The sequence below is a fragment of the Aquarana catesbeiana genome, linkage group LG06, assembly GCF_042186555.1.
Source record: "Aquarana catesbeiana isolate 2022-GZ linkage group LG06, ASM4218655v1, whole genome shotgun sequence".
NCBI classification, from domain to species: Eukaryota; Metazoa; Chordata; class Amphibia; order Anura; family Ranidae; genus Aquarana; species Aquarana catesbeiana.
The window spans coordinates 244,575,574-244,647,662 of NC_133329.1; the positions used below are offsets into that span (position 1 = coordinate 244,575,574).

General features: G+C 42.2%; 1 protein-coding gene across 1 annotated transcript; it reads left to right on the top strand.

The window, feature by feature from the left end:
* Positions 1–12,964: 12,964 nt before the first annotated feature.
* On the top strand, positions 12,965–60,279 carry DNAJB11 (DnaJ heat shock protein family (Hsp40) member B11). Its single transcript, XM_073633122.1, has 10 exons — positions 12,965–13,177; positions 22,432–22,588; positions 37,029–37,126; positions 42,963–43,095; positions 46,878–47,020; positions 47,540–47,622; positions 47,748–47,805; positions 50,136–50,247; positions 56,046–56,205; positions 60,119–60,279. The coding sequence occupies exons 1-10, from the start codon at positions 13,104–13,106 to the stop codon at positions 60,181–60,183; spliced, it is 1,083 nt and encodes a 360-aa protein (XP_073489223.1). The 5' UTR covers positions 12,965–13,103; the 3' UTR covers positions 60,184–60,279.
* Positions 60,280–72,089: the final 11,810 nt, after the last annotated feature.

The window sequence follows — 72,089 nt, forward strand, 5'->3', positions numbered from 1 at the left end:
CATTTGGTGGGAATGCTCCCAAATCCAACCCCACTGGAAAGAGGTACACCGTTTTACCTCCCAAATAACAACCTACACCCCAGACTTTACTCCAGCTCAATACCTACTCCACCATACATCCATTCCCCAATCGGCCTATAAAAAGTTTCTCCCCCTACAGCTCATAAATGCAGCAAAACTATGTATACCCATTCTTTGGAGGGCTAGTCCCCCCCCCCCCCCTAGCATTTCCGAATGGCTCCACAGAGTAGGGAAAATAGCTGAGATGGAAGACCTAATTTATCAGGCACAGGATTCCCCAGCTAAGTTCCATAAAACATGGAACATGTTCGGGCATGTTGGCTTCATTTTAAGGAATCGACAAAATACTGCAATATCTTAACCAGTTCTCCATAGCTTGACCTGGGGGATAAGACTTGAAACCTAATAAATATACCGGACAAATTCCTATAGGTATACACCCGCTACCCATTCCCACACCTCTTTTTCATTACCTGCTTTCCCCCTATGATCATACATTAGGCCCACAGACTGACTCTAGAATTCGATGGCTTGGAACTTAGCTATTATACCAAGACTCCGAAATAGAACTTGGACCTATCCATAGAACTTACGAAATTATGTAGCATGTATTCCATAACCGGGAAACCGGCAGGACAGCAAATGTAAACTAGACCGGTAACGCCCCCACCCACGCACAGTTAGTTCCCGATAGGGGTGTGTGGGTGACGTGGTGACATACCCGGTCTCCCGATGGAATATACAGTATAATCCCACGATGATTTCAGCAGGAGAACCATACGTGTCCATCTAGTTTCAGGACCTACTATAGTTTTACAGGTTCTAGTTGATTTATGTGTTTAACAATTTGATTTTCTTTGCATTCTACCTCAATGATAACATTGTATTTCAAGTGTGTAATGACATTTTGCGCAATGTCTAATCTCGTGTACCAATGCAGAAACTTTAATAAAAAAATTGAATAAAAAAAAAATAATAATCAAAATGATAAGGAGAATAATAAATCTAAAAAAATATGAATTATTAATAATAATCATAATCAATATAATTAAAAAAAAAAGTGGTTGTACAAGCTGAAGGGTTTTTTATTTTATTTATTTTTTATAACTGCATTCTATGCATGCAGGTGAAAAAAAAACACATGTGGAGCTTGGTGATTAACGTCAACAAGCAGTTCTTTGTCAGAAATTCTGTTGAAACCTTCCAAGTTGGTTTAACCAAGCATTTATCACTTAGATCCTGACCTGGAAGGAACCCTGGGTTCCAGCTCCCACAAAAAATGCAAAGTTTTGCTGTGACAGAACATTATATTTGCTTGTGCTGACAATTAAAGCGTTGACTGGCAGTCTCTTGGGAATGTATTAGCTCTTGAGAGGTTGATAACAAAGATGTCAGCCTCATAGGACAGAAAGAAATTATACAATCCTTCACGGTGCAGGGATAGTGGTCACCCAAGGAAACCAAGTTCTTTATCAGCATCCTGGCACTCAGAGCAATAAAACCAGCTCTAAAATGCTAAACCCCCTTTTCTTCATGGTAAACCCAGTCATGGTACAAGTAGACATCGTCACAGCTGAGGCCTATGATCAGCTGCCAAAGGGCTACCAGGAGTCAGTAAGCCTTAAACGAAGTAGGTCTGATCAACTCCTGGTCAGAGAAATGCTGTCCAGCTGTCTTCTGTTCACATCCCAGAAGTGGACATTTGGAATGCCTTAGCCTTCAACATGGGGACCCAGGTAAATGGGCCCTTCATCCTGACATCTTAAGTTTCCTTTATCAGAAAATGTGAGCGCCATGTGTTAAATGCCTGGGCTCCAGGTACAAGTTAACCCTATTTATAACCAGGACCAAGGATCCTCTAGCACTGGCATGAGATGCTGATAATTCCCTGGACCCCATTCCAGTACTACAGGTGCATCTAAAAAAATTAGAATATCATCAAAAAGTTTGTTTATTTCAGTAATCCAATTCAAAAAGTGAAACTCCTATATTTTATATAGATGCGTTACACACAGAGTGATATATTTTGAGCATTTATTTTAATTCTGATGATTATGGCTTACAGCTAGTAAAAACCCAAAATTAAGTATTTCAGAAAATTAGAATATTACATAAGACCAATAAAAAAAAAAAAAAAAAAAAAAAAAAAAAAGATTTTCAATACAGAAATGTTGGCTTACTGAAAAGTGTGTCCATGTAGAGCAGGGGTCTTCAAAGTACAGCCCTCCAGTTGTTCAGGAACTACAATTCCCATCATGCCTAGTCATGTCTGTGAATGTCAGAGTTTTACAATGCCTCATGGGATGTGTAGTTCCACAACAGCTGGAGGGCCGTAGTTTGAAGATTCCTGATGTAGAGTATAGAATGCACTATACCAGGGATATGCAATTAGCGGACCTCCAGCTGTTGCAAAACTACAAGTCCCATGAGACTTAGCAAGACTCAGACAGCCACAAGCATGACACCCAGAGGCAGAGCATGATGGGACTTGTAGTTGTGCAACAGCTGGAGGTCCACTAATTGCATATCCCTGCACTATACCAATACTTGGTTGGGGCTCCTTTTGCATGAATTAAAGCATCAATGCGGTGTGGCTTGGAGGAGATCAGCCTGTGGCACTGCTGAGGTGTTATGGAACCCCAGGTTGCTTTGATGGCAGCCTTCGTCTGCATTGTTCGGTTTGTTTTCTCATCATCCTCTTGACAATACCCCACATATTCTCTATGGGGGGCCAATCAAGTCCAGTGATACCTTGATCATTAAACCAGGTATTGGTACTTTTGGCAATGTGGGCAGGTGCCAAGTCCTGCTGGGAAACAAAATCAGCATCTCCATAAAGCTGGTCAGCAGAGGGAAGCTTGAAGTGCTCTAGAATTTCCTGGTAGAGGGTGGCGCTAACTTTGGACTTGGTCAAACACAGTGGACCAACATCAGCAGATGACATGGCTCCCCAAATAATCACTTGACTGTGGAAACTTCACACTGGACCTTATGCAACTTGGATTCTGTGCCTCTCCACTCTTCCTCCAGACTCTGGGACCTTGACCCCCAAATGAAATGCAACATTTTCCACAGTCCGTGATGATTTGGGGAGCCATGTCATCTGCTGGGGTTGGTCCACTGTGTTTTATCAAGACCAAAGTCCAAAGCATGCATTTTCTGTGCAGTTTGCCATGTGTTCAAATACACACAGATGTGAATGGAGCCTCACTGCTCTTGTGTACATACACCAATTTCACTTTCAGGCCCCATTCACACCAAGCGTAGTGGGTCTGTATGTTTTTTGACTCGTTTTTCCTGCGACATGCATAGGGCAGCTTATTTATTGTAATGGGCTTCCCTACACGTGGCAAAGTAGCTCATGGGACATTTTGGTGTGCTGCATGTTTTTACTGCATTTTTTGCCATGTTTGTCGCACGTTTTTGTCACATGGAAAAATTAGTTTTCTTATTTTTTTGGTGTGCTGTTAACAATAATGGCACCAAAACTAGTTAATTTTAGGTGTATAAGGTGGCTATAAACTATACAATCTCTGTACAATCTTCTTTAGATTTAACAAAACTATATAATAGGAGGACACACCATCTATCCAATCACTGTATCCTATCAGGCAGTGTCAGGGCTGGGCTCTCAGCCCTCCCTTCTAAGTGCTCAGGTTGCTCAGCTGTCGGTTAATTGCCAGCGCTCATCATTCCACAGTGGTTCACCTGGTGCTCATTTCCTGCTCGTCAGTCCAGCCTAAAGCCAGCCCCTTCTGGCTATTTAAACTGCCTGGTTTATTCCTTCGGTGTATTCGCCTTGGTCAAACATCTGGAGACTCTGTTGTGTTCCTGTAGAAGGCTTGCCTGGCTGACGTCCCTTCTGGTTCCTGATCCTGTCTGCTGCCTCAGACTACGCTGATCTCTGGCTTCCTGATTTACTGGCTTGTTCTGACTACCTGCTTTGGCTACCGAAACCAGCTATGTTTTAACTACGTTTGCTATTTGTATAATTTTCACAATTTTACTAAAAGGTGTGATTTTTACTGCATTTTCTATCTTTATCTGATTCATGGTTCCTGCCAGGCAGGCTCTTGCACTACATAGTTGATGGTAGACCTAAAGGAGATTGTTAAATTGGATTGTATAGTGTATGGTGAGCTTTACGGAACCCAGGACATACTTTACCTGTTTTTAATACTAAAGCTCTGATCTCCATAGGTTGTTATCTGATTGCTCGGGTCCCACACACTCCTCCTTAGCTCCTGCCAAATAAACGATATATGCAAAAAAAATCAACCAGAGTATGCACCTGCTTAGGTGGGTGGGAGCCATCTTCTGGAGGGTCGGAGGGCAGGTGCAGGGTGTGTGTTAATGAGGTCAACTGGTGAACAAACAGAAAGCTTTTTCTTTTCTGCAAAAGAAGTAGATTCGAATATAAAAAATCTGCGCAAAAGATCAAAAATTTGTGAAATAAAGCAGCCACCAAACAATTGTGATACAAATCACCAAACAATATATACATTTAGGGTAGTGCTGTACATAAATTTATAAATTTACAACCCAAATGTGTAAAACATAATAATAATACAACAATTAAAGTGCTTGTGCAATAGTGTCCATAACATAAATTCTTTAAAAATCCATCATGATTAACACCAGTTGTTACATAAAAGTGCATATAATTGAATAAAGGTGTTCCGTTACTTACTTAAGCTGGCCATACACCTATAGATTATCTGCAGATTTTCTATGGTTAGATGGAAAAAGTGCAACAGATTTCTCCATGTTCGCTAAACTGTGTGGATGGAGGAATCTTCCACTTTTTCCATCTAACCATAGAAAATCTGCAGATAATCTATAGGTGTATGGCCAGCTTTACTGTTAGAGCCCTTTCCCCCCATGTGGCGGTTTTCAGGCGCTTTAGCCTCTGCTAAGCACCTGAAAAGCACCTCCCATTCATTCAAGTGCGACTCAGGCGGTGTGCTTGCAGGACGTTCCAAAAAGTCCTGTAAGCAGCATCATTGGGGCAGGTTGGGAACGATGTATTTAGCTCTCCCAAAACGCCCTGCCAAAGCGCCTGAAAAGCACCTCGGAAGTGTCGCTCAATGGGAGATTTTAACCCCTTATTTGGGGTTAAAAGCACCACTCTAGCGGCCGAAAAGCTCCACTTAAACAGCGGTAAAGCGCCGCTAAAACGCTTTACAGCGGCCGTGGCCTCAGTGTGAAAGGGGTCTTAAAAAAAAGTGCTTCCACCACCATGTGTCCCCACTCAGGGAAGCCTCTTACCAAATCCAATGGACTATTATATAAATGGTCAAACAGCGCTTGGGTAAATAACACCACCTGGTGTCCCAATCTTCCACTCTTTCTCCACTGGGATTCACTTTATCACTTATAGTGAAGTAGGCAAGACCCGGTTTTATAAACTTACATAATAGCACCCAAACAATGAATATTATAAAGATGCCCATAAGTTAAAAACAGCATACAGCTTTAATGGAGACAGTTCTTCCAATGTAGCAGACTGAAACAAAACCACACCAGGCTTCAGTCGGTGGGAATACGTGATGATGTCACAGCCATTTCCAATGCGTTTCATCAAACACGACGTCGGGGACAGGCTAGCTCCTAGCCTGTCCCCCATCACTTTTGACAAAACGCTTTGAGCATGGCTGTGACGTGTTGTCATCACGCATGCCCGCCGCGTGGTTATTGGAACTACCATACTTTATTCTCTATGGTGTCTGCTTTCAGAAAATATATAATGCTTTGTGGTTCTAAGAAATTTTCTAGCAAAAAATAAAAACATAGATGAAATAGTGGCGCTTATCCCCAGGTGGGGAGATGCCAGACACTCTTATCCAGCCAGTGAGCTGAATACAGACGTGACTAGAGAAAAAGTGAAAAAACATATATTGCTAAATATCCCAAAATGTAAAAATTTATATTTAATAAAATGAATTATTCAATAAATTTAATATGAGCTAATATAAATTATAACACTCAGTGAAAGTGATATACAAATATATAAATCCAAGAAAAAATATATATAATGAAAATTGAACACAGTAAATATCTATAAAGTCCAGAAACCAATCAATCGTGAAAAAATAAACGTGAAAATATTTGAAGAAAGTCCAAAAAAAGAGTGAGGGTGACTCCAAAACTGCTCAGCTGTGTTTTCAAACATCCACCACACCTCTGTGACGTGAATCCACTCCCTGCTGAAATTCAAACTCATCAGCTGTTAAGGCCTCTCACTCTCGTGTTTGACCTGACAGAGCCTCTAACCCACTTACATGGGGTCCCCTTCACGCCCTCCTCTAGTACTCGTGTGAGATCGCCGTGTAGCTACGCCCCGACATGTTTCATCATAACGATTTAATCATGGCAACCCCATGATTAAATCTTTATGATGAAACATGTCGGGGCGTAGCTACACAGCGATCTCACACGAGTACTAGAGGAGGGAGTGAAGGGGGACAGAGCGGAGCTCCAGTGAAGGGACGAGTGCTGCAGACGGGTGAGACGAACGTGAGCACACACACCTCCTGGGTCCGCCGTGGCCTGCCTGTTGTTATTTCAGTTGCTATTGCTTGCTGTGCTGTGGGAGTTCTCCATTTGCCGTGAAGTGACTTGCCTGTTATTTTATTTTAAATGTGAGTTCATTACAAGTTGTTTTATATGTGATTAAATCTTTTAAACGAGATTACGCTATTGGAGCTTCTTTTATTTTTATGTCATACTACCAATCTGAGAAAAGCGGTGTTCCTATGGAGCAGTGGAGGTGTATGCTCGCATGTTAACCCCCATGTAAGTGGGTTAGAGGCTCTGTCAGGCCAAACACGAGAGTGAGAGGCCTTAACAGCTGGTGAGTTTGAATTTCAGCAGGGAGTGGATTCACGTCACAGAGGTGTGGTGGATGTTTGAAAACACAGCTGAGCAGTTTTGGAGTCACCCTCACTCTTTTTTTGGACTTTCTTCAAATATTTTCACGTTTATTTTTTCACGATTGATTGGTTTCTGGACTTTATAGATATTTACTGTGTTCAATTTTCATTATATATATTTTTTCTTGGATTTATATATTTGTATATCACTTTCACTGAGTGTTATAAGTTATATTAGCTCATATTAAATTTATTGAATAATTCATTTTATTTAATATTAATTTTTACTTTTTGGGATATTTAGCAATATATGTTTTTTTCACTTTTTCTCTAGTCACGTCTGTATTCAGCTCACTGGCTGGATAAGAGTGTCTGGCATCTCCCCACCTGGGGATAAGTGCCACTATTTCATCTATAATTTTCCTTTGGTGAATTCGGTTTATATACGTTTTATTGTTAAGTGGCAGCTTTGGTAGGGTTTTGACATTTATTAACATAGCGCGGAGGTGGTAATACAGGTCAGGGGTGGCGTTATTTGCACCTGGTTATCTCCGGTTTTCAAAAAATAAAAACACATTAAAAGGTTTAAGTCCCCATAAAGCCCCTTTAGTTTTTAAAAGCCCCAGACATTCCTAAAAGCACCTCTGCCTAATAAAAAAAAAATCAACCCTTCATATTTTCCATCCTGGGAAAATGTTTTATTTCATCAGGACAAGTACAGTGCCTTGAAAAAGTATTCATACCCCTTGAAGTTTTCCACATTTTGTCATGTTACAACCAAAAACGTAAATGTATTTTATTGGGATTTTATGTGATAGACCAACACAAAATGGCACATAATTGTGAAGTGGAAGGAAAATGATAAATGGTTTTCAAATTTTTTTACAAATAAATATCTAAAAAGTGTGGCGTGCATTCGTATTCAGCCCCCTTTACTCCGATACTACTAACTAAAATCTAGTAGAACCAATTGCCTTCAGAAGTCACTTAATTAGTAAATAGTCTACCTGTGTGTAATTCAATCTGAGTATAAATACAGCTGTTCTGTGAAGCCCTCAGAGGTTTGTTAGAGAATCTTAGTGAACAAACCACATCATAAAGGCCAAGGAACACACCAGACAGATCAGAATTAAAGTTGTAGAGAAGTTTAAAGCAGGGTTAGGTTATAAAAAAAATCCCAATCTTTGAACATCTCACAGAGCACTGTTCAATCCATCGTTCGATTGAACATGGCCGCCCACCTAAACTGACAGGCTGGTCAAGGAGAGCATTAATCAGAGAAGCAGCCAAGAGGCCCATGGTAACTCTGGAGGAGCTGCAGTGATTAGACGTGCACTCCACAAATCTGGCCTTTATGGAAAAGTGGCAAGAAGAAAGCCATTGTTGAAAGAAAGCCATTAAGATGTCCCATTTGCATTTTGCAGGAAGGCATGTGGGGGACACAGCAGACATTTGGAAGAAGGTACTCTGGTGAAAATTTAACTTTTTGGCCTAAAAGCAAAATGCTATGTGTGGCGGAAAACTAACACTGCACATCACCCTGAACACACCATCCCCACCATGAAACGTGGTGGCAACCATGGGTGTCCGCAGGTAGGGGTAAGGGGGGTCAAGTGCCCCCCCCTGGAATCAGGGATCGGATCGGCACATTCAGCACAGTGGCCTCGCAATGGGGGTGTGGGCAGCCAGCAGGGTGACACCATCCAGGTGCTGTCAAGCCCCCCCATCAGTGTAGTGTGACTGTGGGCTCTTTTCCCTGCTCAGTCCAGCAGAGAACTCAGTGGCACTGTGTCAGGAGAAAGGCGAGCTGCGGGCTGTCAGAGGTTTCCCACGCTCGCGCCCCCCTTTCTCCTGTTAGGGAGAAGAGATGGCGGCTCTCACCAGGTTCCCCACCCAGCTTCCTGCCCGTTCCGTTCCTTCCCCATTGGCCATAACTGAGGGCCAATCAAAGGAGACTAGAAGAGGAGAGCATCATGGGACATGTAGTCCCGAAGATTGGTGGCCCCATTTTCCACAGGAAGGAGGCTACAGCTCGATCAAGAGAGATTGAGAGACTGCAGCCTGGAAAAAAGCTGAGGGAGTGAGTGCTACAGGACAAAGAAAGATGTGTGTGCTGGGCGGAAGCCAGAGAAAGAGCCACGCTGCCCAGTGTCACCAGAGAGTGAGCCACGCTACCCAGTGCCACCAGAGAGAGCCACGCTACCCAAAGCCACCAGAGAGAGAGCCACGCTACCCAGCGCCACCAGAGAGGGAGCCATGCTACCCAGTGCCAGAGAGAGCCACGCTACCCAGCGCCAGAGAGAGCCACGCTTCCCAGCGCCACCAGAGAGAGAGAGAAAGACTGAGCCACTGCCAGGGTACAGACATGCTACACTACTGACCAGAATCGCCCCCGGGGAACCCACAGTGAGCGATCGTCCAGCTGGAGGGATCACTGCTGTAGTTTCGCTGGGTCTGGTAAGAGGGCCTGTCGGCCATTATCCATTACTTATCCTAGGGACTGTAATACACCTGCAGTCTCTGACCATGACAATGTGATAATGACATTGTTGAAAAGGGGCGGCGCATGGGTGACCCTAATGATGGCAGCATTATGTCGTAGGGATGCTTTTCTTCAGCAAGGACAGGGAAGCTAGTCAGAGTTGATGGGAAGATGGATGGAACCAAATACAGGGCAACCTTAGAAGACCTGTTAGAGTCTGCAAAAGACTTGAGACTGGAGCGGAGGTTCATCTTCCAGCAGGACAACGACCCTAAACATGCAGCCAGAGTTACAATGGAATGGTTTAGATCAAAGCATATTCATGTGTTAGAATGGCCCAGTCATAGTCCAGACCTAAATCCAATTGACGATCTGTGGCAAGACTTGAAAATTGTTGTTCACAGACGCTCTCCATCCAATCTGACAGAGCTTGAGGTATTTTGCAAAAAAGAATGGGCAAAAATGTCACTCTCTAGATGTGCAAAGCTGGTAGAGACATCCCCAAAAAGACTTGCAGCTGTAATTGCAGTGAAAGGTGGTTCTACAAAGTATTGACTCAGGGGGGCTGAATACAAATGAACCCCACACGTTTCAGATATTTATTTAAACATTTTCAAAACCATTTATCATTTTCCCTCCACTTCACAATTATGTACCACTTTGTGTTGGTCTATCACAGAAAATCCCAATAAAATACATTTACATTTTTGGTTGTAACATGACAAAATATGGACATTTTCAAGGGGTATGAATAGTTTTTCAAGGCAATGTAGACTGTTATGAGGGACAAGTAGATTGGGACCCCAATTAAGTCCTTTGGACAAGTAGTTTTTTTTTTTTAATTTCCACACCCCTGTAAAAGAGATTGTACAATCAGATTGTAATGTGTATAGGAAAGTGTGTGGAAATAAAACAAGAGGTGGTGTAGTAATGAGGGAGGTGTGGTCAAGAGTGATAATGCATGGCCATTCTGTGATGAGCTAAGGCAAGGCAAGATGGGAGATGATCTACTGGAAGTGATGGAAGCAGAATGCATTTTTTACAAATTCAAAAAGAAACGTGAAACTTGAAATCTGCCATGGACGAGGTAAGTGAGTGATAAGCACTTTAGGATGGCTTGAGCAGAAAAGACAGGCTTCTATTCATTATGAAATTCTGATTAAAAAGATGAACTTAGCCTTTAAGTTTTTCTAGTTTTTTTTTAACACTGGTCTTTATCAGCCACAATGCAATGTTCTTAATATTACTGTCTTGTTTAATATACCCCTGCTTTTCAATTGTATAAGCAAATTCAAATCATGAATGGAACAAACACTACACTCCATTACAAAGAGACAACAGGAAAATCAATGATAATGCTCTAAGTGAGCTTATACATCAGCTATCGGTGTGCTATAAACTTTTAATAAGTTACACATGCTTTCAGAATGTAGGGATCTTCTGTCCCCTATTGTTAGCTGCTAATATGTATGAACACTTCCTGTCTCTGGAAGGGATGTTCTATCAGAATACCGCTACCCGCCAGAAAATGCAACAAAAGTGACGTTGCAAACAAAATTGCTTATTGTGCATGCGTTCCAACATGGCCGCTATGCGTTCGAATAGGTTTCCTAATCTGATAGAACATGAAGGCAGCAGCGAACATCTTCTTACGGCCACGCAAGTCTTTAATTTCACATTTATTTTAGCAGTAAACTCACCTTATATGCTGAAATACATTCTTCTTATTATTATAGTATTATAGTAAATACAGCGCCAAGCCTGCAGGCAGAGGGTAGCGACGGCCATCTTTGTACACCGCACTGCTCAGCGCCAAACTGATTGGTTGCAGTGAAATAGTTTATTTCAGTATATAAGGGGAGTTTACTGCTAAAATAAGTGTGAAATTGAAGACTTGCGTGGGTGTAAGAAGATGTCCGCTGCTGCCTTTATGCAGACATCTCAAGTCTCCCGGAAGGTGCGGGAGACTCCAGCATTTCTGCGGCGGCTCCCGCACACCCGCAAGCACCCCCCGATCTCCCGGGAATGATCGGTGCGGCGGGGACCAGCTGTGATCACTGATCTCCTTTGTATAGATTTTTAGCTGACAGCCGCTTCTCCTTCTCTCCCTCCTGCGGCTGTCAGCTAAAAAGCTATACAGGGAGATCGGTGATCACAGCTGTCCCTCCAGCCGCACCGATCATCCCCAGCTACTCTGTGTGCTCCTCCGGGGCCCCCTCCATGTCCTTCTTTACCCCCTTTCTCCTCCGGCCCCCTCCATGTCCTTCTCCGCCCCCGTTCTCCTCCGGCACCCCCATGTCCTTCTCCGTCCCCGTTCTCCTCCGGCCCCCCCATGTCCTTCTCCGCCCCCGTTCTCCTCCAGGGCCCCCTTCATGTCCTTCTCTTCCCCCTTCATGTCCTTCTCTGCCCCCGTTCTCCTCCAGCCCCCTCCATGTCCTTCTCTGATCCGTTCTCCTCCGGCCCCCTCCATGTCCTTCTCTGCCCCCGTTCTCCTCCGGCACCCCCATGTCCTTCTCCGCCCCCGTTCTCCTCCGCCCCCCCCATGTCCTTCTCCGCCCCCGTTCTCCTCCAGGTCCCCCTTCATGTCCTTCTCTGCCCCCTTCATGTCCTTCTCTGGTGCTGGCTTCTGTTTAGACCCCTGACATCTCACCAAAGCCCCCAAAAAATATTAAAAAAAAATTGTAAAAAAATTGTAAAAAAATGAAAAAGTGTAAAAAAATAAAATAAAAAAACTATTGACACCACTCTCCCCTGCCTCAACCCCCTACCCCCAAAAAGCATTGTGAAAAAAAAATTAAAAACAAATTAAATTGTAAAAAAAATTAATTATTAAAAAAAATTAAAAATACTGACACCGTCCACATACCACCCACCCAAACCTCCTTCCCCAGAAGGACTGCGAAAATATATTGAAAAAATGATTTAAATAATATTTTGCCGCGGGGGGGCGTTTGCGGGCCCGAAGCGCCACCTCCCTGTAATGAGTTTCTGTAGGTTGGGATGTCTGCTTCATGTTCTGTCAGATTAGGAAACCTATTGAAACGCATAGCGGCCATGTTGGAATGCATGCGCAATAAGCTATTTTGTTCTCAACGTCACTTATGTTGCATTTTTTGACGGGTAGCGGTATTCTGATAGAACACCCGTTCCAGAGACAGAAAGTGTTCATACATAATATTAGCAGCTAACAGTAGGGAACAGAAGATCCCCACATTCTGAAAGCATGTAACTTCTAAAAAGTTTATAGCACACCGATAGCTGATGTATAAGCTCTCTTAGAGCATTATCATTGATTTTCGTGTTGTCTCTTTGTAATAGAGCGTAGTAGTGTTTGTTCCATTCACGCAGTCACCCACTTCCTCTGTTTTATAACCAACAATATGGCGCTGTTCCTGGACCGGCGACACGTCTGGAAAGGAAATGCGGTGTTCACACGCTGAGAGGCGATTGGTGGAGTAAGTGGGAACCGTAATTTGCCATGTCTTTGCATGTGGTTGGTCAGGCGATCCCGGAAATGAAATGGAAGCCTTGGTGATTGGCTGTCTGTCCCCCGGCTGAAGCTGACGTTGTGTTGTATGATTAGCTGTGCTTGTTTCAATACCTGTTGTATGGGAGATCCAGGTCTCTGTATAGACCGACGTGAGGCAAGTTGGGTCACAGTGTTGATGCGGTGACAGCCGAAGGACCCTGAGTATCTGTGTTCTGGTGACTGGCTTCATCCATCCACCATGAGGATCGGCTGCTTGTCATTGAGTAGCATCTGCCTATTAGTCGTGTATATGCTGAGCATGGTGTGTGCAGGGTAAGTCACTGATTGCAATTGGAAGGCGGAAATATGGAACGGATTGTTTGTTTTTTAAGTAGATACACATCCCCATAGATATAAGGTCGTGTTCCCAACAGGAGATGTAGATCAGTGACACCCATGAATGGGGAGAAATGATTGGCCAGTAATGGGCACCTTCAGGACAAGGTTGCTTCCAATCAGTACAACTACAGCATGTGAAATAATGGCATATACATTGCTCTGCTGCCTGGTTCTTATCTGCCTGTTAGAAGAATATAGAATGTGGTTGTTCTGTGATCCCCCCCCCCCTCCTTGTTTTATTTTTGCCTGCCTGATGTAGAATTTCATCAAGTGCTGACACCTGGAAAACTTAATGCAACCCTGTCACTACACTAAACATTCCTGGGCAAACCTGTAAAAGAAGGTAAGTACTTACCTTTCCTTGTGCCTATGATACCAAACATTGTTCTGTTTATGAGAAATGGAGTCTGCTGGGAACAGTCCCCACCTCTTGTCACTACTGTCTCCAGTTATGACATAAAGGTCAGCAGAAGGACCCAGGAGATCCGCAGTCTCACAAATGTCAGCTTCCCAGCTTATGACTATTGCACTCTCATCCTTACCCTGAGCAGAGAATTTCCAGCTTGCTGGACAACAAGCTAAGTGCCAATCGACTCTGTGTGGTCATCACTGGGGGTGGTTGACGTGGGATGTCAGCACTCTAAGCCCTTGTCTGAAATGCTGGGGGCTGACCAAAGGAAACCCAACCACACTCCACCAACTCAGCAGGAAGTCACTCACCAATGATGGCAGATCATGTCTCAACTCAGCACACTACAGCCCCGCCTAAAGCTCACCACACACCTTTCTATCTGATTGAACAATCTTCTTTAGATCTACCAACAACTATGATGTAGTGCAGTGATCTGTCTGATTAGATGGGTTAGGTTTGTCCTTCTATTACATAGTTTTGGTAATGATTGTAAGTATTATGGTGACCCTAATGCCTGGTACACATTATCGGACAAATGATCATCCCCCCCCCCCCTTTTTTTTTTTTTCATGCTAGTCTCATTTTGAACATACAAGAGGTTACTAAAGTTACGAAAATTCTCATATGACAGAATAAAAATTTGGAAGTGATGGCATGTATTGTATTGTATTTTCGGACGACAACTGTACTGATTTAAAAAGAAAAATTTTTGTGCATGTCCCATCTGTTAAATCTGCATGAATTGTCGTGATCGGCTCTCAAACTGTGTACTAATGTTCAGATTATCGCTTCCAAAGCAGTATTTTTCAAGCAATTATCTGAACGTCTCACCCAGTGATCACAGATTGTTTAGCAGACAGTTTGAACACCGATTGAACAGACCCTTCAAGTGATGTATGTATGTATGTGTGTTTTATAAGAGGCTGAAAGCTGCTGCAGCTGGACAATGCACCAAGTGGCGCTTACATTTAGGGCAGTATGCGCCCAGGAATGAATTCCAGAACACTTAGAGTCTGCCTTCCCAGCATGTCCCCCTGAGCTCATGCAACCCTAAACATTAGTAACACCCGTGCACTGTCCAGTGCCAGCAGCTTTCAGCCTCAAATAGCCTTTTACAGGCTGTCAACAGTGGGGCTGAATGGTGCATCTGTGCCTTCTGCCAACATAAGTGCCGTGATTTCATGCCCTGGGGCTAAACGTCCAGTGAGGTCTAAGATGGCTGTAAATTGTGTGTGTAGGGAAGTATTTGCTTACTACTTGGCATGTGCAGTGAAACGTGAATGTTGTTTAACCTGCTGAATCACTAATATAATGATAGTAAGTTTGAAGCCACGATGTAGAATGCAGAACACCTCTAGAGTCACACTTCCCAGTGTCCCCATTGCTGTGTGTAAAGGTGATCAGTGGTGTTCATGTGTAAGGCTTGATTCACACCTATGTATTTTTAGTGCTTTTTGGATTTTGCAGATTTGCACTACAGCCCAGTTAACATGGTTTCCTATGGGACACGTTCTGTAGAGCAGTGGTCATCAACCCTGTCCTCAGAGCCCACTAACAGGCCAGGTTTTATGTATTACGTTGAGGAGATGCAGACTAGAATACTGCAATCACTGAGCAGCAAATGATATCACCTGTGATGTATTTCAGTTATCTTGCAAACCTGGCCTGTTAGTGGGCCCTGAGGACAGGGTTGATGACCACTGCTGTAGAGCAAATATGCAAAAAGCACAAAACGCATAAGTGTGAATCAAGCCTTAGTAACCATTTCAGTCCTTGTGTATTTTAATTTTCCTCACATACACAGGACCTGGTTACAAGCATCAATCCATGTCTACCAAGTAGACCGTAATCATTTCTCACTTTCTGCTTCGAAGAGCGTTGGTGGTGTCAAGTTGCTACTTAATGAAGCTTACCTAAATTGATCATAAAGGATAAGAGCACATTAAAACAACCCCCCCCCCCCCCCCACTTCCAAGTGGCCCTAGGCCTCCGGTGTTTCGGAAGTTTTTCTGTTGATGGCCACCCCTGTGCAGTACCTGCCTTGGGATTTTATGGCCTAGTTTCCTAGGCATCTCCTGCTTCAAAACCCAGCCCAATAGTCCTTTAGGGAACTAATGTTGGGGCTGGGGATGATGGACATCGTCATGACACACGACCAGAATTTGGGCCACACTGGGTGCTAAACTGTAAACTGGCCTGAAGTGCCTGCTTTATTGTACCAATGGCAGTTTAGGGTGTTTTTGCTTCATTTTTGCCTTTAAATCAATTAAATGAAGTCGTTCACAAATGTACGTTCCATTTTATGTATCTGGTGGTAAAAAGGGCTGGCAGTTGCTTATAATCTTTGTAGGATAAGGGTAACTTGCTTTAAAATTGACTACCTATATTGGCAGGTAAGTTCTCCCACTAATTGTGTAACCATTATATGTAGACCAAGTAGAAAAAACTAGCTGCACACCAACATCCGTCCAACAGGTTTATTGAAAGACTGCCACTAGAACTGTGACAACGGACCAAGGGGTGATGACGTTTAGGCTCCTTTCACACTGCCGTGACTTGAAAGTGGTGATTTTGCTGCGATTTCAGGGAATGCCTGTGTAAACGTGAGGTCTATGGACCTCAACCCGCATCAAAGTCGGACCAAAGTAGTACAGGGACTACTTTGAAGTCACACATATGAATGGTTATCATTGGGAATCGTGGGGTACGACTTGTCATGTGACTCTGATGTCCAAAGTCGCACAAGTGTGAAAGGGGCCTTAGGGTTGGTCCATTGTCATAGTCCCGGTAGCAGTCTTTCAATAAACCTGTTGGACAAATGTTGGTGTCCAGCTAATTTTTTTTTTTCTACTTGGTCTACATGTACATGGTTGTGAGCCGGAGCTAGCACCCAGCCCTTTTTTTGGTGGATTATCATCCTCACCTGGAGCAGCGATCCGTTTAATTGTTTTTAACCATTATATGCACGGTGAACTGAAGCAGATAAATAAATGTGGGTTTTATATAAACATTGACAATTGTCAATCATTTTTATTATACATTATTGACTCATATCCTATAACCACAAATATATTACAGCGCAATTTACCTATATTTTGTTTATTTTTTTAAATAAATGGGCCCCAGGAGCTTTATACCATAATATAATAGTATGCCCAGGATATTGGCACATTATGGCAGACTTGCCTGTCTAAAGATGCCGTCCAGTGCACCTGCTCATCAGACGCTTCCTTCTCCCAGTCTTCCTTCCGGGTTTAGACGCATGAATGGCTGGGCTGGGATGATGTCATACGCGTGCATGAGTACCAGAGTCATATCATCATGGCATAGAGGGGTGCCGTAATTTTATGTTAAGCTGTACATGCTTGGCTTAGTGCACATTACTTCTGTCATAAAAAACCCTACCTGTCAGTTTTTATTAAAAAAAAAAATTTTTTCTCAGTTCAATTATTCTTTAAAAGCTGTATTTAGCAGCATTGTTGTCATACCTGCAAAAGTTTGCTTAGAAAGACCTCCATTATGGCATATCTCATTTGTTTGGAAGCATTTCTATGATGAAATTTAGGCTTTTGGGTTTAAATACCTAAAGCATGCGAACCATAAAGCAGAATTATGCCATGTAGTAAAACATCACTGTAGTGAAAAGTGGTATTAAACTCAAAAACAAATATGTAATATATTGCAGTTTATCAAGTCTTAGATGTGATGGCCCTTAAGTTTTTTTTTTTTTTTTTTTTTTTTAATATAAGGCGTTTTCCTTTCTTTTTCTGGTGGTCCAGCCGGTAAGTCTCTCTTGTTTTTCAACTTCTTTAACAGACCAAGTTGGCTAGCAAAAGTGACAGTTCCAATGAGCAGCTTTTAGTCATGTATGTAAAACCTTAAACCCCAAAGGGGGGAGAAACTGTTGCTGTAACTGCTTAACCACTTCCCGACCGCCTCACGTACATATACGTTGGCAGCCCTGCGCAAAACGACGTACAGGTACATCGGCTCCTTTTAAGAGCTTTAGCAGGCGCATGCCCGCTGCACGGCGGGGGACCCGATGCTCGTGGCTGGCGGTTGCGATGACCGCCGGCCACCCGCGATCGTGGGCACGAGAGACCGAATGGGGATCTGTGTGTGTAAATGCACAAATCCTAGTTCTGTCAGGAGAGAAGAGACAGATCGTGTGTTCCTATTAGTTAGGAGCAGCGATATGTCGCCTCCTAGTCACTCCCATCCCCCCACAGTTAGAACACACTCTGAGGGAACACATTTAAGCCCTTGATCGCCCCCTAGTGTTACCCCCTTCCCTGCCAGTGATATTTATACAGTAATCAGTGGCTATTTTTAGCTCTGATCGCTGTATAAATGTCAGTGGTCCCAAAAAGTGTCCGATCTGTCCGCCACAATGTCGCAGTCCCAATAAAGATCGCTGCCATTACTAGTAAAAAAAAAAAAAAAAAAAAAAAAAAAGCTAAAAATGCCATAAATCTATCCCCTATATTGTAGACGCTATAACTTTTGCACAAACCAATCAATATATGCTTATTGCGATATATTACTAAACTGATAAAGAAATTTACGTAAAAAAAAAAAAAAATATATATATATATATATATATATATATATATGTGTGTGTGTTTTCTATCTATCCGCGCAATTGTCAGTTAAAACGATGCAGTGCCGTATCGCAAAAAATGGCCCGGTCAGGAAGAGGCAAATCCCTCTGGGGTTGAAGTGGTTAAAGTGGAACTTTAGTCTGAAAATCAAAGTGTTTGTTAACCCAAAAAAAAAAAAAAAAACACAGATCATGTTCCCTTAAAGCATGTTATACAGCACAGTGCTTGTGCTGTGTCATTTGGTCCCCTGTAACACCTGAAAAACCTGGCTGATCCTGCCTGGCTATACCCTCCCCTCTGAAAACTGACCATGATAATCGGGGCTGCTGAGCCATGGTCCATTTTACGTGATTCCGTCATCCGGATCGGAAGATTATATATTTTTTTTTTTTACATAACACAGACACAGTTGTTGTTATGGTACAGAGGGGATAAGACAGTTTTATTGCAGTGGGTTAACAACTACTTTAAGTCCTACTAGATTACTTCAGGCTGGCTCATTTTGCAGGTATGTAAAACATTAAAAATAAGTGTCTATACTGTGTAAAATCCAGTAATACACTGTCTCATCACCCTGCTTTGCACATGCTCAGTTGCTCTTCATTTATAGGCATTGCCGAGTTTGTAGAGGCCGATCTTCTGACAGTCCTAAAGTGGAATTAAACCCTCCTATCCTTTTAAAATATCTCTCTATATAGATAGATAGATAATCATTATTAGTTGTTATTAGGGCTGCGACTAACGATTAGTTGGTCGATTATTGTTTAGATTAATTGGTTAATAACCTTAATATGGTCAAAAGAACCTACCAGATCAGGTATTAAAACACCGTACGATAGGAGAGACGTGGCGAATAGTACAGAAAACCGTAAGAGAACACTCGATCGCACCTACCCCCTCACCACTTACCCCGGTAATTGGGAATCTGGATTTTAGTCCGGGACTGAGTGACCCCAGTTTTCAGGAGCTGAAAGGAAGCGACAGTTGTCAACTCCGCCATTTCATACAGAATGGAATGTGGATGACCAGGAAAACAGTTATAGATGATCCTCTCTTGGTCTGCCTCTCCTTCTGGCAAAAGCTACAATTAGCACACTTTATTAAAGTGCAACCCCCACCGGCGCCCTACTAAAGACCCTTGACATCATTTGAGCTACTTTGCCTAGAGCAAGAACCAATGCGCCACACCATCTCGTTAACATACCAACTCCTGCTCTCGCCTCCCAAGGGGTATAGACCTCCTTATATAGCCAAGTGGGAACGAGATCTGGGAATACAGCTAACCGAGAGACAAGTGGAGAGAATAATTCTCTTCACATATAAAACATCGATTTGTGCCAGCCAGCAGGAGGCAGGGTTCAAAGTGTTGTCCCAATGGTATTATACTCCAGTGAGGTTGCACCGGATGTTTCCTCAGAGCTCGGATCTTTGTTGGAGGTGTGGAGAGGAGGTGGGCACCCTTCTCCATATCTTCTGGTCCTGTAAGCTCCTGACATCCTTTTGGTATGAGGTCCATCGAATCACACAAAAGTTCACGGATTGGGAGCTGCCCAAGAGTCCCGAATCCTTTCTAATACACCACCATGAAATACCGAGCAAGGCATATAGGAAGTCAATTCTGCCCTTGTTGGTCACAGCAGCGAAAAGCTGTATCCCCCTACTTTGGAAGCGAACGGAGCCCCCGGATGTGGCGTTGTGGCTAAGGAAGGTAGCTGACATACATAAAATGGAGGACCTGATAGCGACAGAAAAGGGAACTAGAGAACAATTCCTCAAGAAGTGGTACTATTGGCTTGAATTTTTCTACTCGGAGGAGTATGCAAGGCTGCTGATATAAATATTTGGTAAATATTTAGTGATTTAAAAATTCGTAATGGACAACGTAAAGTCGCTGGAGGGCTTGGAGGAAGGATCTCATCTCTCTCCTAATCCCCCCCCTTTCCCTCCTCCATCTTCACCCCCCCCCCCCCCCTTCTCCTTTTTTTTTTTTTTTTTTTTTTTTGGTTTTTATCTCCTTATCCTTCTTTCTTACTTTCTGTAACCTTCTTATTCACACTAGGCCTAATAGGTTCTAATGACCTATAAATAAGACGGACGACCTTCAGGTCGTACTTTTCACTTTATTAGGTACAAAAAGAAATGTTATCATACACGGGACACAGGGAGCTCCCTAACGTTGGGATTGGCTATTCAAACAAAGTTGGTTTGGGTCCATACACACAGATATCTCTTAAGGTTTGATTGGGATAATATGACAAATCAAGCTGTATAATCAGCACAAACAAAATGATGTGTCCAATGTCTTATTGCATCTATACTATTGTATGTGTAGTGTTATTATCCTATCATTTCACAAATAAAGAATTAAAAAAAACAAAAAAAAACCCTTAATGTGTAAAGTTTTTAAAAAAGGCAATTTATTCTTAAATATCTCTATGCAGTGGTAAATATAAATAACCAACTATATGGTTAGGGAGCAAAATATCTAATCCACTCTGAGAATAACAGACAGAAGAGATATACTGTATATACAATTAGAGGAGATATATACTGTATATACTATTAGAGGAGAGAGATATACTATTAAAGGGTGAATCTGGTAAATATCAGACTCGGAGATCAATTTTTTGTATTTAAAAAAAAAAACAAACAATGTTCCTACCTTCAAAAAAACTGTCATTTTAAGAACGTTCGTTCGATTTTCTAATCGTTAGTGGTGCAAATCGACGTTCATTTTCAACCACCGTGATGGGAAAATTTGGAAATAGAAAACTTCTTGGTCAAAGGAATTTTCAGACAGTGTATGTGGTTTTCGTTCAGAAATTTACATTCATTTTAAAAACAGAATGTTAAAAACAAGTGAAAATTTTAAACGTTCTTTTATTCAGCGAATGTACAAAGATTTTTCGCTTGAATATTCTCGTGTGAAAATTGATCCATGTGGCCAGCATAAGGCTCAGTAGTCCCTGAGCCTTTCCAAATATGCAGCAGCTGAAAAAAAAGCATAGATGTGAACGTGTCCCATAGGAAACCATGTAAATGAACTGTAGTGAGTTTCTGCAAAAAACACCAAAAAACACATAGATGTGAACCAGGTCTAAGACGTTTAGTAACATAATGGGGTTAAAAAAACTAAAATTAGCCCTTTTATAGTACAAAAAAAATAAATAAATCAGATAATCACTACTGTAAGGGGTTCATTTATTTATTTTCTGTAGAACTGTGAAAGTAATATTTACAGTAGCAATTATTTGCTCTTTTTGTACTATAAAGGGCTCATCCTTTTTTTTTTTTTAACCCCATTATGTTACTGGCTGATTGATTATGAAAATAGTAATCGATTAATTTCATAATCGATTCATTGTCGATTAATCGATTAGTTGTTTCAGCCCTAGTTGTTATGGGTAAAATTCTCCCACTCTCCAAGGCAAAGTTATAATGTGCTAGTATTCATCACATACTAGCACTTTATGTGAAACTTACCTTAGAATGAAGCCCTTCCAGTGCTGAGCTGTCAACGCTGACAGGGCTTCATTTTCACCCGTCTTCCTTTCGGGTTCGCGGATTTCGGCGCTGTGAGTGGTAGGAGCCGCCGTTTACGACACAGGACTCGGGTCCGGGTGGCCGTTCCTTCAGAGCGCATGTGCCGGTGAGATCACCGGCTGCATGTACAGTAATTATCTCCTAAACAGTGCATGTTTAGGAAATATTTACTGTACCTATAGATAAGCCTTATTATAGCAAATTAAAGTAAAAATTGCACATTTTAATCAGTCTGCATCTATCTTTATATGAGCAGTCATCTATGTCCTATAAGTAAAATATGCCTTGAGCTTAATTTTAATGGGCTACAGAAACGGATATGGGGGGGGGAGCTTGCATTTGAGGTCATTCTGAAATCCGGTTTGACATACATAATTTTTTTTTTTTTTTGGATTTAGATTTGGTCCTTGTCTCCCAGTGGGAGTTTTCCCTCACTTCCTGTGTTGATGTCTGTTACCTTTTGATAGGAAGTGAGGGCAAATCTCAACAGTCTATCCCTTTCTTCTCCTCTGTATGCAAAACCAGGTTTTGCTTAGAACATTTCCAGGTTCTTTTAATGAAATGTGTCCTTAACTAGTTTGTCTCTGTGATATGATTTTAAAGTGAATGCCGCTCCTTTTTTTTTATTGTAGACGTGATTTCTATAAAATTCTGGGTGTATCACGAACTGCTAGTATAAAGGAGATAAAGAAGGCCTATCGCAAGCTAGCTTTGCAGTTGCATCCAGATAGAAATCCAGATGATCCCCAAGCACAAGAAAAATTTCAAGACTTAGGTGCTGCTTATGAGGTTAGTATTAAATGTGTTATCTGACCATACATCTTATTGTGTATTTGCCTTGGAGCTCTATGTCCCTTGTTTTATTTCCACCAGTGACTCTATCTGCATGGAGTTTGCATTTGATTGCTGTGTTTGTGCGGATTTCCTCCCACAGCCTAAAATATACTGAAAGTAAGACTAGTTGGTGCCTGACCATTTTGGCCTTACCGTGTGTGTGTGTGTGTGTGTGTGACTTTAAATATGGTTGCAATTATCCCATTCTAAAATTCATCAGTGCATAATATGCGGGTGATAAGAAATAATATAATGGGGGGGGAAAAAAGAAGTCTGATCTATCCATTTCCAATTAAATATAATTTATTCTTTTGGACATTGATTAAAAAAAAGATATGCCAGTTGCTTCTTGTGGAATGTTTTCCTGGTTTGCATTAATTTTATTTATTTATTTTTTAAATATCTTTAGCTTGATTTGCATTTTCAGTATTTCCGCCAGTTGTATCCCAGATATGGTTGCGGAAAATCTGATCATCTGACAAGCCTGTTGAGTTATGTTAAATTTTTTTTTTCTGGTGATCACAGGAATAAGGGTAGACATTATGTTGATGGAAAAATTATATTTTCATTTGTGTGTTTGGGTGGTATGACAGTCAATTGACATGCAGGGGTCTCCAAACTTTCTTAAAGAGGTGTTCTGCCTGGGAGAAAAATAAGAAAAGTCAGCAGCTACAAATACTGTAGCTGCTGACTTTTAATATATGGACACTTACCTGTTCAGGGCGCCCGCGATGTTGGCACCCCAGCCGATATTCTGATTGGCAGTCGGGTGCTGCCACGCCATCTCCACTAAAGGAAACCGGTAGTAAAGCCTTTCGGCTTGACAGATGGTTCCCTAATGCACATGAGCCAAGCGTGCTGTGCTTTCTAATTGGCCCGGCGGCGGAGGGAGGAGGAAGGGGACGAATTTCCGAGGGATGGCGGTGCTGTCCTTGGAAGTGGGAACGGGGAACCTGTCAAATGTAGCACCGGAGGGGGGAGGAAACAAATAAGCGGGAGTTCCAATTTTAGATGGAACTCTGCTTTAACAAAGGGCCAGTTTACTGTCCTTAAGACCTTAAGGGGGCCAGATTGTGACCCATGGAAGTAGAAAATAAAAAATGGGAATAAATAATGCCTGAGATTTTGTGGTCAGTGGGAGTAAAAATATTACATAGCACTTGTTATTAGTAGGAGAAATCGTGCCCCATCATTGGTATTGGTGGGAGGAATAGTGCCCCGTCGTTGGTGCCCGTGGGAGGGACAGTGCTCCAGGGGCTGAATAAAAGCTAGCAAACAGCCACAGTATGAAGACCACTGGACTAATGAATAGTGTAAATGGGCATTTAAGATCAGTTGTCATGTTAAAATGAGTTTGTGATTTATAATTTTTCCTCTATACGGTAAAGCGTAACTCCACTTTTGTTGAGGAAAAAACATTCCCCTCTGGGTGATCTATGTACAGTGCAAGCATTATAACAACCTTTGTTGCAGACTCCTACCTTTTTTGTTATACTGAAGAAATACGTGTGTGTTGTCTGTGCCTCCGTTCTGTGTAGGTCTAATGGCAGTGGTTTCATAATTGTCAGGTGTGCAGTTGGAGGGCACTGATGAGGAAATCTGCTGGGCCTGCACCCCTTTAGATGTGCTCCTATTGAAAGTATCTCTCCAAAAATGACATTTTTGTTGCAGGGGATGCCTGAAATCTGACTCGTGTCTCAGGCAGATTTCTGGGAAAATTGGTGAGCCAATCGCACAAGCAGGAAATTGTTTCTAGGGAGTGGTCATATTGCAATGCATTCTCAGAAAATTACAGTGGCTGCAGATTAAAAAGGAAATGTAATTTTTAATAACATTTAATTACAATATGATTAGTGTTGCAATTATATGTGCTATATTATTTTTTCTTTATTTGCTGTGTTTTTTTTTTTTTTACCAAGAAAGTGGAGTTACCCTTTAAGCCTGCATTCACACCTGAGCAGAGAGCATTCCTGGAGATTTTAATGAATTTTACAGAAGTGCTACAAGAGTTATACAAATGTTTTTACATGTGTATCAAGTTTCAGGTGTTTCTTTCCAGGGCTAGGCAAAGGGAGGAGAGCTGTTCCATAAGAGAGTTCTTCGGTCGTATTGCGTGTTTACAGGTGCTCCTATGGAAGTTTACGGGGCCAAAAAGTCTAAAAAAAAAAATAAAATAAAATATCATGTACTTTTTGAGCGTAGGGTGACTGAGCGTACGATGTAAACAGAGACCATTAGAAACCATGGTATTCAAGATGCGATAACAAGCTGAAAATCCCTCAAGTGTGAATAAGGGTTCAATGTAAATGCATGGCAAGCTCATCTCAGATGCATCTCAAGCACCCATGTATTCTAACCCTAAGACTTTGTCTTTCCTAATGGTCCTTTTGAAACCATAATTCCTGGATGCTCATAAATGTATTTTTTTTTTTTTTCTTTACTCCTGGAGCCCAATTTGCAGTCCTGTGACCCTTACTGGTAGGGTTGCACAAATATTGACATCGTTACCGATACTAAGCATTTGCATGCGTAATTGTACTGGTGCAAATGCTCCGACACAGAAACCAATATTTTGAAGCAGGCCCAGGGGTGGGGAGGTGTAAGCAGCAACCATGGTCCAGACAGGGCCAACACAGACAGCGGTCGCCGCTTACCTCCCGCCATGCGGTCATGCCTGTGTCTTGTCTCTTCTCCTGGCTCTCCCCGCCAACGATGTCATCGTATCAGCAGAGCAGGGGCCGGGAGGAGCTGGAGATCTGCACAGAGAGCAGGAGTCCTTTCATATTAACAACCGGGTAATTATACGCTTGTTAATATGATCCTTGCTGATAGGCACGGCAGTCTTTACCTTCACGGTAGTAGAGGGTGATTGGTTGTCTGGCGGATGGAGGCGCAGGGCTGGCAGTGGATAGTGCAGTGGATGGAGGTGTGAGTCGGGGTTAGCAGTGCAGTGTACAGCGGATCTGGGTCATCGGTGCTCTGCTTGGCTCTCGTTGACTGACGTTGGACAGCAAATCGAAAGTGTTGGGGGTGGGGCACTGGCTGTGTCTGTGTCCCTCCCATGCTTTCCGGTCCCTAGGTACCTCACTCTCGGTGCTGGCTTACCCATCAGCCAGCAGATGTCTTTCAGGAAGTGACCAGGCTCCACTGCTGCCCAGATCGTGAGTACCAGCTGTCCACTCCCTGCCTGACTCCCCTAGCTCTGATCTGTACAGAGGGCTCTCATCTGGGGTCCCGCCAACTGTCGCAGGCTGTTCAGATTCCCCTTTTTCACTGTCCTCTGCCCTCTACTCCTCCCCTGACCCTGTGCGGGTGCCCTCTAAATCATGATTTAAATCGCTAGTAAAAAGGCTTGATTTTAAATCAACTCATTTTTAAAGAGCAACTGTCATCTCTGTCCCGCAGCAGCACCTCCTCTGACCCGCTGTTTACTCACCAACAGTTCCATTCACTTTAATGGGACGGCTGGTGATGCGGCAGTGACGCAACAAGGTGAGGGATGTGGCGGCAGCAGGTGAGTGGATGTCTAATAGGCGCTGCCATAATGGATCTGAAATGACAGGTACTCTTTAAATGTAAGGGCTTATTCTTGCTGGTAGTTAGAATCTTTATTATTTGCAAACAAAATTGAGGGTTCCCAAAACATATTTCAGGACAGCACCCGAGAGATCATGGCTCCTCCTCCAACAGGAAACACCTCATCCAAAGCTTTAACAGGAGGCCTCCAAGCAGCTTCCTCCCAGTTTTTTGTGTCTCCTCCAGCCAGAGGAACACCTCTGGTGGGAGCCATGATCTCTCAGGGCTTTCCTGGGAGACAAAAGGTTCTCGCCTGCCTTTTTTTTTAATTATTTTTTTTTTTTTTTAGAGAGTGATCCTCAAACGTGCCCCTATTTGGAGGGTCCCATGGGCTCCCTCTTCCCTTTCATGGTCGATGAGAACCTGTACTGCCTGGGAGTGCTGTCCGTTTTTTTTCTCTCTGGGACGGGTGGTGTGCGGAGGCCCCCCCGCTGACTGCCCGCATCGCGGGACGGCTGCTATTGTTCTGGTGGCCGTGGAGAGCCCTCGGCCACGTCCTGTGCATACAGGAAGAGGCAGCACTTCCGGGTTGGGCGCACGGCATCGTTTCCGGCCGCAAAGCGCAGGGGGAGAGGGCAGGGTCACCTGGTGCTCTTAAATTTCCAGTTCCGGGTTGGCGCCATGGCGTTTTTGAATCTTGGAACCGGCTTTCTTTCAGCCACATGACCGTAGCGCACTCTGCAATGAAGGATGCAGCAGACAAGGGGGCAAGCCAAGGCACCAGCAAGGCCCCCCCCCCCCCCCCAGTGAGAGCTCTCCCTGGTGAATGTGTAGCGCAGTGGCTAGCGGGTTAGCATTTCTGCCTAGCATAGGGGACTCCACAAAGTGGTGGTGGCTTGCTTGGGCAGAGGGAAGTGAGAGCTTTTCCTAGTGCACCTGGGTGGTGTTTTACTTGTGCTGTGCAGCAGCATTTCAGTGGTTCTTTTTGTTTTTTTCTTCTGTCCAGGCCAAAAGCTCTGTTCAACCAGTCCAGAGAAGTTGTCCTATCTGCAAAGAAAAATTAAGCGAAGCTTGGACAAAGTCTTTGTGAAGATTATATCTCGGAGTTAGTCAGGGAGAAGTCTTTATCCATTTGTGGCGATCTGGTTACAACCATAAAGGATGAGCTCCAGGCCCCCTTTTAAGCTTTCAGGTCAAACCTGAGAGAAGTGCCAGGTCCCTCGGGAACCTAGGGCTCCGCAGCCTACTTCAGAATCCCAGGGGGTTTCTCTGATACAGGCGGGAGGTCCGGTCTCCCAGGATACTTCCCAAGAAGCTGCTTCTCCCGCTGCAGATGGAACATATTCAGAAGAGGAGGAAAATGAAGCAGATGCCGCCTCTAAGTACAAGATGTCACTAGAAGAGGGTAGGAGGACTCTTGAAAGTAATCTACACTACCTTTGGGATAGAGGAGGAGAAGGAGCTTTCCCTGCATGACCGCATGTACGCAGGTCTGGGAGACTCCAAAGGCCGTACTTTTCTGGTCTATTCAATAATCGCAGATGTGATTAAAAAGGAATGGCTGGAACAAGAGAAGAAGCCATTTCTAATCTCAGGCCCACAAGAGAAGATTCCCATTTGAGGAAAATCTTGACTCTATCTGGAACAAGGTTCCAAAACTGGATTCTGCTTTCTCGCAGGTCTCAAAGTCAACTGACCTTGCTTTCGTAGATCTAAGCATGCTGAAGGAGCCCATGGATAAGGGGGATGGACCTACTTCTTAAAACAGCCTGGCAATCGGTTATGAACAATCCTAAAGCCGGCAATGACAACAACATGTGTTGCTAGGAATTTAGAGCACTGTATTAACCAGATGAAGACCCATGTTACTGCGAATTCCCCAAAATAGAAATTTTGGACTCCTTTACAACCTTATCTGCAGCAGTGTCATGTATTGCGGATGCCTCAGCAGAGTCCATACGCATGTCGGCTAGGTCTGTACAATCCTGGAAAGAGAGACCGAGCTGCCTGAGGAGGGCGATGCGGAGGTCTCATACACAGCAGGACGGATGGGGAATCTAGTTACCTGCAGTGGCATTGCGCTCCCCGTCTTCCCTTGGGGAAAGTGGAGGCCTGGGCGTTCATTTCTCCGCTGCCTGGGGAGGGCGATGCGGAGGTGTCCAGATCCCCCTCGCTCTGGGGAGTCAGCATGGAGCTCAGCGCTGAGTCGGATGATGGGCGACGTCATTTCCGGCGGGGAGGGCACTTCCGTTCGACCCGTGGCTTCCGGTTCCGGCCTGCGGGACGGAAAACGAACGGCGCGACGGCTGGTGCGGGCTCCATTAGCGCTGTAGTGACAGTCAAAGGAGCATCTTGAGGCGGACCACTCCTCTGGCCAGAGGGATGTCGGAGACTGATGGTTCCCGTTCTGTACTAGGTGACGCCAGCACCAGCCACACTAAGGTAAGTGGGGTGGTGTTCCCTTACCTTGTTCCCACTTGGCTCCATGGGTGAACCCCCCCTCTTAGTGGTCAGAGGGGAGGAGTTGCACGTTTGGGACCCTGGTGGTGGTTGGTCCTGGGGGGTGCACTCCTGGTGTTGGTCACAGATTTTTATTTTTTTAAGAAGACTGTTGCTGATGCTGGTGGGGCTTGTTTTTGTCATTTTAGGAAAGAGCTGCAGAAAAAGCCAAGCCCTTGCACGTGTCCAAAAAGAAAGTGCCCATCATGTAGGACTACTTTAGGGGAGTCCTGGGGGAAGGTTTTGTGCAATAAATGCATTGAAGGCTTAGTCAAGGAACACTCTATGGAACCGAGCTCTGACCTGGCGGCTTCTGTTAAGGAGCTTTCCAGCACTTTTCAATCTCTTAAAGCATTGTTTGAAAATTTTCAGCCTATACAGCCCCCAGCCGGTCCTCTGCCAGCGCAGCAAGATGTCACACCTGGTCCTTCAGGTCCCTCCGTCAGTGAGGTCTTACCGGGGGGCTCCAGAGAGGCTTTGGAGGATAAACCAGATAGTGCATCCTCACATTCCTCAAGCGACTCAGACGGAGAGAAGGTGGACGTCAAGTCTTCCAGATCCTCCCGTTATAAACTCTCCTTGGAGGAAGTGGAAGAGCTCTTGGGAGCAATCCACACCACCCTAGGTATCCAAGAGGAGAAGAAATCTCTGTCTCTACATGACCGAATGTATGTGGGTCTTGGAGAGCAGAAGAAAAAGGTATTTCCGGTGCATGAGGTCCTAGTAGATACCGTTAAAAAGGAATGGCGGGACCCAGAAAGGAAACCTTTCTTTTCTAGAGCCTTAAAACGCAGATTCCCTTTTTCAGAAGATGAAGCTGCTGTTTGGAACAAGTCACCTAGACTGGATGCAGCCTTCTCTCGGGTATCCAGAAAAACAGACTTGGCGTTTGAAGATATGGGGGTGCTCGCAGACCCCATTGACAAGCGGATGGATTCTCTACTTTAAAAAATCCTGGGATTCATCTCTAGGCAACCTCAAGCCTGCCATGGCCGTCACAGTAGTGGCCCGTAATATGGAGCACTGGCTGACACATATAAAAGTTCATATTGAAGCTGGGACTGCTAAGGAGACGATTCTCTCCTTCCCAATGCTCCTTGAAGGGGATCGCATACATTGCGGACGCCTCAGCAGAGTCGGTCCGCATGTCTGCTAGATCTTCTGCCTTGGCCAACTCAGCCAGGAGATCTCTTTGGTTAAAGACCTGGCAGGGGGACAATGCTTCAAAAATCAAGCTTTGCGGAGTCCCTTTCACGGGGGATTTGCTGTTCGTCCGAATCTGGAGACGCTTCTTGATCGAACGGCCGATAAAAAGAAGGCCTTCTCCTTGAAGAAAAAGTTGGGGGAACAGTCTAAAAAGAAGACTCGCTCACAAAGGAAGTTTGATTTTCCAAGAGCAGAGTCTCAGAAAAAAGTCTGGACCAACAAGGGCAGAGGGCGCGGAGGAGCGATTTTTCACCCTCCTGAACAGCCCCAAAAACCCCAATGTCAGGTTAACCCCAGTGGGAGGAAGACTGGGGGCCTTCCTCCCACAGTGGGAGTCGGTTACCTCCAATCAGTTTATTCTAGGGATCGTAAGGAGGGGGTACAGATTGGAATTCTCAAGTCCCCCCACACAGGCTGCTGGTTACGGACTTGCCAAAGTGTGCGGGGAAGGCAGCGGCATTACTAGCCTCACTAGAGGATCTAGAACGGCAGGATGTAATATCACGTGTCCCATCCTGAGAAATAGGCAGGGGTTTCTATTCCCTTATCTTTGTGGTTCAGAAGCCTTCAGGGAAATTCAGGCTCATCCTGAACTTGAAACCCCTGAACCTATCAATCTCCTACAAGAAGTTTCGGATGGATTCCATTTTTTTCTGTAAAAAGACTACTTCCTCCGAATTGCTACATGGCGTCCATAGATCTAAGGGACGCCTATCTGCACATTCCGATCGCAGAGGACAGTCAGAAATTCCTCATACTCGCAGTAAGGTCCAGGGAGGAAGTTCAAGCCCTCCCCTTTTGGGCTCTCCTCTTCGCCCCAGATATTCACCAAAGTTTTGGTGGAGGTTCTGGCTTTTATGCGCCTTCGGGGAATTTCGGTAATCGCATACCTGGACGACCTGCTCCTTTTTGCTCCCTCCCCGGAGCAGCTGGTCCAGGATTTTCAGGTAGCAAGGGGTATACTGGAACATCTTGGGATGGCTCCTAAATTTGGAGAAATCCAGCCTGGTTCCATCCCAGAGGATTACATTCCTAGGTTAGATCCTGGACTCAACCCAACGGAGAGTTTTCCTTCACGTAGAAAAAATTGGCAAAATAGACAGAGCTTTGGCAGTTCTGCAGGGCAATCATCAAATCACCATAAGAAGGGCCATGTCAGCCTTGGGATTGCTGACAGCTGCCCTCCCAGCAGTAAGGTGGGCAGGATTGCACTTCCGCCCTTTTGCAGTGGTTCATTCTGAAAGTTTGGGACCGCACTCGGAGGTCCCTGGACTCGGCGGTCTTCACTCCTGTATGGGTGAAAAGATCCCTGTGGTGGTGGAGAAAGGCATCAAGCCCATCGCAGGGTCTGGAGTGGGTGCTGCCTGTGTCCAAAATTGTGACAACAGACGCAAGCGGCACAGAACTGGAGAGAACTGAGGGCCATTTTTCTGGCTCTCAGAGCTTTCCAACAGGAGCTCTGGGGACATCATGTTCAGATCCGCTCAGACAATTCCTCAGCAGTCGCTTACGTAAACCGACAGGGGGGCACCAGAAGCGGTTCCCTTTGGGGTCTGACGGAAACAATTTTCAATTGGGCCGAGGTCACGGTACTCTCACTATCAGCTGTTCACCTAAAGGGGGAATTAAACGGAGAGCAGACTTCCTCAGCCGGAGGAAGTTGAGGGAAAGCGATTGGGTCCTCAGTCAAGTCATCTACAAGATGATTATCCAGAAATGGGGGGTCCCATATGTGGACCTTTTTCGCTTCAGGAGAGAACACAAAGGCCCCCCTCTTTCTCGCTGAACCGCTGGGACGGGGCGATAGGTGTGGACGCTCTGTGTCAGAGCTGGCATTTTTCCAAATGCTATGCCTCCCCCCCCCCCCTCCGGTTCTGTTGCCTGCGGTCTTGAGAAAATTCCAATTAGAGGACACGATCTTGATAGCGTCACACTGGGCCAGGAGGCCATGGTTCTCGATCCTAAAGAAGCTGGCGAAGCTGGCGGTGGAACTGGATATTGCCGGTCAGGGAAGATCTACTCTGTCAAGGCCCAATCTGCTGCCCTCAGGTGGAGAGGTGGAATCTGGCTGCCTGGCTACTGAAGAGGACATGCTGAGAAGTAAGGGGTTTTCCGAAGGATTGGTAACAACTCTTCTAAATTCTAGGAAAGAAGAAACGCGCAAGATCTGATTTGAAGGTCTGGAAGAAATTCAATTCTTGGTGTGCAGAGAGCTCCTTTTAGTGTTCGCAGTCCGGTAGCAGTGCTGGAGTTCCTACAGAGTGGGACAGATAAGGGTTTGGCACTTAGTACCCTTAAGAGTCAGGTGTCGGCTTTAAGTGTATTCCTTGAACAACAGCTAGCAGTGAATCCTTGGATATCCAGGTTTTTTAGAGCTTTAAGAAGGCAGAGACCAGTCAGCTCTCCCCCCTTTCCGGTACGGGAGCTGTCCTTAGTATTGCAGGCCCTTACAGAGGGTCCTTTTGAACCTATTGAGTCTTGTACGGTGAAGTTTTTAACCCTCAAGACGGTTTTCTTAGTAGCCATCACTACTGCAAGGACGGTTAGTGAGCTACAAGCCCTCTCTAGGAGGGCACCTTTCTTTCAAGTTTTTCCGGATAGGATTATTTTTAAAACCGATCCGGCCTTTTTTCCAAAAGTGGTTTCTGAATTTCATAGAAGCCAGGAAATTTGTTTACCCACTTTTTGTTCAAATCCTGTGAAGGAACAGGAGCAGGTCTTCCACAAGTTAGATGTCAGAAGATGTGCATTAAAGTACCTGGAGGTTACGGAGCAGTTTAAGAAATCCGACTCCTTTTTTGTTTCTTTTTCAGGGGCAAGGATGGGTTCCAAAGCCTCTAGACACACTATAGCCAGATAGCCAGATAGCCAATCTTAGCCATCAGTCAGGCCTATATAGCAAAAGGGGTGGAAGTTCCGGAAGGTGTTAGGGCTCATTCCACTAGGGCTATGGCAACGTCACAAGCAGAGTGGGCTGGTGCTACACCCGATCAGATCTGCAGAGCAGCAACATGGTCAAGTTTTAAGACTTCGTTAAGAACTACAGACTGGACTTATTGTCTGCCCAGGACCAGACCTTTTGGGCGTAAGGTTCTACAGGCAGTAGTCCCACCCTAGGGTAAGTGCTCGCTTATCCTCTCAAGTGTGCTGTCCTGAAAGACGAAGGAGGGAAAATCGAAGTTACTTACCGGTAACGTTTTTTTCTAAGAGTCTTTTTAGGACAGCACCGATACCCACCCAAAATGTTGTCTTGCCACTAGGACGTGAGAACATCAGGATTATGAAGGTTGTTATGTGTTTTTATGTCTCCCTAGACTGGCCAGAGGTTCTCATGCAAAAACTGATGGGCTGGAGGGAAGGGACGACTTAAAAGTCTGGTAAAGGCGGTGTTTCCTAAGAGGGGGAGGAGCTGAGGTCTCAAGTGTACTGTCCTGAAAGACTGTTGGAAAAAATGTTACCGGTAAGTAACTTCGATTTTTTTTTTTTTTTTTTTTTCAGACAGAATTGTTCTGAAGGCAGATCCTAATTTTTTACCGAAGGTCATTTCGGTCCACAATCGGGCTCATGTCTTCCTTCAAAAAAAAAATAAATTTTAACCACTAAGCCACCGCCCACCGTCATATGACGGCTGGACGAGGCTTCTGTTATTCTGGGAGGACGTCATATGACGTCCTCGCCTTCCCGAGCCACTAGGGGGCGCGCGCGCGCCCGCCGTGTCACTCGGGACCCGGTGCGCGTGCCCGGCGGCCGCGATGTCCGCCGGGCACCCGCGATTGCCGGGTAACACAGCAGGAGCGTGGATCTGTGCATGTAAACACAGATCCACGTCCTGTCAGAGAGGAGAGGAGACCGATGGCGTGTCCCTTGTACATAGGGACAGCGATCGGTCACCTCCCCCAGTCAGTCCCCTCCCCCCACAGTTAGAATCACCTCCTTAGGTAATACATTAACCCCTCGAGCGCCCCCTAGTGTTAACCCCTTCCCTGCCAGTCACATTTACACAGTAATCAATGCAATTATATAGCATTGATCGCTGTATAAATGTGAATGGTCCCAAAAATGTGTCAAAAGTGTCCGATGTGTCCGCCGCAATATCGCAGTCACAATAAAAATTGCAGATCGCCGCCATTACTAGTAAAAAATAAATAAATAATAAAAATGCTATAAATCTATCCCGTATTTTGTAGACGCTATAACTTTTGCGCAAACCAATCAATATACGCTTATCGCAATTTTTTTTTTACCAAAAATATGTAGAAGAATACGTATCGGCCTAAACTGAGGAAAAAATTTGTTAAAAAAAAAAAAAAATTGGATATTTATTATAGCAAAAAGTAAAAAATATTGTGTTTTTTCAAAATTGTCCCTCTTCTTTTGTTTATAGCGCAATAAATCCCCTTGTCGTTGACAACTATTTTCATAATCAATTAGTTGTTGATCAATCGATTAGTCGTTTCAGCCCTAAAAAGAAGAAAACTATAGTACTTTTTAACATCTGTGTTCATTTTTTTCAAATGTGTAAAAGAGAAGTTCAGTTTTTTTTGGGGTGTGTGTGGTGTTTTTGATTTAACCACATCAATACTGTGCACTTTTGCCCCCCTACTTCTCAGACCAATTTTCAGCTTTCAGCGCTCCGCATTTTCAGTGACAATTGCGTGGTCATGCTACACTGTACCCAAAATAAATTTTTATCATTTTGTTCGCACAAATAGAGCTTTCTTTTGGTGGTATTTATTCATGACTCCTTCCTTTTTTTTTTTTTTTTTTTTTTTTTTTTTTTTTTTTTTTGCAATATAAGCGAATAAAGAGCAGAAATTTGGAAAAAAAAAACAATATTTTCTTTATTCTATTTTAAAAGAAATCCAATAAAATCAAATTTTGTCATAAATTTAAGCCAAAATGTATTCTACTACATGTCTTTGGTAAAAAAAAAAAAAACCTGTTAAGTGTATAACAGGCTGAAGGTGACCATGTTGTATTTCTTTAACTGCAAAAGATAAAATGGAAGTCGCATATTTGGCTGAACTATCTGGCATGGCAATGTAAATTCCAGGAATGGACAGATGGAAATACTATTTTATGACACGTAAAATGGTCCCCTTATATGTAATTCATCGAATTGTCTGGCCGATGTTCAGCTTTAACCCCTTCATGCCTGAGCCTTTTTCTGACACTTGTTGCTTACAAGTTAAAATCAGCATTTTTTTTGCTAGAAAATTACTTAGAACCCCCAAACTGTTTATTTTTTTTTTTTTCTAGAGAATAGAATGAGGATCGTTGCAATATTTTATGTCATACTGTATTTGCACAGTTAGCCAAATTGTTTTGTATCATGTGAAAGATGATGTTACGCCAAGTAAATGGATACCTAACGTGTTGTGCTTTAAAATTGCCCACACCTGTGGAATGACGGCAAACTACAGTACCAAAAAAAAAAAAAAAAAAATCTCTATAGCAACGCTTTAAACATTTCTACAGGTTACCTGTTTAAAGCTACAGAGGAGGTCTTGCACACGAATTAAAGAATTATTGCTCTGTCTCTAATGATCATGGCGATTCCTCACATGTGTGGTTTGAACGCTGTTTACATTTGTGAGCGTGACTTGCGTATGCGTTTGCTTCTGCGCGCGTGCTCAGACGCATGGGGTGCTTGAAATTTTTTTTTTTTTTTTTCTTTTTGATCATTTTGGCCTCGTCTCTCCTTTTTTTACTTAAAAAGAATTCAAATCACCAAGTTTGGCTGTTTTGAATGCTGTCTTTTTTTTATTTTTTTAATATGGCGCCTTTTAATTCTTCAGTAAACTGGAAGTGATTTCATGACTTCCAGGTTCCATGATCGCTTCCAGGTTACTAGATCAGAGATCCGGTCAAGGCCGATTCTGGCAATGTTTCAGGCCTCCGGCCAGCCGGCAGGCGTTGCTGACTGGTCGCTTGGGGCCCCATGGTGGGACGTCCCCTCCTACTGCTTGTAATAACAGCCGACCAGCTCCTTAGCCGTATCAGATGATATTACAAGAAATCCGATCGTCAGCTCTAAAAAACGGTACAGGGGTGATGTGTACAGCTGCAGGCATCACCTCAGTACAACCCCTTAAAGCCAAAGGCTGCATATTTGCGTTATATCGGTGTCGAAGGGTTAAGCCCAGTACACACTGCTCGTGTTTTTTTTTTTTTTTGGTTTGCTTTTTTTTTTCCAATCCAGTTTAAAAAGAAAACAAAGAAAACTGACAGATCAGGTCTGAGCTGCTGTATTAACAATCCGATGTTAGAACAGCAGTGGAGATCGATGTACTATTCCTTCCTGGTCCTCCAGCCAGAACACTGTAGTCAGCGCTCTCAGCCATTGGCTGATCGGGAGCTGGTCCGCAGACCTTTTTCGTTCATGCCCCTTCGACAGAAGCCCACTTCTGTTGGACCAACTGCTGTACACATGGGCCAAATGTCTGCCGATTTTCTATTGAACCAGCCAATGCTGCCCAACATTTGGCCTGTGTATACGGGGCTGAAGAGCGAATATCCGTTTTTGCCAGGCACCATTTATTTACCACAAGAACTGAAAAGATGACAACAGCTCCTCTGATCACTACCTTTATGATCGCCATCTCTATGCCTGACCGCACAAACACAAATGGGGAACTAGAGCTTGTGCAAGGCCGGGGCAGAGAAATATGGATGAGTTTTGAACTCCACTGTACAAGGACTGCAAAAGGTGATACCAAGCTAAACGTAGGAATTAACACAGCTTGCATTAAAAAAAAAATTCAAACAAATACAGTGGTAGATTTTTTTTTTTTTTTTTTTTATGCCATTTTTTTTATTTATTTTTTAATGTATAAGCATTAACATTAGAATGACTCTCAGGAATCTATTCTTCGTTTTTAAATATTATAATTTTTTTTTATTTACACTGTTAGATTTTCACTTTTTAACAAACAAGAAAACATGGAGAACTGTTTTTTTGTCTGTGCGTGTGTGTGTTTTATATTATACGGCCATTGTTATTTGTCTTTTGTATGGATTTTGTGCCATTTTGGTAATCATTCTATTTTTGGGCCTACTACAATAGTTTTCTTATTGGGGTCCTCAGATTAGAAAATTGAAGAACCTGTCGCCTATAAAGATGCATTTATAAAATATTGTATCAGTATACATTATTATTTATTTATTTTTTTAGGTACTTTCTGATGAAGAAAAGAGAAAGCAGTATGATGCATATGGAGAAGAAGGACTTAAAGATGGCCATCACAGTTCTCATGGTGATGTATTCTCACAGTAAGTCAATCTAAATAATGTGATCTGACCTGCTGTATACAGTATTTGGTTCTCTCTAAAGAGATTACAAATCCTTAAAGCCCAATTGAACTGAAAGTGAAACTAAAGTGTTTTTTTTTTTTTTTTTTTGTCATCTGTGTCTCTTTGCGGAGATTTTCCCTTCACTTCCTGCCAAATCAGGAAGCCTTGCAAAGTGAGGGAATCTCTGATTCCTTCACTCTACAAAATAACTTTTACATTTAGCTATACTTCAATCCAGAAAAAAGGCAGATACTTTAACCGCTTCAGCTCCGGAAGATTTTACCCCCTTCCTGTCCTGACCAGAGCACTTTTTGCGATTCGGCGCTGTGTCGCTTTAACTGCCAATTGCGCGGTCGTGCGACGTGGCTCTCAAACAAAATTGACGTCCTGTTTTCCCCACAAATAGTGCTTTCTTTTGGTGGTATTTTATCACCTCTGCGATGTTGTGTTTTTTTTTTTTTTTGCGCTATAAACAAAATAAGAGCGACAATTTTGAAAAAAACGCATTATTTTTTACATTTTGCTATAATAAATATCCCCCAAAAATATAGAAAAAAAAAACATTTTTTTTTTTCCCTCAGTTTAGGCCGATCGTATTCTTCTACACATAAAAAAAAAATCGCAATAGGAGTTTATTGATTGGTTTGCGCAAAAGTTATAGCGTTTACAAAATAGGGGATAGTTTCATGGCATTTTTATTAATAATTTTTTTTTTTACTAGTAATTTTTTTTTTTTTTTTTTTTTTTTTTTTTTTTTATTGTGAATGCGACGTTATGGCGGACATGTCGGACATTTTTGACACACATTTTTGGGACCATTGTCATTTATACAGCGATCAGTGCAATTAAAAATGCACTGATTACTGTGTAAATGACACTGGCAGTGAAGGGGTTAACCACTAGGGGGCGGGGAGGGGTTAAGTATGTCCTAGGGGAGTGATTCTAACTGTAGGGGGGATGGGCTGTATGTATCACTACGCTGATCACTGCTCCCGATGACAGGGAGCTGTGATCAGTGACACTTGTTACTAGGCAGAACGGGGAGATGCTGTTTACATCAGCATCTCCCCGTTCGTCCTCTCCGTGAGGCGAACGTGGGTATCCCCGCGGCGATCGAGTCCGCGGGACCTGCGACCCGACTCACGGGGCTCCCGGCCGGCGGCGCGCACGCAATGGCACGGCGGGTAATTCAAATGGACGTACCTGTAAGTCCATTTGCCCAGCCGTGCCATTCTGCCGACGTACATTGGTGTGCGCTGGTCGGGAAGTGGTTAAATATGTGAGACCTTGCCTTTTTAAAACCACCCATTCATTTTAAAATAGAAATGAAAGGCAAAACATTTGTGAATGCATACTTCTTTTTATATATATATATATATATATAATTTGTTTGTGTGTGGCGCACTACTCCCTTGGTTGTTCATTTTCCCACTGGCCATCCCAGACCCTCAGGGCTACCCTTACCTCTGACACTTCGGGTTCCATCCTTGCAATAACACCAACTCGCTGTTTTATAAGTAAATATTAGATTAAGTTTACTGAAGAATATAAAACATAAACGCAAGGATTTTTCTAGCACAAGCGTAACAGTAATTACAATATTTACACTGTCACACAAACATAATACAACAGCCCCACAATCATTCACAGCAGTCTATACATGTAGAGTTGTATTAACTGGTCTCTGGAAGTGCGTCTCCAAGTGGGACTAATGGCAGAGTAGAAACACCTCAACTCTGAGCACCTTCCCACTTCCAGTGCGCTCTTGTAACTACAAGAAGACAATGTTATTAAATAAAGCACAAATGCAATCCCTAGGGAGCTCCCCCTGCTTTAGAGTGTAAACTCTCTATTAACCAGAAATTAGGATGCAAGGCCCTGCAAGGAAAGAGGCAGTCTTTTTTTCTTTGTCTTCTGTCTTCTGCTAGCTATTTATGAATTGTAATCCAATGGTTAAATAAACCAGGGTTAGATAAAGTAGATGTTGAAAATTATCCTGGTAGCGTAGTAACCTGCAACTGTCTTTGATGCAGTTAACTTAGTGTAACACAGTGCTAAAAGTATAGGAAAGGATAGGCTTTAGGCCTGTTTGAAACTCAGTCTTTAGTTCTTTTTAAGATCCCTTGTGTGGAACTACAGGTCCCAGCACACTGTGTTACAGAATTAGGTGTGTAAAAGTGCGTTAGGAAAACTTTTGGGCAGCAGCCCCTTCAACCAACTATGTCTGTGTAGTAGGACAGCTCCGCTCCGGTGCACTGGGTCTTGCTTCCTGTCGGCCGTTACACCGCTCCGCAAGATGAACCGGGACCCTCTGATGGCTCTGACAGTCGTCTCTGGATCCTTCTCAGTTCTGTCCCAGCGTTCCTACAGCTCACTGGTGCACAGCCGAGTCGCTGATTGTGCCGCTCCGCAGTAGGTGTAGGCCACGCTCTCTGGAACACTTCCGCACAGCTTCTCGCAGGCAGGCCACGCATCCAGAAGAGAGCTAAGATGGCCGCACAAAGCCTTTTTATAGCCTACCCAGCATGCATTTCAGTACTGAGTGTTGCTGGGTAAAATCACTGAGCATTCTGAATAGGTAGATTATTGTGAAAAGTAAATAAACAGTGACTTCCTGTACCATTCCTCACCTTCTTGAATAAGTAAAATAAAATACAGTCCATTCCACAATTTGGCCACTAGATGGTGCCAAATATTAAATTATAATACATGCTCATAGGTTAACATTGCATTACATTAACAGGCAAAAGAATGCATGTCACTACGTGTGTGTGTGTGTGTGTATATGTAATTGCATATCCTCTGTTTTCAGCTACATAAGGAGCTCAGAGAGCTTTGGGAGGAGAAACAGCAGTATACCGGTCTTCCCAGTGAATAGCTGTGTAGGGAAAGGGGTGTGATTAGCAGACGTCTGATCATTTGAGGAAAGAAATCTGAGTTCCCAGCATAGCTAGAAAGCTGACCCCGCTGGGCTCTTATACCTAGTGTGGGCAGTTTTAATAGGAAAGCAGAGTGGTGGCAGGAACATTAGGTATTTCAAACAAAGGAAGCAATATTTTGCTATGGACAAGCGGCTTCTACAGGCACAGCAACGTACCTGTACATCGCTGGCCTCTTCCGAGTACAGGGCCCGCGCGTCTCCCCCTCCTCCGACTCCTGCTGTGATTAGACAAAGTGGGATTTTGTCAGCAGGTCCTGTCCAATAATTAAGAGCCAGGAACAGCCCAGAGCCTGTACAGCGGGAACAATCTTTGTTTCTTCTCCCTGCAAAGTAGGGAGAAGGAAAAAAGATTTTTAGTAAAAAGCAGCACAGTATACACACATTTAACCCTTGATAGGCACACACTTAACCCCTTGATTACCCTGAGATGTTAACCCTTTCCCAGATAGTGATATTAGTACAGTGACCATGTATAGTATTATCACTGTATTTGTGTCACTGGTGAGGTCAGCACTATCTCAGTCCCATTATAAGTTGCTGATTACCGCCATTACTATTTATTTTAATAAAAAAATCCATTATATGTACCATAGTTTGTAGATGCTATAACTTTCACACAAACCAATCAATGTACATTTATTGGGACTTTTTTTTTTTTTTTTTTTTACCAAAGACTTGTAGCAGAATACATTTTGGCCAAGATCCAAAAAAAATACCACCAAAAGAAAGCTCTATTTGTGCAAAAAAAAATAAAATACATTTTGGGTACATGACCGTGCAATTACCAGTTAAAGTAGTGCAGCGCTGAATAGCAAACAAATGGCATGGTCATGAGGGGGGTTAAACCTTCCAGAGCTGAATTGGTTAAATATTTTTTCTAAAAGCTCAAATTGTCAAATCCTACTGGTTTTTCAGTCCCTTTTTTTTAAATGTTTATTTATTTTATTATCCACAAATTGTGATAGGCAGCAGGCTACACAGGTGGACTGCTGTTATCTGTGTGAGAGCGGTGTCTGTACAGTGGTCTGATCTGCCCCTGCCTTGTCAGCACTGCAGCTCACCAATCAGCAATGTGTAATGCACTGTCTTTAAATTGTCTTTCCCAAATAGTTTTATTTAGTGGTTGATTTTATTTGCTACCATGCTCTTTAGGAGCCAAGCAGTTCATTCCTATATATTGCACCTGCAACTGAGCCTCTGGTTTATAGTATAGATATAGAATTACATGATTATTTCTATAGCCTGCTGCATAAAGCTGGCCACACAATGTTGGAATTTTGGCCGATTCCTCTGAAGCTGCTGAAAGTCTTAAAAGTGGGTGGCCCTGCTGGCCACCCACTTCGTCTTTTGTTGAAGTAGGGCTGAAAATTGTCAGCCAAACAGTGCCTGCAGCCAATTAGGTGGGCACTGTTCAGGTATTCTGACAGCCAGTGATAGCAGCTGTCAGAATACAGTAGTAGCCAGGCAGAGGGGATTCCTCCTTCCGCTCTGTGTATGGGTGGAGGAATCTTTTAGAAATCTTTGTGGTGTTTTGCCTGAATTTAGCTGTATCTGTGCTATGAACTGATAGGTCCAGATGCACAGGTCACCTCATTGACCTTAAAGGGTAAGTTCACAATTGGTAACATGTTACATGTTGTACCCATATTTAGGGTTTTTTATTTCGTTTTTGTTTGTTTTTTCCCAAAAGGTGAACTTGGCTTTTAACTGACTGATTTGCATGGCTCTGCTCACTGTAGAATTGAAGGTAGTGCTGTTCTTGGAAGACTGTGTCAGTCAGTTTTTTTTTTTTTTTTTTTTTTTTTAGTACTTTCACCTGCACACATCACCAATCACCAATGTCAGTGCTGTATTGTATTACTAATTTAATTCAGGCTCAGTGATTTGTAAAGCTTCAATATTTTTTTAAGTAAGGTAATAAACAGGTTACTTACTCTGTGCAATAGTTTTGCATAGAGCATTCCTCCTCTTCTGGGGTGCTCCCCCAGCGCTCCTGGCTCCTCCTCTTCAGCAAGCTGCTTTTGATGAGGGCACTTGTGCAAGCTTGCTCCTGAACCCTCAAGTCTGAATGGACATAGAGAGCGAGGCTCGGTCCTGCCCTCCTCTCCCTTGTCATAGAAGTTGATTGACAGCAGTAGGACCCAGCGGCTCACGCTGCTATCAGTCTGCCCTGTGAGGAGAAAGAGGGCAAAGAGAATCGCTGCTCTCAGGCACACAGCTGGATCAAAATCTGGCTTGGGTAATTATAAGGGGGATGAGGGCGGGATCCTGTCGCACCTTAAAATGCACATTTTTTTTTTTTTTGCAGGTAAGAAAAATATGCATTTTTATTTTTCCTTACTTGGAGCCTGTAAAGCATTGTACCCGCGATTAGCAGATCGCGGATACAATGTAGAAATCCTGAAGGCTGGTTAGTGTATCTGTCTGCTTGCTTGTACCTCATACGGGCAGGCAGATACACACTGACAGAGTATGAGCTACCAGAGCTCTCAACAGTGAGATGGTAGTTCATTGAAACTACAAGCCGACAACCACAAAGGCTGCCAGTACTTGTAGTTTCCCATTCACAGAGCGCTGCAAATAAATGACGTGGCTGGGCAGGCAGAGCCCCGCACGACCATGTTATTTTCAAACCGTAACCTGGAGAAGGTGCCCGCTCACTGTCACTGGGGAGTGGGAGGAGAGGGGGAATGGCTGCAGCTGCTGGAACATGTTGCATGTTTCACTCTAAATTGGGGTGGAACGTGTAATATGTTCCAAAAGGTGAATAGAATGCATTAAGGTAAAAAACCTTTTAGGCTTTAGAACCACTTCAAGGAAAAGTATGTGTATGCTTTAACAAATCGCTGTAAGATAAACTTTTTTCTTTTTTAGCTTCTTTGGAGATTTTGGATTCATGTTTGGTGGCAATCCACGTCAACAGGACCGAAATGTTCCACGAGGCAGCGATATAATCATCGATCTAGAAGTGACATTGGAAGAAGTATACTCTGGAAATTTTGTAGAGGTACATTTTGCAGTATTTTAAAATGACTATAACTTGAGGAAAAGAATTGGCCGTGCATTACACAGAAAAATGTATATACTTTAGACCAGTGTTTCTCACCTCCCCTTACAAAATGAAGCAGCATCCACACACGTGAGACAAGTGTATATGTCGTGGCAAACCAAGTGCATGATTCTAACACAAGATCCCAGGACACAGACTTAGGTCATTTGTAGAGTCACTGAAAAAACAAATGAGAGTGCGCACTGGGCTAGCACATTATCCCACAAAATCTTATTTAAAATATAATCAATAAGAACTACTCACAAACATAGGTACTAATGGGGCTCATCGGGTCACTCTCCATGGCTAAACATTCCCAGAATAGCCGATGACTCTAGTATAGGGGGTCCTCACCAGGGCTCTGATGAAGGCCATACCTTTGATACGTCAGCCTGCAGGGACCCTGGTGATGTCCCCCCTATAGTAGAGTCTGGGAATGTTTAGCCACGGTGAGTGGCCTGATTTTGTTAAAATAACATTTTGTGGGATAATGCACTAGGCCAGTGCACCCTTTTTTTTTTTTTTCTTTCATTTTGTTTTTTTCTTTTTTGTGGTTTGAGGACAACTTCAATCCTAGAGGGGCAGCAAGGCTTCAAGAATATTATCCAATCATGCAACAGAATGATACATCCTATTGGGTCATTTCATTCATGCGCGGGAGATAACTGCTGTTTTTTTTTGTTGGTGATTCATTTGTAGAGTGACTCAGTAACCCAAAAAATTTGCATAGTTTTATTATGCAAACTGCAATCAGAGCTCCGTGGACACACTGGGGCTGATTTTCTAAAACTGGAGAGTAAAAAATCTGCAGTTATGCAAAGAAACCGATCAGCTTCCGTTTTTTTTTTTTTGGTCACAGCTTAATTGAATAAGTTTAAGTTAGAAGTGCATCGGCTACCATACACAACTGCACCAGATTTTGCACTCTTCAGTTTTAGTAAATCGAACACACTGTGGTCCACCTCTTTTTGCTCCCTTTACTTTTTTGTTGGTTAAGCAGAGTGATGGTGGCCAATAGGCAGGTGAGAAAAATGGGAAGAGGCAGGTCACAAATCGATGATGAGACCTCTGGTTGCTGTTTGCATAATCAAGGAATCCAGCTTTTCAGTCAGGACACCGGGGCATGATCCTATAGGAAGTTTAGAAGGATTATCTAGCCCAGTGGTTGTTAACATCAGTCCTCAAGTAACCCCCAACAGGCCATGTTTTGGGAATTTCTCTTAAATAAAATAGCTGTCCAAAATACTAAGCCATTGACTCTGATTTAAAGCACCCATGCAAGATAAAGGAGAACCTGCAAACATGGCCTGTTGGGGTTACTTGAGGACTGAGGTTGAGAACCACTGATCTAGCCTACAGGTTTGCTAATTAATGATAGAAATAAGCTTGCCAATTTTCGGTTTCAATGATTGTTTGGTTTTAACAAGGAGTTAACATGCAGCAGTTCTGCCCACGCACGGGCTAGCTTTGAGATTTGTAACAAGGGTTGCCTTGCATGATGGTAAAGGAAGGCAAAAATGAGGCAATATAGGTATGGCAGGAAATGAAGGATATAATGCACAATGATGGAGTATCCAGGTTTATGCCCTTGTGGGAGAGCCCTAGACTGGAGGAGGTTCAGAAATTAGAGGGGTTTCACTGTTGGTACATTAATGGTATCAAATATGTTGCTCAAATGTATATCCAACAAACAATAAGGTCCTATCAGGATCTGCAATAGACATATCCGCTACCTATATCTAGATTATTTCAGTACCTCCAGCTCAGGCATGCTCTAACATCCCAAGCTCAGAAAACTAACCTTTCCCTTCAGAAAATGCCGTTACTTGCCTCTTTTGGAGGCCACCGCTGGAAAACGGGGGCTTATTTTATCCTTCTATAAACAGTTTCTGGAGAAATACCTGGTTAGTCTAGTTCTTCCTGGACATAACGGGTGGGAGTGGGAGTGGGACCGGGACGAAATACCTGATGAATCCTGGCTTACTATGTTAGAACAAGTGACCCAAATATCCCTATCCCCAATGCAGAGACTCACCCAATTGTTTATCATACATAAGGTATATCTTACACCCCTTAAACTATCTAAATGGGGCTGTAGACCTACCCCAGACTGCCCCAACCTGGTTTGGTACTGGCGAGCAATTTGTAGACATCATTAATAAAGTTTATCACATACAACTGGAGCTTTCACCAGTGATCTGCTTTGCTGGGAAATATAGATGAGGAACAATTTCCACCTGAAATTAGAATACTGGTATTACGACTATTGTTTATAGCTCGTAAAACTATAGCTAGGAGATGGATGTCCTTGAATTCCCCCATGTTTGAAGACTGGGGACAAGTTAATATTACTCTATTGAGAGAACCACAAATACATAAACGAAAAGGGTAAACCCAATCGGCTTTCTAAGCTCTGGGATCCTTGGATGGAGCTGCCAGACTTGGCTCCTTTCTCCCTGGTTTCCTTAAAAATTCTGCAGTGTTAGCTAGTCATATGCCAGAGGAGGTATATCTGGGGCTCTAGGTCATACCCAGGTATCATCCACTTTCTGAGCATCATGGCATGTAGATTCTAATGAGCAATGGTATGTGCAACATTTAGGTTTGTTCATGAGAATTAGTGTAACAAAGTTGTGTTATGATTCTAATGTTTTACCTATCTATTCTTGCAATACCAAGAATATTTTACTATCTATACTAGAGGTGGGTGAACCCTGTTTGTTTGTTTCACTTACTCTGTATGAACAACATGCTGTTGCTATTTTGAGATGCCACTGATCCTATTGATCTATCTAACATAAACAGATTTATATACTGTTTTATTGGCAGGTGTCCACACTTTTCACCCATTGTGTTATCAGCCTTGTTTTTCTTTTTCTTCCATTTATTTATTTTCTATTGTTTGTGTGTGTTTTGTACAAATTTGAAAACCTCAATACATTACTTGGCAATATAAGAAAGCTGAGGACTGACATAACAGCAATAAATAGGCATCGTCTATAAGGCCATAAAGGCCAGGGGGTCCTGGAAAAGTTTCCCACAACAATGAGGTGTCCCCTGCGCCAACCAAAACCCCTACAGTGGTGCAATATGCAGTCTTTACATGTCAAGAAGAGGAAGAGAACAGAGCAGAAACTTGAGGGAAATTAGGCAAGAAAGTGACACTGCAGGGTAAGGGGTTGTGCATCTGAAAAGTGGGGAATTGGAGAAAAGACAAAGAAAAGGGGGGGTGAAAGGACAAGGAGTCCAAAAGCGAAGAAGAAGGGGAAGACAAGGGCTCGGGAGCATCAAGATTGCCCATCATAGGCAGCCCAAGCTGGCTTGGCTTGAGGGAGCATAGGAAATGCATACATCAGCCATGGTTCCCAGATTTTAAGGAACTTGGCGTGGGAGTCATTATGGATGCTGGACATCGGTTCTTTGAGCATCAACGCTAAGCTTGGTAATTTTAAGCTGAAAACCTTCTGAGTGCTTTCCATAGACATTGACAGTAAGTTTAGGTCTTAGTTGTTATTTCTGCCAAATCATAGTAATCAGATAATTTGGGTGGGAGAATGGGACCTCATTATGTTCATGTAAGTGGCCTTCAGACCTTGGCAGGGAGTACACCGACTAAACCTGAAACACAGTAGGGCTATTCAAGTACATTTAGTTTTTCTGTGACAATAAATGCTTATATACACACACACACGCATTTTTTTTTTTTCCCTGTGTCATGAATTTTTAATACCCTTTCTTAGGTTGTGAGAAATAAGCCTGTAGCACGACAAGCACCAGGAAAACGTAAATGCAACTGCCGGCAAGAAATGAGAACTACACAACTTGGGCCAGGACGTTTTCAGATGACTCAAGAAGTTGTTTGTGATGAATGTCCAAACGTCAAGTAAGTACACCTATTGATAATGGGTGAAATCATGTTAAATAATATGACAATCAAAGTTTCACCTATCGTATTCTATTGAATCTGTGAAACCAGTGTATCAGCTAGTGCCTCTGTTTTAGTGCTCCTGCTGATTCATTCTTTCTCTGATTTTGTTTGTGATCACTAGTGTAACGAAGGCCATTTGAGTGTAGTATGCTGATGCCTGAACAGCACAGCATGCAATGTGTCATATACATCCTGTTATCTGAACTAACTGATATAAGATAGGGCTTTGTGATCCCAACTTCTTCATTAAACCTCATTTCCGCTCCTAAATAAAGCTTCTTCATTTCTTTGTGTGTAAGCAAGTGTGAAGCATGAGTTGCCAATAAGCAGCAACTCTGATCAGCTAAACCCTAACGAGTAATGGAAGGATGGATCTTTGTATATGTATAAGGATCTTTATCTCCAACAGAAATATTGTGGCGTTGAATCTTGCTGAAAGAATTCTGTGCTCCTCAACAGTTTATTGTTTTGTAGACTTGTAAATGAAGAAAGAACTTTAGAAGTGGAGATTGAGCCTGGTGTTCGTGATGGCATGGAATATCCTTTTATTGGAGAAGGTAACTACTATGTTTTAATTATGAGGGTGTGTTTTAATTTTTTTTTTTTTTTTTTTTTTTTTTTTTTTTTTTTTTCATTTGTACACTTGTCCTTTTACTAATTGTTATGATTATTTTTTTTTAAGGTGAGCCACACATTGATGGAGAGCCAGGTGACTTGCGTTTTCGAATCAAAGTTCTCAAGTAAGGAGATACTGCATTCAGATAACTAAGTCCAATTGTAGTCTATGAAAAACTAAGCTAGATCTACAGGGGGTGCAGGAAACCTGGGTTTTGAAATGTCTTATGTTAATGATTTAATTATGCTCCAGCTCTGGCCCCTAAAGTCAAGTTTCCATGCTGAACACCTGAAGATGAGGACCGCTACCGTCTATCTTCAGCACTCTGTTAGGCCCCTGCACAGTCCTAGCTACTGCTCTTCTTCATTCAGTCACAAGGGTGCATGTTTTATCCATAAGTTGAGACAGAGGTCACATGTTGCACGGAGGAGTTCTGTGAGCTTATTGATCACCCCTGGTAACCATTTATTGCTGTTATTCAGCCCCTATGTTCTCTTTAATGATGATGACATTTTTGCAAAAAGAAAACAAACCATGCTATGCATGCAAACAGGTGCAAAATTTAAAAGGAGACAGTATAAGCATAAATGGTTTTGTGAGAAGGGATTACCGCAATCAAAATGCCCTTACTCTAATCCGTGCATAGCACAGTAAAGTCTTCTTAAAACAGAAGGTATTCAGATTTCTCATTCATATATCATTATATTCCAAAAATAAGAGGATAATCCCTCATTTCAATGGGGAAAGCCATGCAAATCATTGCTTATCGCTCCTCTGTCCAAATGCACATCCAGAACTGCTGGTGTATAGTGCAGATATAGTCTAATATTATACATCCATTTATTCCAGCCATGTTTCAGGCTATTTTGCCATTATCAGTGCAGTGTTTGGAAATGTTTCAGGCTAGATGTTTCAGGCTATTTTGCCATTATCAGTGCAGTGTTTGGAAATCTTGACATCTGTGGAGTAGGGTCCCCACTGTCCTTTAATGAGAGTCTTCTCTTATTTTGGTATATGTAACAGAATGAGACCGATCCTTTTAGTTTTAAGAAGGCTTTACTGTGCTAAAATAAAAAGGAGAAATTGCAGATATCATAAGAATTACCAGATTATCAGTGGTGGACCAAGATCAACAAAGATGACCATTCTTTAAATTAGTACTTGTCAAATTAAAACAGTTTATTTTTAAATGTTCTAAACACATCTTATGTAGTAACAATGTAATCGGGCCTCCTTTCCTATTAAAATGTGAGTAGGTGTCAACTTTGGATGGACAGAGCCAGGTTTTATGACTTTCACAAATACTAATAAAGTACCTCTGCCCAGACTGTGGACATTAAATTGATTACATATTTCCAACAAGCAATAAGACTTTTTAAACAAGCCATCCCTGACCTCTAGCTGCTTTTACTGTTATAAATTTTATACGTTCACAGCAAAGACTACAGTTCAATTTCAGTTAACTTAGAGACGCATGCTGCTGCAGCCGTGAGCTTGATAACGGCTTTAAGAGACGGTGCAGGGCTTTCCAGGCTTTAGAAATCAACACAAAAATCTGCAGGAAAATAATAGTAGAAGGAGGAGTTAATTGGGGCTATTTAGGGTAGGTTAAGGGTTATTTAAGGAGATAAAGGTAAATTTTATTTAAAAATTAAAAAAATCAAAAAAATTTCTTGACCCGTTCCTTTTAACTGACATTGGGGACTCACTTCTGCATAGAAACCAATCGGCTTCTAACCTTAGCTTGTTTAATTAAGCTTTGGCAATAAAACCTGGAAGCTGATTGGTTTCTATACAGAAGTGAGCCTGATTTTGCACTCTCCAGCTTTAGTAAATAAACCCCATTGTCTGCAGATTGTAGCTCATACCTTTGATTTGCAGATAATTGAAATCGGGTGGATAGAAAAGTAGCAGTGGGTTTTATTTACTAAAACGGGAGTGTTCAAAATCTGGTGAAGCTCTTCAAAGAAACCAGTTGGTTTCCAGGTTTTATTGCCAAAGCTTAATTGAACAAGCTGAAGTTAGAAGCTGATTGGCTACCATGCAGAGCTTCACCAGATTTTGCACTCTCCAGTCTTACAAAATAACATAACACTGTTGTTGATTTACTATCTCTCTACTTTGCATTCTGAATGGGGTTGATAAAAACTGTTGGACTGTTGGTTTTTTAGCTAAAAACTGTTGTTTTTTTTCTTTTTTTTTTTTTTTTTTTTTTAATATTTTTTTTTTTTCTTTGGTACAATGCCTGTCTGTAACATTGATAGTTTTTAAATAAAGGCTGGTGATTTTTAGCTAAAGAAATGCAGGATCGCATTTAATTTTCCTCTACTGAGTATTTTTTGTGCTGCTTATTTTCTATCTCCAAAAAAAAACATTTTGGGGGAGCACTTGGGAATGATTGGTAGGGCTGTTAAAATATATATAACCTTTAATTTTTTGTATATTTATAAACAGGCACCCTATATTTGAAAGAAGAGGAGATGACCTATACACAAATGTTACTATTTCTTTAGTCGAAGCTCTTGTGGGTTTTCAAATGGAAATTAATCATTTAGATAACCATAAAGTAAGTCAAATGTTTTTTATTGACATATATAACAAATTTAGTAAGTGTACAGTAAAATAAAAAGTGTAGATTATCTTCACCTACTCGGAAATCCTGCATTGCATGTGTGGTAGTAGGGGATGGGGCAGATTCTTTTGGCAGGATTTTGCAGTGTGCACAGAGCTCAAAGCAAGGTTCTCCTACATCTGCTTATAGTAGTTAGAAGTGCACATAATGGCGGGCCCATGGCAGATTGACCAGTGATGAATGTGAGCCTTAAGACCCCTTTCACACTAGGGCCATGGCCACCTTTGCGGTAAAGCGCCGCTCATTTTATCGGTGCTTTACCGCTGTTTTAGCTGTGCTTTTCGGTCGTTAGCGGGGAGCTTTTAACCCCCGAAGAAGGGGTTAAAAACTCCTGTGTTGCGGCACTGCCCATTCATTCCAATGGGCAGGGTGTTTTGGGAGCGCTAAATACAGCGCTCCCAACCTGCCCCAAAAATGCTGCTTGCAGGACTTTTCAGAACGTCCCACAAGTGCTTCGCCCAAGTGTGAAAAGTGACACTTGAATAAATGGGAGGCGGTATTCAGGCATTAGCAGAGGCCTTTTCCAGCGCTAAAGCGACTAAAAAACACCCCAGTGTGAAAGGGGTCTAAGGCAGAACTGTTTTGTTTGCTACTGTCCCTTGCTGCTCTGCTACCAGCTCTCACTCATAGCTATTCTCCATCAGCTAGACTTTCTAGCTTCTGTGGACATCAAGGATGCGCACAGGCACATTCCCCATCTTTTCAGCACATTAACCCTACCTACATTTGGCTGTGGTCCTACCATTAGGTCTGTCTTCTGCACCCAGAATGTTCACCAAGTATTGGAACCCATGCTAGCCTTACTATGCTTCCAGGGTAACCTCAATTGTGGGATATCTAAACTATCTCCTATTGATGGAACAGTCAGCACACATTCTGACTGACAGTCCAGAGTTTAACCGCTTCCCCACTGGACACTTATACCACCCTCCTAACCCAACCAATTTTCAGCTTTCAGTGCTCTCACATTTTGAATGACAATTACTCAGTCATGCAACACTGTACCCATATGAAATTTTTGTCCTTTTTTTCACAAAAATAGAGCTTTCTTTTGGTGGTATTCAATCACCACTGTTTTTTTTTTTTTTTTTTTTCTTTTTGCGCTGTAAATGAAAAAAAAGACCTGAAATTTTTTTTTTTTTTTTTTTTTTTTTTTTTAAATGCATTTTTCTTCGTTTCTGTTATACAATTTAGCAAATTAGCAATTTTTCTTCATAAATTTTGCCCAAAATTTATACTGCTACATATCTTTGGTAAAAATAACCAAAATCAGTGTATATTAATTGGTCTTTGTGAAAGTTATAGCGTCTACAAGCTATGGTGCCAATCACTGAAAATTAATCACACCTGATGTACTGACGGCCTATCTCATTTTTTGAGACATTAATAAGCCAGGAAAGTACAAATACCCCCCCCCCCACCCCCCACCCCCAATGACCCCTTTTTTTTGAAAGTATACATTCCAAGGTATTTAGTAAGAGACATGGTGAGTTTTTTCCCACAATTCTTAGCAAAATAAACATGAGTCATCGTCCCCCCCCCCCCCCATTCACAAAATTGTCATATTAACAGGTTATTTCTCTCACGTGGCATATGCATACTTGCAACTACACTTCAAAACTCATTCTGCTACTCCTCCCAAGTATGACCATACCACATGTGAGACTTTATAGCCTAGCCACGTACAGAGGCCCAACATGCAGGGAGCAACGTCAGGTGTTCTGGGGATATAAATTACATATTTAATTTCTTGACTACCTCTTGCACTTTTGAAGGTCCTGGAGCATCAGGACAATGAAAACGCCCAAAAAATGACCGCATTTTGGAAAGCAAACACCCCAACATATAATATTTGAGTCTTTTGAATATGTCTCCTTTTTTTTTTATTCTTTTTTTTTTTTTTTTTTTTTTTTAACCATACGTTTTTGGAAAATGTGAAAAGAAAATAGAACACTTATTTTTTTTTTTTTACACATGAGGAATGGAATGAGGCACTGATGTGGCACGCATGACCACAGATGAGGCTGAATGGGCACAGATCAGCGCTGCGGGCACTTCAGATCCAGCCCACAAGTGCTCCTGCACCGGCTCCCTCCTTTCACACTGTACTGATCGGTGCGAGGAGAGGGCAAAGCTGAACCGGACATGTGCCGGTTTGTTGACAAGTGATCGCTCCGTTATTGGACGGAGCGATCACGTGGTAAAGGGCCGCTGTCATTGGCCCTTTACCACGATCCATGATGCGCCAGGTCCAGTGAACCTGGCAAGCATGGACACTTCTGTGTGCGTGCCCCAGGGGGCGTGCGGGAAACGCGAGTTCGTGACGACGCCCTCCCAAAACCAGCTAACTGCGCTGTACCAGTCATTCGGCTATGTCCCGGTCAACAAATGGTTAAAAGGTTTATTTGATTCATAAACCTTTTAGAAATCGTCAGTGCAACAAACCTATTGTTTGAAGACCATATGAAATATACATTGCCTTGAAAAAGTGTTCATACATCTTGAAATTTTCCACATTTTGTCATGTTATGTTACAACTGAAAACGTAAATGTATTTTTTGTTGGCATTTTAAGTGGCAAATAATTGTGAAGTGGAAGGAAAATGAAAATGGTTTTCCAAATTTTCTACAAATAAATATCTGAAAAGTGTAATGTGCATTTGTATTCAGCCCCCTTTACTCTGATACCCCTAACTAAAATCTAGTGAAACCAATTGCCTTCAGAAGTCCCCTTATTAGTAAATAGAGTCCACCTGTGTGTATCTTAACCTCTGTATAAATACAGCTGTTCTGGGAAGCCCTCAGATTTGTTAGACCTTAGTGAACAAACAGCATTTTGGAGGCCAAGGAACACACCAGACAGGGCAGGGATAACATTGTGGAGAAATTTAAAACGGGGTTAGGTTATGAAAAAAAATCTCAAGCTTTGAACATCTCATGGAGTACTGTTCAATCCATCATCAGAAAACGGAGAGAGCATGGCAAAACTGCAAACCTACCAAGACATGGCTGTCCACCTAAACTGACAGGCGAGCATTAATCAGAGAAGCAGCCAAGAGGCCCATGGTAACTCTAGAAGAGCTGCAGAGATCCACAGCTCAGGTGGAGAATCTGTCCACAGGACAATTATTAGTCGTGCACTCCACAAATCTGGCCTTTATGAAAGAGTGGCAAGAAGAAAGCCATTGTTGAAAGAAAGCCATAAGAAGTCCCGCTTGCAGTTTGCGAGAAGCCATGTGGGGGACACAGCAAACATGTGGAAGAAGGTGCTCTGGTCAGATGAGACCAAAATTGAACTTTTTGGCCTAATAGCAAAACGCTATGTGTGGCTGGAAACCTAACGCTGCACATGACCCTGAACATACCACCCCCAGCGTGAAACATGGTGGTGGCAGCATCATGTTGTGGGGATGCTTTTCTTCAGCAGGGACGGGGAAGCTGGTCAGAGTTGATGGGAAGATTGATGGAGCCAAATGCAAGACCATCTTCAAAGAAAACCTATTACAGTCTGCAAAAGACTTGAGACTGGATCGGAGGTTCACCTTCCAACTTGGCAACGACTCTAAACATTCAGCTAGAGCTAGAATAGAATGGTTTAGATCAAATCTATTCTTTGTGTTACAATGACCAAGTCAAAGTCCAGACCTAAATCCAATTGAGGATATGTGGCAAGACTTGAAAATTTCTGTTTACAGGCGCTCTCCATCCAATCTGACAGAGCTTGAGCTATTTTGCAAAGAAGAATGGGCAAAAATGTCACTCTCTAGATGTGCAAAGCTGGTAGAGACATCCCCAAAAAGACTTGTAGCTGTAATTGCAGCAAAAGGTGGTTCTACAAAGTATTGACTCAGGGGGGCGGAATACAAATGCACACCACACTTTTCACATTTATTTGTAAAAAAATTGGAAAACTATTTATCATTTTCCTTTCACTTCACAATTATGTGCCACTTTGTGTTGGTCTATCACATAAAATCCCAATAAAATACATTTACGTTTTTGGTTGTAACATAGTTACATAGTTTATCAGGTTGAAAAAAGACACAAGTCCATCTAGTTCAACCATAAACATGACACAATGTGGAAAATTTCAAGGGGTATGAATGCTTTTTCAAGGCACTGTATGTAACAAAACAGTACAAATAAGCAGTCTTTTAAAGTGGAACTATAGGCACTTTACTTGCCTCCTCTTTAACAATCTGGATCCCTCATTGACACCAGGATCTTCTCCCTAACTGCCAGTATTTGGGCATCTCCATTGGCAGGCGTGAGATGAGGCAATTCCTGCACATGCACAGTATTCAGTTAGACTGCACACGACAGCTGTGCAGGTGCAGCTTGTTTACATGCCACAGACAGGTAGGTGTATTTTTTCGCAGAGGAGACCTTGCATGTCTCTTCTGCATTAATAGCCTGCCTGTTTGCGGTCTGTTGTAAAATGCATCCAGTTCCACTTTAATACAATTTGTAAGAAAAATATGCACATTTCCTTTTTTTTTTTTTTTTTTTTTTTTTTGTTTATAAACTTTTATTGTAAATAGTACAAGAAACCTGTACAAAAAGCAAAGTACATTAGATAGTGAAGAAGACTGTGTAGAACAAATAGAATTGCAAACCAATTCTAATGTGTCTCAAGAATGTACAGTATCAGGGAAAAAAAGAACAAAATGAGAAGAATGATTTTTTTTTTTTTTATTTGAGAAGCTTACCGAAGGCACTTTCAAATCTTGGAAAAATAATAATGTATGACAGAGTGCATCTATATACATATGTTTGGAGATTTTCCATGTCAGAAAATAAATTTTGGTAACAAAATGAGCAATTACCAGATATAAATTAAGATCAGTCTGATGAAGGAAGATGATACACAAACCATGGGTTCCACTTGGCATCAAAACGTGATTTTTATTCTTCACATAATAGCATCCATTCTGGAAATAACTTGTGGTAATGGTACTGACAGTGACTTTCAATGGTAAGCTATTACCCAATGCACAGCACACTCAAAGTATGTACAGATATTTATAATACTTAAAGTCCCAGGTAAACTTAAAGCGGAGTTCCAGCCGTTTTTGAGTTTGTTAAAAGGTCAGCAGCTACAAAAAGTCTAGCTGTTGACCTAATCAACATATACTCCCCTGTCCCAGGCAGGAGAAGGTACCTGTCAAAATTGGGTACCTGCTCCCATCACCTCCCCCCCCCCCCCGCCTCCACAAAAATGACATGCCAAATGTGGCATGTAAGACGGTAAGGAGAGCTTAAAGCAGAACTTCCATTTTTGGGTGGAGCTCTGCTTTAGTTGTTTTGCTGGCGACAACATTGTCGCCTTGATTGGAGATTGGGCAAGTCTCAGAATTATAAACTTGAAATAATTTTATCCCTTTCCAGCTTTATAAAGAAGCAAGAAAAGTTGTAGCTGAAGATGCACTTTATACAAAGGTCAAGGCTACTTTTACAACCTGGACCTAGGTTCTAATGTTTTGTTATCACAGGTACTTGCAGACACAAAGAGAAGCTGCAGTTCCTTGGAAATTTTTAAGCCACATCAGGTTCTAGCTTTAACTGATCACATCAGTGACTGAAAAGATAATGTACACTGAAGCTGAAACCTGTTAAGGCAGTTGACAAATTCATTTTTTATGTTCTTTCATTTTAAAGCCATAACTACATTTTCTGTTGCAGAAAACTGACAAAATGTTTGCCACATGTAATATTTTTTTGTTTTCTAACTAGGTTCACGTAATGCGTGATAAAATTACTAAACCTGGCGCAAAACTTTGGAAAAAGGGAGAAGGCCTGCCAAATTTCGACAACAATAACATCAAAGGCTCTCTGATTATTACTTTTGATGTTGACTTTCCCAAAGAACAACTAACAGAAGAACAGAAAAATGGTATGTGTGTGTTTTCGGATGTACTTTCAAAAATGTTTGTCACAAGAAAACTGATTCTATGATTAGTATCAATCCCTAAAAATACAGAGCGAAAGTTCAAAGATGTTCATGTCTAGTATCTATCAGATTAATCGATTATGACAATTATTTTCAAATCCAGTGAGTTCCAGGCACTTCTGGGTGCACTACCAGCGTCTGGAACAGCAGGTTTTAATACTGTGTTCCAGTAGCCTACCAGATGAGAGTTTAAGTGGACATTCTTTATCATATAGTTTGAGGCAGCAGTTTTGAGATAGGACCTCATTATGAAGGGTGACCATTTTACAATACAATGGAGTTTCTTATGCATGGCATCCAGGTATGGAATTTTAGCAGTAAGGCTTCAAAAAACATAACTTTGTAGTTTTAATGAAGTTCAGTATTTGAAGTAAGTACTGGGCCCTTAAGTGTGCATGCTTGTATAACTGCATATGATCTATGGGATAATCTTTTACAGCTCAGGCTGTAAATTTATTTTGTAATATTCAGACATAGCATAGTGTTAAGCAGCAGTCTCTTGCACCACATTCATGTTAATCGTTGTGTCTACATAAAAATGTTACAACCATAGTCTTCTGCATGGCATTTATTGTGCCTTTGCGGTATTCATAGTGTGTTTTTATCCAATATAAACCTCATTCATGACTACCTATATAAATGTTGTGCTAGTCTCTGTTGCTACAGAGGTTTAGGACATTTATGTAGTGTCTTGTGCTTACACTGCAGCACTTGTTTTGTGCAGTGTTGCAGACTGAGCCCTTTACATGACATATGTTGTACTTTTGGATAATACATAATCATATCACTATAATTCCCCACAGCTATAAATGCTGAAATATAATTTTGGTACCACCTAGCATTTCATAAAGGCATTTTACACTTTCAAATGTTTTTGGTTGTTTTAACTAAGTATTAGTATAGTTATAGTCCATGTGTCATTTGTTTGCATTGCCTTGTAAAGATGGGCTCAAATGTTGTTGCTGCAGTTATTAGTGTCATAGCCGATCAATTCCCCTATGTCCATATGTTCATTCACCTAGCTTGTCCCTATTCGCTAACAGGACAGGTACCTTCTTGTTCCAGGTTATGGAGTGTCCAATCCATACCTCACCATTTCCCTCTGTGTTGCATCACAAATGTGGAAGTACTCATGTGATGAAAACTGATCTCTTCCAGCATTGTGATCTCCCTGTAAATGCCCGTTTCTGGCTGTGTTAGATCTGTTTACTGCACCTGCACAGGTGCTAGATTGTGGGATATGCTGTATTTTTTTATTTTTTTTTTTTACAGGAAGTGGCAGTTCTTAGACTACAGACAGAGGTCATGCATTAATCACTTGCTTACTGGGAACTTAAACCCACTTCCTGCCCAGGCCAATTTTCAGCTTTCAGCGCTGTCACTCTTTGAATGACAATTTCGTGGTCATGCTACAGTGTACCCAAATGAAATTTTTATCATTTTTTTTTCACACAAACAGAGCTTTCTATTGGTGGTATTTAATCACTATTGGGGTTTTTATTTTTTTCTAAACAAACAGAAAAAAAAAAGACTGAGAATTTTGAAAAAATAAATAACCGTTTTCATAGTTCTGATATAACATTTTGCAAACAGGTAATTTTTCTCCTTCATTGATGTGTTCTGATGAGGCTGCACTGATGGGCATTGATAGGTGGCACTGGTAGATGACACCGATGGGCGGCACTGATAGGAGGCACCGGTGGGTACTGATGAGGCAGCAGTGATTCTCCATGTGCAGGACCGATGTCTCATTTACACAAGCCAGTATTCTGCTCATTTATTTTTTCTCCCCGCACTGTCAGCGTAATTAAAAAAAAAAAAAAAAAAAAAAAAAAATTACTGCCTTCTGTTTCAATCACATAATCAGCTGTCATTGGCTGACAGCTGCACACGTGGTAAGGAGCCGGGATCAGCCCCTTACTCCGATCAGCCGAGCCTCATGGACTCACTGGTCACAGAGCGCGGCCCACAGGGGCTGTGCATGCTCGGGAGGAGGTACATGGACCCCCTCCCGGCAATTTAGGCCCACGCTGTAGCCGTCTTTCGACTATAGCGCGGGTGCAAAGAGGTTAATCTGTGCAGTTCCATGCTGCATGCCTCATGTTTTGAACATAAACAGAAACAAACCTCTATGCACAGCATATAGTGGAGTAAATCTTCACATTCTGGTGTCACAGGCCACCAAATGACATCATGAAACCACATGATCAGTCACATCTTATACAGGTGAAAAACACAAGGTGCAGATAGGAGGGTTTATAATGTCATTAAGTATGGTAGTTATGTTTTCCATTAGACCAGCAACCTACTGCTTGGTCCTTTCAGTTGCTGTGGGTGTATTGTGGCTTGTGTTGACACACATTGGAGTATGTAGGCTTCTTTTCCTGCACAGTGGAAAGAACAGAGGACTTTAGATCATTTACAAAACACACAGCTTATATGACATTCATGTACAGTGCTGTAAGTTGTGAATGGTCACTATGCAGCAGACCCTTCCTTTCTATGTGCTACTATAATGTAGGGGATGTGAACATAAATGGCCACCACAGCTCAAATCAAGTCAACACATTCACCTTCTGGCGAGGTTATACAATTTCAGCTTGCACTCAAGATTTCTTTTAAAGGTTTTTTCATTTTTAAAAATGCAGGAATTGTGCTTAATTATCCATCATATTCAGAAAATGCTCATAACTGTATGTAGCCAAATGGCTTGGTAAATCCCTTAATTACCGTATTTATCGGCGTATAAAACGTACCCCAAGTTTAGGAGTGAATTTTAAGGAAAAAAACTTACATTTAAATGCCCATCAATACAGCCTTATCAGTGTCCATCTGCATGCTTGTCCAGTGTCATTTGCAGCCTTGCCAGTGTCATTTGAAGCCTTGCCCAGGCTGCAGTTAAACTGCGGTGACTTGTCAGTGTCACTGCAGTTTGAAAATGGCGCTGCCGGCGCCGAGATACACAGAGCCAGTCCTCGGCTCCTCTCGTAGTCCCGCCCAATGATGGACATAACACAGGTCCAATGGCGGGACTGTGAGCGGAGCCGAGCGCTGCCCATATACATACATAGCCGAGTGTACTCAGTTAGGTTCGGCTAGCTTTGCTCACAGTCACGCCCAGTCCCTGTGCTCCACACAATCAGCGGGGGGGGGGGGGGGGGGGGATCGGCGTATAACACGCATCCACGATTTTCCACTGATTTTAGGGGAAAAAAGTGCGTGTTATACGCCGATAAATACGGTATCCTTTTATGTTGAGCCACAAAGACTGATAGGGGCTTGTGTATGTCCTTAATTGACCAAGGCCTCACTAGGTTTTGGTCCTACTATTGGAATATATTTCTTTGTTGAGTCAGTCCTGTGTAGTTAGAGGCCGTTAGGTGTATTGTACTAAAGTCTTCTTGAAATATATGATAAACTTCAAGAATAAAAAGGAGATAAATAATAGGAATAGAAAAGAAGAGTTTGCATTTGATAGAAAAATTAGAGATTGGGTAAAAAACCTGTATGCCTCCAAAACTGATCAAAAATCGGTAAAGTTTCCCTCCAAGTGTGATCTTTGGTTTCCCCCACCTCCACCTTTTTTTTTTTTTTTTTTTTTTTTTTTGTTAGATTCAAGCCATAACACCATGATCTATATTGGATTAGCGTTAAAAATAAATTTCCCCATTTTCGTTTGAAAACTTCAACCTTTGCCGCACCTGTATTGGACTAGAGCAAGTTTACATTTCTGCTATGAGCCTGTTTATCCATCAGTAACTTTTGTCATTACATGTATCATTTTTTTTTTCAGGAATGCTAATAAGTTATGGTGCTGTTTTTATTTATATTCTAAATTTTGTTTTTGTATTTTTAGGTGTGAAACAGCTTTTGAAACATGAATCCATACAAAATGTTTATAACGGACTTCAAGGATATTAACAATGCATAATCTTTATGCAGAAAAGTAATTTGACATATTTATTCTAGGTTTCTTTGGATTTTTATATAAATAAATGTTCTGATTTCTTGGTCTTATATTAGTTAGCAGTTTTTCTTTTATACATGTGGCAACATGTGGTGTTTCAGTATTTTGTTTACAACTTTTAAAACTTTTACTTTGATTGAAACAATATAAAAATGACCATTCACTTCAAACAGGAACATTTGCAGGTTGTATTATGAAAGATACCTAGTTTTTTTTTTTTTTATCCAAATATGTTAAATAAAGTCCGCTGAATGGGTTACATTTTTATTATAAATTAATTTCCCTTCTTTAAGTTTTAAGAGTATATATGTGTAAGTATCTCAAAAATGTGTTTTCCAGTTTTACAGTACAGGACATAGGCTCCTTAATCATTATGCCTGGTTATATGCAGCTATTTCAAGTAATTGGATAAAAAAAAAAAAAACCTGCTGGAGTGCTGGGAGAGGCATCCCATATATAACCCCATGTAGCCTCAGTTTTTTGCTAGTAACGTTAAGCGATGTGCCCAAGCTTGCCTTCCTCTGTGGAGGTTTCTCTTTATTTCCCCCTCTGGATGGATGATTATTTTCCAAGATGATTTTTCTATTGATTGGCTGCAGTGTGACTCTTTATCCAGCCTGTGTAACGGTTGACCCTCGGCAGAGCCTTGGGGACTCGACCCTGTCTGGTGGAAGATGCAGGGCCAGCCTGTAATTTTTCTTTCTTCACTGGTTCCTGCTGCAGGATCTCTCCTTGGCAATGCATGGATTTAGCCACATGGTGGTTTACAGGTCCAAGGCCAGGGTCTGACTGGCGTAAAGCCCTGGTCCTGAAGACCTCTGGGGATGGGCCCATCACAGAGGGTGAAGCCAGAATGAGTTTAATCTTCTGTTTACCCTGTCTACTAGATGTGGTAAGCACAGGGGCAGAAGAACTTTAAACATTCAGCCCAGACTGCTGTTCTTTCTGGAAAAACCCTTTTGGAGTTTGTGGGAGCCGCCAACCACTCACAGGATTATTAGGTTTAAATTTAAACTTGGCACTATTCTCAACACTGGGGCACCTATTGCGATGCTACTGGGTCTGTGCATTACTTACAGCACCTCCTCATTTTCAGTGGGGTTGCTATAGCTGCGCACCCTGCCTCTTCCTCTTTGTAGGTGCAATTTTGGACAGGCAACATTTTCTGATGGTCTCTGCTGGGGGCACATTACAGTGGCTAATATTGCAATACTTGGGTTACTGCGTCCTATAAATGTTCAACACTGAGGTATTCCTCCTCCCTCTTCAGTGCTACAGTGGTTGTGAGTACTCTGGGAACACTTTTACAGGCATGGCAGACCGTAAGCACAGGGAAAAAGGGACAGATGCTCAGGCATAGCTTCTGGTTCCAATGGGGGGTGGTAGATTATCCATTCAGCGTCCTAGAATTTTTCTAATTGATTCACCCCACTCTAACTCCCTGCTTTCCTCTGGCCATTTGGCTGGCCCATCAGCTAGAAGAAACCTCTGCCACAATGTCAGATCTACAAAATGAAACACTTCTTGCTCACCTATTTATATATGTGTGAACATAAAGTTGCAGCACTCAAAGGTATTTAACTTTCTAAACAATATATATTCCGCAATGTGCCACGCTAAACAGTTTGTGAAAAAACTATTTGGTAAAAATACATCGCCAATCGCAACAAATCCTGTGTTTAATAAACAATTACACTACATAAATACATTGCCAGTGCTGTGTGTATGTAAATAATTTGTGAGCAAATTAATTAATCCATTGATTCATCAGTTCATGCCAAAAAACGTGAATGTCCTTCAACCTGAAAATCACAAAAATCTTGATACGTGTGAGTAAATTTCCAACTACCACAAAAGGCAAATAACTGGACTCTCACCTTGAATGAGATCTTTAAATTAGAAAAGGTCTTACAGCGCTTGTTCCCCTTTTAAAAAACAGGATCAGCGCAACCACTGGGCCTTTTATGTTTTTTCTTTAACAGGTCTACACAATTTAAAATTAAATTATATAAATTTTCTTGTTTAAAATAAAAAAAAAAAAAAAAAATATATATATATATATATATATATATATATATATATATATATATATATATATATATATATATATATATATATATATATATATATATATATATATATTACAGTGGGTATAGAAAAAAATCACCCCCCTCCCCTTTTTTTTAAAAATCATTTTTTGGTTTTGTTTTGCAGCCTGAAATGAAGACACACAGTTTTGGTTTTATCCAGCTGTATTTACTAATGCAACTTATAATATCCAAGTGAAAGATATAACACCAACATGTCAGAATTTATTTTAATTCAAAAACAGAATCCCTGAGTTGAACCACCCTTTGCTTTTAATTAGTCTTTAGTTAGGATATGTCTCTACTAATTTTGCACATCTAGACTTTGTCCACTCTTCTTTGCAGAACTGCTCAAGTTCAGTTAAATTTGATAGTGACAGTTTGTGGACTGCAGTCTTCAAGTCGTTCCACAGATTTTTATTGTGGTTTAAGTCTTGGCTCTGACTAAGCCATGCAAGGACATTCACCCTTTTCTCCTTCAACCACTGTGTGGTCATTTTTCTGTGTGCTTTGGATCATTGCCATGTTGGAAGGTAAACCTTCTTCCCATTGACAACTTTTTGGCAGAGGGCAGCAGATTTTCCTCAAGAATTTAATGGTATTTTGCCCCAGCCATTTTTCTTCTACCCTGACAAGTGCTCCAGTCACTGCTGCAGAGGAACATCCCCATAACAGGATATTGCCACCTCTATGCTTTACTGTGGGAATGGTGTTATTTGGGTGGTGAGCTGTATTGGATTTCTGCCAGACATATCGTTTGGTGTTGAGGCCAAATAATTTACATTTTGGTCACATCTGACCCTAACACCTTTTTCCATGTAGTCTCAGATTCTTCAAGGTGTGTTTTTAAGGTGGTCAGATGAGAATAAAATTGAATTATTTGGCCTCTATACCAAACTATATGTTTGGCGGACAAGCAGGCTTGGTCCTTGGCCCATCCCATGCATCTAACCTCCAAAGCCAGACTCTGCCTAGCGACATGGGTTTCAAACCCAGCTCTGAAGTTAGGGAAGTTTAGTTGTGGAAGATCCTCATGACAGATGTCAGACTGGCAAACTGGGGAGAGTAGTCTTGCACACCCTCTCAGTGTAGGGTACTTGGTTGTTGGTGGAAGCTCGCCTTCTTATCAACATTTTGGATGATTAGATTACCTTCTTAACATTGGGATCCTCTATTGCAAGGATGCTGAATGAAAATCCAGTTTGACAATGGATTAACCATGACACTAATTATCAAGGAGACACTAAAAGTCAGGCTGCTCAAAGGAAAGCAGAATTGATCCTCTTCAAGTTTCAGCCCTGTCCCCTGTTTATATCCCAGGTGTTAAAGATTGCCAGGTGGACTTTCTTAGTCATCACCATATAGATCCAGTGGAATGGGCTCTCCATCTGAGTGGTATTCCAGCATTTTGCCAGAAATGAAATGCCAAATGTTTGGATCTGCTTGGTCTAGATTAAACAACAAACTGTACAGGTTTGTTTCAAGGTACAGGGACCTTTGCAGTAAATGTGCTGGGGTCTGTCAATGTGATCTACACCACACCAGATTCTTCCTTACCTACGCCAAAGGTTTGAAAAGGAGGGCATTCCTGTTATTCTCATTGCACTGAATTGGCCCGGGAGGACTTGGACATACTCAGACTTCTGCCAGGCCTTTTTTGGACCCTTCCAGTTTCGTCTAAACCTTCTGTGTAAGGGCCAGTGTTTCATTTTGCCTCTCGGTTGCTGGCTTTAATTGCTTGGCTGGGATGGGGCATTTTGGATTACAATTGAGCCCTGGTTCACACTGACTGCGGGAATGAATTGCGTGAGTTCAGCTGAACTCGCACAATTTCATTCCTGCATGTCAGTTGTGATTTCGGGGGTGATTTCAGAGAGATCTGTGTGGGTTTCTGCATGGATGTCAATGGAAATCGGCAAAAGTAGCACAGAAAGGACTTTTGGGAATCGGTGCGGTGCCGCAAATGCGGCGTCGCACCGATTCGGACAGTGCCATTGCTGCCGATTTGACAAATCGCGTCACTGTGAACCAGGGCAAAAGGACACATTTTTTTTTTCCCTAACTATTCTGTTTCAGAGACCTTTTGACAACTCCTTCCTTGATTAAGGCCTTTGTTTAGGGTGTAGCTCACATTACACCCCACCACCTCTTCAGACAGTCTCCTGTGTCCTCTTGGGATCTCAATCTGGTTCTCTCAGCTCTTCAGAAGGTGGCCTTGTTGCAAACACCTCTGTGGGGAGAGATTGAATTAGTAGCCTTATCTTGTACAGAGCCTTTTTTAATATTGCATAAGGAAAAGGTTGTCTTGAGGCTCAAGGGCCATTTACTCCTGAAAGTGACATCTGTCTTCCATCTTAATCAGAATACAGTATTGTCCTTTCTTCTTTGTTTACTTCTTAGCTACTGCCTTCTTTAGGAAATCAAACTTCAAACTTCATCTTGGTGCTTCCCAGAGGTCCCCACAAAGTTCTTCCTGCCTGTCACTCCACCATTGCTAGGTGGATCACACAAGTTATCAGACTGTAGTCTGAAAGATGGGGTTCGTTCCTTCCCTTTTTAAGGCACACACTATTGGAGTTAGTGCTTTATCGAAGTTTCAGCATCAGGCATCTGTTTTTCAGATTTGCAAAGATGCTACCTAGGCTTCGATTCACGTGTTTACGTTCTACTTGGTGAAGGTTCAGGCCTCCTCTGGTGCTAGTTTCGGGTGTAAGGTGCTACAAGATGCTCTGAATCTGTCAGACCTTCTTGACCCTATTTATTTATTTATTTATTTATTTATTTATTTATTTATTTATTTATGTTTTTATATATTTTTTGTGGCACTGTTGCTGGTGTTTGCTATGTTGCTCACTTTTTAGTTTAACTGCTTTCTGGCTGTTTCAGAGCCTACTACGAACTTAACTGTAAAATGCATTTCCTGGATTACAGTACAGGGCAAATGTCCCTCCCCCTGTTCTTATGATCTCCTTATTGATTGCTACAAAACTGAGGCTATCAGGCAGTGGGAGGGGTCATATAGGAGATGTCCCTTCAGTTTATTTTTTTTTTTTGCCAGAGTCCAATCCCCTGAAGTTAACTGCAAATAACTCAGCCATAATGATTAATCATCTTGTGTTCTGTACTGACTACAGGAAATAGATGTTGGTAAACTATTTTGTTGCTTATAGCAATTGATTTTTTTACTGTAAGTCAGAAAAAGGGGAAATTGTGATGAGGCACACAACAGGTATAACTTCTTAAAGAATGTACAGTCATTACATTATATTATTATGTACATAATGACTGTACATTCTTTATTATGGACTATTGATAATGCAACTGAAGTTTTAGATTCTGTTTTGGACCTAAAGGTCCGTAACACACGATACAAAAATCGGATGGAAAAGTTCGTACGACGAGCTTTCTGACGATTTTCAGACCGTTAGTATGGTGCTTTCGACAGCCGATTTCGCTTTTTTGTCAGACAAAAGCTGGATGTGCAGACTATAAAATTTTTGTCGGATGTGAACTCCACGTCCGATTTTTTTTTATTGTTTTCATTAGTGCGGTTTTCGTACATAAAAAATTGTAAGAGCAAGGCTACGCATGCTCAGAAACAAAAGAATACATACAAAACTATTCAACACATTACGTCATTTCTGACGTATTCTGTCGAATGAAAATTTTCGTATTGTGAGTAACCTCTTCACTTTCGACTTGAGACTAGCATGCCACAAAAAAATAGACATTCAGTCATCCAAAAATCTGATTGTGTGTACGAGGCTTTAGGCTTTAGTGTGTTTTTTTTTTTTTTTTTTTTACACCTGAGAGATTTACCACTTGTTAAAGCTCACCTCATTTCCAACTCATTGACTTCACCGTGTCAAAAAGGCTCAACCAACAGCAAGTGGTTAATCACTCAACAGAACAAAGTTAAAGTGGAGCTAAATGCAAGGATAAAAAATTGTGATTGGGTAGGCTCTTCATTGCAGAAGAGACTTGTAATGTCGTCTCTCCTGCAATAAAATAAATGTACTTGCCTATTCACAGTCCAATGCAGAATGTACAGAAAAAGTATTGACAGCACTTCACTTTTTCCACATTTTGTTATGTTGCAGCCTTATTCCAAAATGGATTAAATCAATTTTCCTCAAAATTCTACAAACAATACCCCATGACAACTAGAAAGAAGTTTTGTTTTGAAATCTTTGCAGATTTATCAAAAATAAAAAACAACTTGATTGGAGTTCAGCTGTGGTTAACTCAGTTGATTAGATATGATTTGGAAAGGCACACACTTGTCTATATAAGGTCCCACAGTTAACAGTGCATGTCAGAGCACAAACCAAGCCATGAAGTCCAAGGAATTGTTTGTAGACCTCCGAGACAGGATTGTATTGAGGTACAGAAACATTTCTGCAGCATTGAAGGTCCCAATGAGCACGGTGGCCTTCATCATTCATAAATGGAAGAAGTTTGGAACCAAAGGGACTCTTCTCAGAACGGGCCTCCCAGCCAAACAGCAGCCGGGGGAGAAGGGCCTTAGTCAGGGAGGTGACCAAGAACCCAATGGTCACTCTGACAGAGCTCCAGCGTTTCTCTGTGGAGAGAGGTGACCTTCCAGAAGAACAACCATTTCTGCAGCACTACACCAATCAGGCCCATATTGTAGAGTGGCCAGACAGAAGCCAATCCTCAGTAAAAGGCACATGGCAGCCCACCTGGAGTTTGCCAAAAGACACCTGAAGGACTCTCAGACCATGAAAAACAAAATTCTCTGATCTGATTGAACTCTTTGGCCTGAATAGCAAGTGTCACGTCTGGAGGAAACCAGGCACCGCTCATCACCTGGCCAATACCATCCTTGCAGTGAAGCATGGTGGTGGTAGCATCATGCTGTGGGAATGTTTTTCAGTGGCAGGAACTGGGAGACTAGAGGATCAAGGGAAAGATGAATGCAGCAATGTACAGAGACATCCTTAATGAAAACCTTCTCCAGAACGCTCTGGACCTCAGACTGGGGTGAAGGTCAAGCACACAGCCAAGATAACGGAGTGGCTACAGGACAATTCTGTGTGAATGTCCTTGAGTGGCCCAGACTTGAACCTGATTGAACATCTCTGGAGAGATCTGAAAATGGCTGTGCACTGACGCTCCCCATCAAACCTGGTGAAGCTTGAGCGGTCCTGCAAAGAAGAATGGGAGAAACTGCCCAAAAATAGGTATGCCAAGCTTGTAGCATCCTACTCAAAAAGACTCAAGGCTGTAATTGGTGCCAAAGGTGCTTCAACAAAGTATTGAGCAAAGGCTGTGAATATTTGCGTACATGTGATTTTTGTTTTTTTTTAATAAATTTGCAAAGATTTCAAACAAACATTTTGGAATAAGTCTGTAATGTAAAGTGAAACCCTGTGAATACTTTCCGGATGCACTGTAGATGCAGCACATGTGCAGTTCTGTTTACATTTCTGACACCGTGCCAGTGTGTCAGAGTTAATAAACTGATTCCTGCTCAGTGACCTCAAACCACAATGGCCAATCCAAGACAGCTGAAGACCGACAGCTGGAAGAAGGCGGTAACAAGATGCTGACACTGGTGAGAGAGGTCAGATAAGAATTCTTGTCTTTAGTTCAGCTTTAAGGGCCTATTTAGACTGTTGCGTTTGCTTTATTGGGTAGTATTTGTAGTTTTTAGAAGACAACTTGCACTTTTTTTTACAACTGAACATGTAAAAATGCACCTGATGAGAACAGACTGTGGACCACTAGGATAAAATTAAAAATGGCACTGAACATTTTGTGCCTTATCTTGAATTGTGAGGCCTTGTACACACTGGGCTTATAAATCGCCTCTTTTACAGGCACTAGCCATTTTTTTGGGGGCTGTAAAAGCACCTCTATTTTGGCCTAGAAGAAAAGAGGTTTAACCTTAAACTACGTAGAGGGTTCTTTACTGGAAGAGCGCCAAGGATGTGGAATTCCCTTCCACAGGCAGTGGTCTCAGCTGGGGGCATCGATAGTTTCAAAAAACTATTCGATAAGCACCTGAACGACCACAACATACAGGGATATACAATGTAATACTGACACATAATCACACACATAATCACACAAATTTGAATGGTCCCTAGGCGAAGTTTGTACTGAGAGTATGGAGATTGCTATTGCTGACCTTTCCCTCTGAAAATGCTAGAAGCCTGGTTATAGTTGTGCACCTTCTTTGAAAATGCTGGATGCCTGGCTATATGGCTGAAGCATTGACTTAATTGCTTTTACTTCTAACCTGGAAGAAGTATGCAGATCAGAAGTTCTAACTTTACTGATGTGTGAATTTGTGACAGCGCCTCAAAGAATCCAAGTCCATGGCAGTGGAATATTAACATCACTGCACCCCAGTAAACTGTTTACATTAAAAAAAAGTTAATTTATTGCATTACTATATTTATATATGTGAATGGCAATTTGCTAAAGTGCACATTTTGTGTGTATTTGCTGCTCCTCATCCTGCTATCAACATTGAAATTGAAACAGCATTTGGAACTTGGATAGACAAGTAGGACATTTTTCAGGGAGTTTAATACCTACTACACAGGATGTGAAGTTTGGATGGAAAATACCGCTTTTGGAATGATTGTCCGATAATCTGATCGTTTACAGCATTCGAGAACCGATCATGACGGTTCATGCAAAATTATCCGAAGGGTCAAGCACAAATTTTTTTTGTAGGATAACAGAACAAATCAAATTGGAAAAATTCTGTGAGCCACAATAATCTTATGCCTTGCTTGTGCTACCTCCAGGTGCATGCGCTAATCACTCTTCATATAACGTGCATAGGACAGATTTACAAGTTATGCGCTGCGCTTGGGTGACCCCAAAAACAAAATTAATAATAACCAACTCTGTGCTTACCAATGCGATAACATTAAATACAAATAATATGAATGTTGAATAAATAAACAAGGTGTGAAAAAACAAGTGCTTGTTACACCATAAATTAGTGCTTAATTAGTGCTTGAAACACCATACATAGTGTCTTAATCTACATAAAAAGTGCTTAGTGCTCAATATAAAGTATCCTGCTTGAATAAATTAATAAATAAAAAAAGTTCTCTTTAGCACTCTAAATAGTGCGTGCAAATAATGTCTAGCAGTGATAAAACAATGCGTGCAGGTGGTGTTCAGCTGTGACAACAATCCAACATCATGCCGAAGATATCCTGAGTGCTGCAAAACATGCTCCAGTGCTCCTTCGTGACCCCCTTAAGCTAATGTGCTCACCTCAGGGCGTGTGACTCAGCTGCTACCCTGAGTCCAAATACGCTTTGGAGCCACCCCTGGGCTCAGTCTCAGTGTCTGCTGCACTCCTCCAGCTGTATGTGGCTCCATACATATAAATGAAAAGGAAACTATATGGTGTAATATAGTCAAATTACTTTTATTAAAAGAAAACGCTCCCCACATCGGGGTACTCACATGGCACTGGTGCGTCAGTGCACCATACTATAACGGCTTTCTATGCAAAATCACTGGATGTTTGGTGCGGTATGCTGTGCTGGGACAACGCTGGTGTAAAGTCCGTGTCAGTCTCTCCGTCCTGGCCCCTCCCCTACGCGTCTTCGACACAGGGATCACGTGTCATCATCAGGGGGATATGAATAGACGGATTTTCTACAGGATTATATAAGGCAATCGCGGTCATTTTGCCATAGATCGCAGACACTCTAATGCTAGGCTACAACTTCTGTTATGACTAATGAGCCTATCTCATCACATTAACCCTAACTGCTGCTGAAAATAGTAAGTGGAGAAAATTTGCCTAGTGTTATTTTATCACATTAACTCTGTCCTGGAATTACACTTACAAATGAGTCTCATTCGGCTGTTATTGACAGGCCGTAAAATAACACTAGGCAAATTAGGGAGTAGCCGGATGTGGGCGGGATCTAGCCGCCGATGCTGAGCCCTTGGTGCTCGGCGTCTCCCTTCCGTGATGCTCGCTTCGGATAGCTCACGGACCACCCCCTAGCGCACCGTAGCTGTCCATCGCCCCCCTCGACACGCTGCCCTCGGTCCTTACCGCCCACACACCAGACACCGACACTGAAACCCCAGGAGTCAGCCGCAGATGGTGGAGGAGATGAGAGTGGTGCGCCCAGACTTGCAGCAGTGAGCGACTCTGTAGTGAAGAGCTCCGCCGAAGCACGGGTTCACCGAGCCTCCCCCGACGCAAGCTGGAGCCTGTGGTCCCCTGTTGACCCTACGGGAGGAGAAAGAAGAGGGAAAAAAAAAAAAGAAAGAAAAATATGCATGGACTGGTTTAAGGTCGGACCCGTAGAGACTGTCATCTGGTCACCTGGCAACACACGAGGAAGCAAAAGAAATCAGCAAATCAGAAAGAAAAGAGAAGCCCAATGTGTGACCAGAAGGCAGTGAGGAGTTTGAGAGAGCCCCAGGAGCTACACAATTGGTAAGATACAGATCTGTGTAAAACCGACCAGAAGGGTAAGTGACTTTATCTTAAGACCTGCATATATTTCAAAATATCGTTTATGTTTGCCACAACAATACACTCCGCTGGAGCAACATCTTAAGGAAGAGAACTGATTAGTACTACATTGTATTACCGTATGGGACTGTAAGTGGATAACATAGAACCGATTGATCCCTGGGGTTGCTTAACGGTTGAGGATCTGGGTTTCAGCACGATATACCAGGTTACCCCTAGGGAATGGGAATCACCACAGAGTAAGAGGTGACAGGAAACAATCTGTTATACAGCTTCCTTGTGCGGAATCGCAAAGTCCCTGCGCAGTGGATAGGTTACTCGCCAGCCTCCACTCCCGCAGGGATTGAAAACACTTAGTCTCTCTACAATACAGAGAAGTAAGGCTGCAGCGGAATGTTGGGATTTTTTCTCAGCCCGTGGTGATAGAGATGGTTAGGGAGGAGGAGGAGAAGCCGATGTACCCGCTATGACTTTGCCCTACCCGTCTATAATAAAGGGAAATAAGAAAGAAGAAAGAGAAGAGGAAGGTGTTAGAGGAGGAGGAAACAGAAGTCAGGGGAGAAGGGAAAATGAGAGGTAAATCAACGAAAGGGGCAACCGCCAACCCGCCTAGAACAAGCGCAAGCCCGGGAGCTATCAGAAAATATATGGTTAATGACAGCAGCAAGGAAAGCCTGGGTAAAGTAACAGGGGCCAAAAATAAAACTCCAGATTGCCCATCTAAAATTGGGACTAGAAGACAGCTGGCTGACATTGAAATACGACCTTCCGGTAGTGAGACAATGGAAGAATTATCAACGGAACCCCAACAGAAAACACAACTCCCCACAAAGGAGGAGATGGCAGAAATGTTCGCAAAACTTGAAGCATTGATTAAAAGCGAGATAGGTATCTTACATGAGAACATGAACCATATTTTAAAAAGGGTGGAGGAGGTAGAAACCATAGTTGATAAGCAAGGGGCAGATATAAAAGATCTGAAGCTCCATATGGAAGCGCTGCAGATAGAACAAAGAAATATAAGGTATAGATTGGAAGACCAAGAGAACCGTGGAAGAAGGAAAAATCTCCGGATTAGAGGCCCCCCTGAGATGCAAGATGGAAAAGAGAATTTGCAAGAAAAAATGGATGTAATCTTTAAAGACCTGGTGAATACAACTGACACTAGCTTCAAACTAAAACTGGACAGAGTGCACAGGATCAGAAAGCCAGTGTGTCAAGGTTATTGGATCATGTGCTTCTACCCTTTTAGAGAGGTTCAAAAATGTGAGAGCAAGAGAGG

What these genes read in the sequence shown, in the direction of transcription:
- DNAJB11 (XM_073633122.1), top strand. Translation starts at nt 13,104, where the DNA reads ATGAGGATCGGCTGCTTGTCATTGAGTAGCATCTGCCTATTAGTCGTG. An exon ending in GATGAATGTCCAAACGTCAA is followed by an intron (nt 47,021 to 47,539) that starts GTAAGTACACCT and finishes ATTGTTTTGTAG; the next exon opens with ACTTGTAAATGAAGAAAGAA. An exon ending in AACAGAAGAACAGAAAAATG is followed by an intron (nt 56,206 to 60,118) that starts GTATGTGTGTGT and finishes TTGTATTTTTAG; the next exon opens with GTGTGAAACAGCTTTTGAAA.